Here is a 60,948-nt window from a genome sequence, read left to right on the forward strand (position 1 = left end):
CAGCTCCTTCTCCTCGTGGCCTTCTCAATGAGATCACGGGAGAGAGGTTTGGGGATTTCTTCATTTCAAACTGTCCTATGACATTCAGATGAAGGGTGTCATACAAATTTAATAAATAAGGAAGCTGCTGGAGTTGGGGAGCCAGTCTAGGATTGGGACGGATGTGCGGTGTATTCAAAAACCCCACCCAGCTCCACAGGAGGCAGCAAGACATGGCTTTGCTCACAGCAGGTTCATGAGAGAAGTTGCTGCTCCTCCGCATCAGGTGGAGGAAGCCTGGAGGAAGCAGACCCCCCCCCCTGCCACACACCTGCCTCCCTCCACAGGGCACGGCAGAACCCAAGAGCCCAGCCAGTACCACAAAGGGCTGCTGGATAAGGCCAATGGCCCACCCAGTCCAGAGTCCTGTTCTCACAGTGGCTGACCAGATGCCTGTGGGAAACCAGGGAGGGGAGCCTGAGTGCAAGAGTGACTCCCCCCCCCAAAGTTTCTTGCAAGTGGGATTTGGCAGCATTTCCTGCCTCCAGCTGCAGAGGAGGGCAGAGCATGTGATGGCCTGGGACTCGGAGCCAGAGGAGACTCAGTCCGCACCAGATCCTTTGCCTCAGGCATCATCCGAACCAAGCCTGGGGCCTGATCCTGAAGAGTCCCAGTCTGCACAGGTTCCCCTGCAGGAAACACCAGCTGGGCCAAGTCAGGGGCCTGATCTTGCCCTGGCTCCAGATGTGGGGATGACCTCAGATGACCTCGTTGCCTCCAGCTGGGCCTTCACTTCCAGCTGCTCCACTACCGGTTGGGTCAGGGGAGGCTGAGGAGGCCCCTGGGTCTAGTAACCCACCCACGTCTCCCGAGCTGCAGAGACTGAGGTCTGAGAAAAGGAGAGACCTGAGTACTCGCAGGAGCAGTGCTCACCTTTGGGTGAAACAGGGAGGTGATCAGGACCGGCCATTACCCCGACAAAGATAAAAGGCTGTCGGACCCCGTCCCAGGTTGCGGGAGCAACCTTGCTGTGTGCTAGATCCTGTACCTGTCCTTGCCTGGTTTCCTGCCTCGTGTCCTGCCTTGGCCTGTCGGACTGACTCCTAGCAGAACCTTTGGATTCTGGACCGGTCCTGGACCACGTTTCACGGGTTACCCCCGGGCCCAGTACAGAGCACACCCATCCTGGCTCCCCCCCCCATGAATTTATTTAATGCTCTTTCCAAGTCGTCCAGGTTGGGGGCCAGCCCTGCCTCCTGCCACCCACCCACCTAGCTCCTTCCGGCCAATCAGAGAGAGCTTTGCCAGCCTCCCACCTTATCAGTTCTCCTCCAAGGCTCTCCCAATCTAAGGCTATTGCTGCTGAGTCAGAGTCTGGGCTGCTTGCTCACAGCCTTTAAAAATGCAGCAGCAAAGAGGACCCAGGAGAGAACACTCACTGACTCTGCAGCCGGCAGGGGACTGGGCGGGAAGGCTGCCTGTTCTCACTCCCGATTGGACTTGCAAAGTTGTGATACACACACACAACTCCTGCTATGGCAGAGATGCAGGATCGGCCCCAGGAATGCCAACTGGGCCCCACGACAATGGGTGCTGGGGGCTGTGGATGCCATGCAGCATGCATGGCCCTGGCACCAAAATTTGTGGGTGTCCGGCCCCTTCACAGGGAAAATAATAATAATAATAAATAATTCATTATTTATACCCCACCCATCTGGCTGGGTTTCTCCAGCCACTCTGGGCTGCTTCCAATGGAATATTAAAATACAATAACCTATTAAACATTAAAAGCTTCCCTAAACAGGGCTGCCTTCAGATGTCTTCTAAAAATCTGGTAGTTGTTTTTCTCTTTGACATCTGCTGGGAGGGCATTCCTCAGGGCGGGGGCCACCACCGAGAAGGCCCTCCGCCTGGTTCCCTGTAACTTGGCTTCTTGCAGCGAGGGAACTGCTTGGCCACCCAGGGGTTGGCACCTAGGATAGGCCTGCTCTGTGGTTTCTTCCCCCTCCCTACTTCAGTGGCTGAAGCCTAGTCAAGCCAGGCAGGATCCTGCAAACACGCATAAAGGTCAGACCGCTGAGGACTTTTCCCTGGAGTAACAGGAAAAGAAAGACAGACCAGGTGCAGGGGCAAAAGGACCCAAACACTGCTGCCAGACAGGAGTTAAGGGGCTTAAGAAGGTTGGACTACATCTTCCCTCCTGAGTTGCACATAACCCACCCCCACCCCTCCGTGCCTTCATTCCCCCCCCCATTTCAGGCAAGGGAGGGGGTCACACAGAGCAGGGAAGCCTCTCTTCCTTGCCCCTCCCCTGCACAAAGAACCAGCCAGCTCCTACAAGTGGTTTTATTCTTCTCTCTGCTCAGTGGCCGGGGGTTCCAACTGGAGCTAGGAGCCCAAAGCAGAGGTGGTCAGGATCCTGCCTGCAACCAGGCCAGAGGGGCTCGTTGCAGATTTGCCAGACACAGGCTCATCCCCATTCTGCTTCCACCAACCCAGGAGGAGAGCAGGGCATCACCTTCAGAAAAGCCCCTGGCTTCACCCAAGGCAACTAGGCACCCAGCTGGCTCCAGGGGTCAGATCCAGGCTTGGGGGTGGGCAGTCCCATCATTGCCGTCTGGACCAGTCTGCTGTGATTCTCCAGGAGTGGGGGGGGGGCACGACTCACCATCAGGCAGAGGCTTCCAAGAGATGAGCTGCCTCCTTCGGAAACTTCATGCAGCTGTGATGGCAAGACAGCACAGAAGAAAAACCCCGAGGAGGAGGAGGAGGAGGAGGAGGAGGAGGAGCTGCTGGAGGCAAAGGCCAAATCATTCCCACACCCAGGGACACAGTGGCGGTGGTGGGTCACAGATCCCTGGGAAAAGGGAGTCTAGAATGGTAGCGTTGGGGGCACCCAAGGGTCATCAAGTCCAACCCCCTGCAATGCAGGAGTCGTCATCCAACTGCTTGGCTGACTGCGAGGCCGAGGGAGTTGCCCAGCACCCCCCCCCCACCCACCTGGCAGAATCAGCACCCACCTGCAGGAAGGAGGCACCCACCAGGGGGCATCGTGGGGGGCAAGATGTAGGGTGCCCAACTGAACCCTCCTGGGGGAAAGGGGAGTTTGCCGGCACAGGAGGGACGGAGTGACTAGGTAAATAATAATGATAATAATAATAATAATAATAATAATAATAATAATAATAATAATACTGTAATATTAAATTGTAAGAGTATTTGATTTACAGCCCACCCATCTGGGCAGCTCCCAACAGAATATTAAAAACAGAATAAAACATCAAGCATTGAAAACTTTCCTAAACAGGGCTGCCTTCAGATGTCTTCTAAAAGGCAGATAGTTGTTTATTTCCTTGACATCTGATGGGAGGGCGTTCCACAGGGAGGGCGCCACCACCAAGAAGGCCCTCTGCCTTGTTCCCTGTAACCTCACTTCTCACAGGGAGGGAACCACCAGAAAGCCCTCGGAGCTGGACCTCAGTGTCTGGGCAGAATGATGGGGGTGGAGATGTTCCTTCAGGTATACTGGACCGAGGCCAGCACCAACAATTTGAATTTTGCTCCGAAGGGTCCTGGGAGCCAATGTAGGTATTTCAGGACCGGTGTTATAGGGTCTCAGAGGCTGCTCCCAGTCCCTAGTTAATGCTTGCAATTCCTGCATTGCAGGGGGTTGGACTGGATGACCTTTGGGGGTGCCTTCTAACTTTATGCTTCCTACAGGTCCCAGGATATTTGAGACTTTGGGGGATGGGTCACTCCAGGGCCTCCCCGAGGAGGAGGGGAGGGCTCAGCCGCTGGCATTTTGTGCTCCCCACACACATCAGCACGTTTCAGGCGGGAACTGACATTCTGCCTCCCAAGCAGCTGCTCTTTCATGCTGCGCTGTCCGACCTGCCGAGGCCGGCAAGTCGCGCAGGCAAGGAAACCCGCGCAGCCAGGGAGCAGGAAGAGACCCTCCGACCTCCCCTCTCCAGAGCCCGGCTGCGCTTTCGACCCACAGACCACCCCCCGCCCCGGCCCGCGGGCGCCCCGGGGTCCCTTCGCCCTGCAAGCGGCCGAGCCTACCTGCTCTGGGCCAGGTAGATCTCAAAGGTCCGGCGGCGGCGGCGGCGGGGTCGCTTAGACTTCAGCCGCCCGGCGCCCCCATTTTCTTACGCCGCGGCGGTGGGGCCGCGCTGGGCCGGCGCGCAGCGGAGCCGCGGGATCCATGTCTGGAAGGGAAAAAGTAAACAGGGCGCAGGGGCAGTGGAGCAGCCTCTCTTCGGCCAGGCGCCCCCTGATCTGCCCGGGCAGGGAGAGGCCGATGCCCGCCGCCGGCTCGAAAGGGGAGCCCAGCTCGGCGGAGGCGCGCAAGATGCGCGCAGCGTCGGAGGCGCGCAGGAGCGCGGGGATCTCCTCGGGAAGGCTGCGCCCCAGAGGGGTCGCGGGACTCCGTCGGCCCCAGCACAGCCCTTCTCCGCCTTGGGAATGGGGGGCTTTGTCTCGGGCGCAGGTCGCGGCCCCTCCTGGGCAAGGGGCGCGCAGGGTGAGAGACAGACGACTGGCCCGCGCGGAGAGGAAGGCTGCCCCCCGGGAAAACTAAGTGCGAAGGGCCGGCGCTGCGCCCCTCTCCCGCCCCGCAGGACCCGCGTACCTGGCGGGGTCTCCGGCGCGGCCGGCTCGGGCACACGCGTTGCTCTTTCGCCAGGCGCCTGCGCGGTGCTGCGGAGAGAGGGGGAGAGGCGCCCCCCCAGCCCTTATATGCGCCGCTCTCACGGCAGGGCAGCCCGGCCGCTCGGAAGTGGGGCGCTTCTGTGGCACGTGGGGATGGAGGCAGCGCCAGACTCCCAACCCGATGGGACGCCCCCTCCTCAGAAGCAGCAGCCCCCGCTCAGTTGCCGAGGAGGGCGGATTTGCACCCCAGCCAAGGCAGCTTAGACCTGCGGGCCGTGTGCTCAACAGTCCTTGGGGAGTTCTTGCTCGCGAGGAGGAGGACAGCCGGAGAAGGGGCGCATGGTCACCAACGCCGGGAGTAGCCAACTAGGGAGCAGAGAAACCCTGGGAATTGGGGGGGGGTCTTCTTTCAGAATAATGGCTGCCAAGGGCTGGGACCGCTCAGTCAGGAGAGATGGACACCCTCCAGATCAGGGGTCAGCAACCTTTTTCAGCTGGTGCGGTCCACCTCCCTCAGACCCCGCGGTGGGCTGGACTATATTTTTTTGGGGGGGGGGAATGAACGCATTCCTATGCCCCACAAATCACCCAGAGATGCAATTTAAATAAAAGGACACATTCTACTCATGTAAAAACACGCTGATTCCCGGACCATCTGTGGGCTGGATTGAGAAGGAGACTGGGCCGCATCCGGCCCCCGGACCTTAGGGTGCCTACCCCTGCTCCAGATCATGGGTTCACATGGGGCAAAAAGAGACCTGTATTGCCAGGGGTTGGACTAGATGACTCTTGGGGTCCCTTCTAACTCTACAATTTTGATCCTATGATTTTAAGGGGCTGGTCAACCTCGGAAGGTAGAAGCCCATCTAGGAAAAGGAAAACTCTGATCTGCTGCTGCCTTGCGGGATATCTTCAGAAGAAGAAAATGGTAACAAATCCAGACGGGAGTCCTTAAGGCATTCTTGGATAGCGTCTTGTACAGTGGTACCTCGGGTTATGAACTTAATTCATTCTGGGTGTCTGTTCTTAACCTGAAACTGTTCTTAACCCGAAGCACCACTTTAGCTAATGGGGCCTCCCGCTGCCGCCATGCTGCCACCACCGTGCGATTTTTGTTCTCATCCTGAAGCAAAGTTCTTAACCCGAGGTACTATTTCTGGGTTAGCAGAGTCTGTAACCTGAAGCGTATGTAACCTGAGGTACCACTGTATACCTCCTTCCACCAACTCCTGCAGCCCAGCTGGTGCCAAACGTCTTGCTCTGCTTTCCGTTGGACGCCATCAGCAGCCAGGCCGAGAGGAGGGTCTTGTAGTCTGGGCAACCTCCCCCCCCCCATGCACACGGCCCAGGCTTGCACCCCAGGGGGAGCCCACGTCAGTGCTGATAACTCAGCCGTTTGACTTCACCCCCCCCCCCGTGCAATGCCAACCATTATTCTAAGTTCTCTCTGGTCCCCCCCCCCCCATGAAGGACTGAGCTGTTGCTGTTGCTCCATCCCTCTCCCCCCCCCCCAATCCCCCCCAAACAGGAGGAGAGACCCAGGTGACACTGGCAGGGCAACTGCAGCAGCAAGGAAACATTTAATTGGTTTTCTCGTTTTCTGTAAAAATTGGGTCAGTGGGTCCTCTTTTCCGTCTCCCCCCCCCAGCCACCAAGCACAGCAGCCTCCCTCCTTGCGCCCCCCCTCACCCCCCCCCCGGTCAGGTGCTGTTGGCCTGCTCCTGCTCAAAGAGCGCCATGGCCAGGTGGGATCGGGAGCCGAGTCCTTGCAGGTTGCTGAGGACGCAGCGGTGGTAGAGCTCCTCGCTCAGGCGGGGGTTGCAGCCCCGCAAGACATACTTCTGCGCCAGCCCCGGCTCCGCCGCCCGGAAGACGTGCAGCTCCGAGTAGCGCAGGAAGACGTCAAAGGCCTCCAGGCCCTCCAGAGCCTCCTCGCGGTCCAGCACGTCGGACGCCAGCCTTGCGCGGGCCGCCATGTAGTCCGCGTTGTAGAAGCAGGCCTCCGAGAAGGCCTGCCGGTCAAAGCGCCCGTCCCGAGGGAAGTCCGAGGCAGCCGAAGCGCCCCCGCCAGCCGCCTGCTCGCCCCCGCGGAAAGCCAGCGCCGGGTTGAACTCCTGGAAGTGGACGGGGAAGAAGACCTGCCAGCTGCTGATGGCGTTCATGCGGCAGCGGTTGAGGACCTCGGCCGTGACCTCCGTCCAGACGCTGGCCAGGAAGAAGAGGGTGTCCACGGGGTGCTTCTTGGAGACGATGTCCATCAGCTTGACCTGGGAGGGGACTTCTGTCTTGACGCTGATCCAGGGAATCTTGACGTCCGAGTAGCGCCTCTCCAGCTCGGCCACCATGGCCTTGGCCCCGGCAAAGACGTCCACCTGCCCCACGCGCTGGGCGTCGTAGGGGTCATAGACGAAGAGCAGGGTCAGGCGGGAGTTGTCCCTGGCGTCCAGGGCGTTGGTGGCAAAGGCGTCCAGGAAGCCCCCCAGGAAGTCCAGCTCTGGCACGGTGAGGGGCAGCACCAGCTGCAGGCGGGTGGCCTCCGTGACGTAGGGCATGGGGATGATCTCCACCTGGCTGAGCGGGCGCAGGAGCTGGACGCGCTTGGAGAGGAGGTGGCTGTGGCCCTTCTGGGTGACGGCCTCCAGCAGCAGCTCCAGCTGGTACTCCATCCCCCGCGTGGGGTCGAAGCGGCGGTAGCCGTTGAGCAGCCGGCGCTTGCGGAAGCGCAGCTGCGGCTGGTAGCGCCGGTTCAGCTGCTCCAGCGCCGCCTGCAGGATGTCGCCCACGTCCGCCTTGCTGGCCCCCTGCAGCTCGCACTTGGGGGCCCCATCGGGGCAGGAGAAGAGGTGCTGCTCCGTGAAGTAGTCCCAGCCAATCACCTCGAAGCGGGACTTAGGGGAAAAGGGGGCACTGACCCCCACGGGCCACGACAGTTCTGCCTCCCCCGATGGCATCAGCGCTGTCAGGTTGCGGATCTGAGCCTGCCGGGGAGAGAGGAGGAAAGCCCCCGTTAAGACGTCCCCCGACATTCTCCCTTGCTGCACTGAAGGAATGGGTTTCCCAAACCTAAAACTGAGTGTGCAGACAGTTTGAAATGGGCACCAAAATCCCTATTTTTCCTTAGCTAAAATCCATTAACTTGAGCTCTGAGTCAATGTATAAACAAAAACCCGGCTGTATAAACAAGTGCTCAGAGCCCTCTCCTTTATCAGTTTGTGATGGCAAGGATGGCCTTGGCTGTTCCAGTGGAGTAGGGATGACATGTCTAGGTCTTAACCTACGTCCTGACGCACAGACCTAGTCCGGGAACAGCGCCAGTGTGTGTTTTTGGAGTTGGTGACCTCTTGCTCCAAGATAAGAGTAGGAACAGGAATACCCTTTTATGGTCAGAAGTACAGGAAGGAATACCCTTTTATGGTTAAGAATACCGGAGCAGGAACATATGAGATGTCAACCTGCGTGTATAGGCTGATGTGGTTGGATTCCTGGGGAAGGAGAGAGAGGGTGCCTGGAGGATATATACACTCCATGAAATCTCTCATTTCTTTGGACTTGCTGTGGACTGACCTCGCAAGTGCCTTTCTGCTGTTCCGGAGAGCAGAAATAAAGAACTCTTTCTCTGAACCAGCACTCGGTGTCTTTTGACTTCCTTCCTCCTGTCTGGGAGCAACGCAGACCCAATCGGTGAACTCCAATAAGGCTACAGCACAGCTGGACCACCCCGTGGCAGGGGCTGGAAAAAGGGGTTTCCAAAAAGTATAGCTCAGCCCGAAACAAAGGATGCTGAAGGAATCTACAAGGCCTGGTGTGTCATGGACTGAACTAGTTGGGGTCAGAGGGAGAAGAAGGTGTGGGAAGCTGAAGAGGGGACAGGGCTTAGTGAGCAGGGGGAGTCTGTGGCAGAGGGCAGTACAGAATCAGAGGCAGAAGCTGAGGCGGGAGAGGAGGGAGGCCAAGAGACAGAGAGGAGTCTGGCTGGGGAAGAAGCACAGGGTGTCTCCTTCTCCTTCTGCTGCAACACACTCCCTTCCCACCTTGTCTCCCAGAACCAGAAGAGGGCTGAAATGGGCAGGGCAGCAGTAGGCTGAACGCAGGCACAGCCTCTAATTGCTTGGAAAAAGCTCTGGAGAGAAGGAGACTTGGAGATGTCTGTGGGAAGGCAGGGACTTTCAGTCTGGGTAACTGATATAAATTATTGTGACTTTTATGCTTTGGATCAGATTATTACGTGTATGATCTTTGCTGTTTGTTTTGTTTGTTTCTTCAGCTTGTAAAATGCCTTGAGCATAGTAATACCTAAAGGCGGTATACAAATTAAAAGTGAATTGAAATGAGATTCATGGGGGCAGGACCTAGGGGGGATGAACCGCTGAGCTCGTCAGGCCTGAAACTCATGGTGTTCTTGCTAATGAAGAGTTCACTCCTACTCTGAGTAGTGCCACTACTGCTGGCTGGTTCTTTGCAGCTAGACCCACCCGGTGGTCTCCAGCCCACCAGGCCCGACATGTGATGACTCTCCTTCATTGGAGATTCCTAAGCAGAGGTTGGGGGGCCACCTGCCAGTGATTCTGGAGCTGTGGCTCCTGGCCCTGCAGGGGGCTGCACTGGATGAACTTGTGGTCCTGTCCAACTCCACAGTTCTGTGATTCTATTGCTGCAATACATTTCAGAAGCCAAAGCGGGTGGGGGCTGGGGGGAGGGAAGGTGGCAAATGGGCTCAGCCGGCTCATGTTCTGCTCCCAGGGGGTGTGTCTGAGGCACCTGGGCTGGATTGCAGACCCCAGAAAACCCCCAAGGCCCTCCACCAGGAGGGCAACTAATGGCTCTCTCTGCAAGTGCGCTGGATGAGAGAGAGAGAGAGAGAGAGAGAGAGAGAGAGAGAAGAGCCAGAAGTTATTTGAGAGAGAAGAGCCAGAAGTTATTTCCTGGGGGGGGGGGCAGCAGGGCAGGCCAGATAGTTCTTCCCCCCTGAGCCCTTTTGCACAAGGGGCAGCAGGGAAATGACCCAAACTAGCCAGCAGAGCCTTCCCTGCAGGCAATCGCCAGAGTGGTGCATGCTCTGGTTATCTCCCGCTTGGACTACTGCCATGCACTCTCTGTGGGGCTACCTTTGAAGGTGACCTGGAAACTACAACTAATCCAGAACGCGGCAGCTAGACTGGTGATTGGGAGCAGCCACCGAGACCATATAACACCGGTCTTGAAAGACCTACATTGGCTCCCAGGACGTTTCCGAGCACAATTCAAAGTGTTGCTGCTGACCTTGAAAGCCCTAAATGGCCTCACTCCTGTATACCTGAAGGAGCATCTCCACCCCCATCATTCTGCCCGGACACTGAGGTCCAGCTCCGAGGGCCTTCTGGCGGCTCCCTCCCTGCCAGAAGTGAGGTTAGAGGGAACCAGGCAGAAGGCCTTCTTGGTGGTGGCACTTGCCCTGTGGAATACTCTCCCATCAGATGTGAAGGAAATAAACAACTATCTGACTTTTAAAAGACATCTGAAGGCAGCCCTGTTTAGGGAAGTTTTAATGTTTAATGCATTACTGTATTTTAGTATTTTTTTGGAAGCTGCCCAGAGTGGCTGGGGAAGCCCAGCCAGATGGACGGGGTATAAATATATTATTATTATTGTTAATAATAATAATAATAATAATATCATCATCTAAGAATGAAGCCGAGTTGCCAGAACTCCAGGCTCTCAGCCACCAACCCCACGCTCCCAGCCTGGGCCCAGCAGCTGCTGCAGGCACCCCAAAGTGAGCCCCCAGAAGCCTCCAGCTGCCCCTACTGGAAGATCCTCAGCTGAAGAAGGTGGAGCTTGCAGGGTCTGATCCTGCCCAGCAGCTCCTTTGTAGTCTGAACCAAACCAAAAAGCAGACTTTCTGTTCCACCAGATGCTGTGAAGAGAGAACCGTGAGCAAAAGGATGACATTGCAAATACCTCCAGGGACACCCTGAGAGTCAGGAACGCTTGGAGTCTCTGGTGTCTCCCTGTTTGCTTCTTTGGAAGGGCCCCTGCCGTAGAAATCCCAGGATGCCGGGGACCCCTCCCTGCCTTGCCGGAAGGTGACCCACAGCTGCTCCCACCCTCCCTGCCTGAGACCAGCACCCGGCGGCCTCCATCCTCTCCACCCCCAGCAGTGAGAGAGACTGTGGGGGGGTGCTGGGGGTCTCTCCCCTCTTTACCTGCAGCTCCTCTATCTCTTGGTAGGTCTGCTCCAGCTTGATCCGGCTGAACCTCTTATGCAGGCGGTACATGAGGGTGGGCTCCGTGACGGGGTGCACGGCAATCGCTCCCCAAAATTCTTCTCCCTCCTCCTTCTCTGGGTTCGCATTCTTGGCCAGTTCAAAGGACAGGTAATTCTGACCCTAAGAGAGGGAGGAAATGATGGTCTCCTGGTCCTGCGCTGCAGAAGCATTTGCACCCAAGACTTACTATCCAGCTCCCTCTTTTTCCATCCCCAAAAGCAGATGTGATGCAGATGTTTAATCCTCCCCACCAACACCTGCGAAGCAGGTTAAGCTTGTGACCCAAAGTCTGCTAGCCTGTGTTCTCACTGAGTAGGAATTCGAACTCGCCTCCAGGCTCCAATCTCCCGACATGCTCCCTGCAGCCACAGAGAGCTGGACGAAGGCAATAACCAGCCGGCTCCCTTTGCTCTTCTGCACAAATCCTTCCCGGCTTTTCTCTCTCCCCGACTTAAACTTCTCAGAATGTGGAGATTTGCCTTGGGACTCGGCGGCCCAAGCAAGACACTACTATGGGGCTATCTGGCAAGTGCAGGCCTCTTCGAAGCAGAGCAGGGAGCAGGCAAGGCCTGCCTTAACCCACCCTGTCTCCCAAGTCCCCCCTCACTGCCTCCCCAGATATGAAAAAAAACCCAGAGAGACAGAAGTAGCAAGTCGGAGGCTGAGCGAGCCCCACAGCATTCGCTCAGGTGACCCGCTGGGAGGGGCTCCAAGCGTAAAGAGGGCCCTGGCTTCCCCGGAGCAGCTCTGGCTCTGTGGGACTCCTGCCTGCCTGGCTCCTTCTCCCAGCCTATTGGCCTGTGGGACTCCTGCCTCCCTGGCCTCATCTCCTGGCCTTTTGGCCCTGTGGAACTCCTGCCTGCCTCCCTCCCTCCATGCCCCCATCTCCCAGCCCTTTGGCCTTGTGGGACTCTTGTCTCTAGCCCCGTGGGACTCCCGCCTGCCTCCCTCTCTCCATGCCCCATCTCCCAGCCCCTTGGCCCTGTGGAACTTGTCTCTAGCCCTGTGGAACTCCTGCCTGCCTCCCTCCCTCCATGCCCCCATCTCCCAGCCCCTTGGCCCTGTGGAACTTGTCTCTAGCCCTGTGGGACTCCCGCCTGCCTCCCTCTCTCCATGCCCCATCTCCCAGCCCCTTGGCCCTGTGGAACTTGTCTCTAGCCCTGTGGGACTCCCGCCTGCCTCCCTCCCTCCATGCCCCATCTCCCAGCCCCTTGGTCCTGTGGAACTCTTGTCTCTAGCCCTGTGGGACTCCCGCCTGCCCACCTGGTGCTGGGAGGTGCAGCTGGTGCCCAGGAAGTCTGCTAGGCAGCGGCCCAGCCACTCGTCCGGCCGCAGGCTGAGGATCTCGTTGCGGCAGCTGTCCAGGTGAGGGTGCAGCTTGAGGAGGAGGCTGCGGGAGAGCAGGTAGCCGAAGCCGCCGTGGCAATAGCGCGCCTGCTCGTCCCCGCCAATGAACTCCTCCGCCCGGCCCAGGTAGACGTCCTGGTGGATGCTCAGGTGGGCCACCAGCGCCTTGAGCCGCTCCGGCTGGACGTAGGTGTCGTCCTGCATGACGAAGAACCAGTCGAAGTCGCCCCCAAAGTGCTGGTGGACGTAGCGCACCGTCTCGTACATGAGCCACACGGGCCGCTCATCCCCGTGCGACACCAGCGCCAGGCCGTGGGGCACCTTGGCCCCTCGCAGCCCCGTGAAGTAGAGGAGGTGGGGGAAGTGGTGGGCGGCCGTCTTGTTGACGGCCACGGCCAGGGTGCCCAGGGTGGCCTTGGAGGTCAGCACGGCCACAAAGAGCCGCTCGCGGAAGCCCAGCTCTGTCTGGATGTAGCGCGTCCTGTGAAAGGAGGAGGAGAAGAAGGGGAGCTTTTTGTCTCAAGGAGAAAGAGACAAAAATAAAAAGGCGCTCGAAACTGTGATACGATGCAATGCGACATACAGATGTGGTCAGGACTGGAGTCAGGGGCAGGTCAGCAAGAAAGGAACAAATCTCCAGTGCCAGGGAAGGTAGTAACAACAACAACAACAACAACAACAACAAATCATTTACCCACCGCCCATCTGACGGAGCAGCTTCCAGCAAATTATAAAAGCACAGTAAAGCATCACACATTAAAAACTTCCCTTTGAAGAGTTAACTCTTTATTCAAGGAAACAAAATGCAGTGGTACCTTGGTTCTCAAACAGATTAGCTGATGAACAAATCAGCTCCCGGATGCTGAAAACCTGGAAGTAAGTCTTCTGGTTTTCAAACGTTTTTTGGAAGCTGAACGTCTGATGCAGCTGTCAGCTATTGTTTCCGGAACTGATTATGTTCGAGAACCAAGGTACCACCATAGACTCAGCCTAGTGGTCCCAGCAACCCTCCCCAGTAGGTCTTGCCCCGATGGAGCAGTTGCCAGGACTTAGGGGCCCTGCCCCCCACCCCTATGGCTCCTCCCCTCCTGGATGTTTCCCAAGGAGCCTCCAACTGTGCCTGGGTACCTCTAACCTTATCTGGCTCTCCTCAGAATCCTGCGCGTTCTTGGACACCAGGGAGGAGCAGAGCTTGTCACTGTGGGACGGGGAGACTCCTGGATCCTTTCAGTGCTGGAAACTCTAGATATATAAGCTAGGCACTTAAACCAGGGTTCCAGTCGCCTAGGTGCCATTTTTGGGCAAGGGGACTCTAAAGCCTTCTTTTTCAAAGGACAGACTGATTGTGTCTCAGTTAAACATCTGGCTAGTTCAGAGGACCACCCTGAGCTCAGTTAGGAGCTTTGAGAACTTAAAGAAGGAAAGCCCCATCAATCTTGGCCTGGAGAGCGCGGAATGGGCCTGTGTTTCTGCCTCTGCTCCTTGCCCAATGGCCACCAGCGGGGCCAGAGAGCTCTCTGGGTGCAGCTGGGAGCCTGAGCTACCGCAACTCGGGGGGAGACTCCAACGCTGCTCCTGGGGACTCGCACACCACAGGTTCCTTGGGGTGCAGACAGAAAGAGGGGAAACTCCTCATGAGCGTGAACGCTCCTCCCTCCCCTGCACCACAGCAGTAGCAGCCCCTGGATCAGGGTGCATGGGGCACTCGGGCCCGTTCTCCCGGGGAAAGGGCACCACCAGCTCACTGTTTAGGGAAGCTTTTGATGTTTGATGTATTATGGTATTTTAATATTTTGTTGGAAGCCACCTAGAGTGGCTGGGGAAGCCCAGCCAGATGGGCAGGGTATAAATAATGAATTATTATTATTATTATTATTATTATTATTATTATTATTATTATTGCAGCTGAGCCATGTTCTCCCTGCCTCCACTCCCTCCCGCAATGTGAGGAGCAGCAGCACCCAAGCGGGGTTCTCCCCAGCGCACAGGAAGCGCACCAAAGGAAAACCCTGACCGAAGGTTATGAAATCATGCATGGCAAGGGGAAAGTAGGGAAGGAAAAGTTTCCCTCCTTAGTCTCATGACGCTAGAACTCATGGGAATCCCATGAAGCAGAATGTTGGTCAGACTCGGGGCAGAGAAAAAGAAGTATTTATTCACACAGCACAGAGATAAACTGCGGAACTCCCGGCCACAGGAGGCCGGAATGGCCACCACTCTGGGTGGCTTTAAAAGGACGAATTCATGGAGGAGGAGGAGGAGGAGGAGGAGGAGGAGAGGGCCATGAAGGGCTCTTAGCCAGGATGATTATGCTGCGCCTCCTGTGGGAGGGAGCAGGAAGTCTTGTGTTCAAATCCTGATTGAAGGCTTCCCATAATAGGCATCTGACTGAACCCTGTGAGAAGAGGATGCTGGACTAAAGGGACCAGGCAGGCAGACTCTTCTTCTGGAACCTCGAGGTGCAGAGGCAGTCTATCTAGATTCCTAGTTCTCTTCTGAGAGTCTTTGCTTCCCCCAAAGCCAGAGGACTTTGACCTAGCCACTGTGATCCAAGTGACGGTCACCTCCAGCCTGGATTATGGTAACTCGCTCTATGTGGGGCTGCCCTTGAGACTGACCCAGAAACTCCAGTGGGTGCAGAATGACAGGCGAGACTCCTTACGGGGTCCTGGCCGCGGGATCACATTCATCCAGTGCGCTGGCTCCCAGTGGAGTACAGTGTCAGGTTTAAGGTGCTGGTTTTAACCTTTAAAGCCCTATTCGGCCTAGGACCCTCGTACCTATGGGACCGCCTCTCCTGGTATGTCCCACGGAGGACCTTACGGTCTTCAAACAAAAACATCTTGGAGGTCCCAGGCCACAGGGAGGTTAGGCTGGCCTCAACTAGAGCCAGGGCTTTTTTGGCTGTGGCCCCGATCTGGTGGAACGCTCTGTCACAAGAGACCAGGGCCCTGCAGGACTTGACATCTTTCCGCAGGGCCTGCAAGACGGAGCTGTTCCACCAGACCTTTGGCCAAGGCACAGCCTGACCCCCTCCTTCGGTAATCCTTATAGCCCAATGGTTGCCATTATTTTGATTTTGAACCGATTTTAAAATGATTTTAGAACGCTGTATTGCTTTTATTGTTGTTAGCCGCTCTGAACCTGGCAACAGCTGGGGAGGGTGGGATATAAATAAATTCTTATTATTAGGGACTGTTGGCAAAAGCCTTGCTTCCCTCTGGCATGACAGTGCTCCTCCTCCCCAAAGCCCCTGGAACCCAGCTCTGGGGAGGGGGAGAAGGCTTGCCCCCTCCAGGCTCCCCCTTACCTGAGCACCTTCTTGTAGGGCTTGCTGGGGTCCCTGTAGTACGGCACGATGCGCGGCTTGAACTCCTCCTGCGCCTCCTCGCCCGCCTTCCTGCCCGGCCCCGCTCCTCCTCCTCCTCCGGCCCCCGGCAGCCCCTCTCCGTCGGGCCGGCGCCCATGGCCGAGCGCGGCTCCGCCGGCCGCGTCGGCGCAAGAGTCTCCGGCGTCGCCCTGGATCCACGAGACGCGCAGCAGGCTCAGGCTGCAGCCCAGCGACAGACCCAGCAGCAGCGGCAGCGCCGGGCGCAGCACCGCCAGCACCGTGGCCACGCGCATGGCCGGCGGCGGGCGCCCGGACGGGGCAGCCGGGGCTCCGCGACCATGGAGCGGCGAGCCGAGGGGCAGCGGGGCGCCTTGCCGGGCGCGCCGTCCAGGGCCCGGGCCAAGCGCGAACCTGGGAGCGGGGAGGGAGGGAGGAAGGAAGGAAGGAAGGGGGTCACCGTGGAAGACAGCGGCACCCGCCCCACGACGTGCCCCCAGGAGGAGGGCAAGGGGACCACCCCGACCGCGCCGTCTAAGGCCGGGGCTGAGCGCAGAGCTGGGAGGGAGGAAAGAGATCGGGACGGGCGGGCGCCGGGGCAACGTCACCCCCTCCAGGACGCGCCCTCGGGGGGGGGGGCACGAAGGGGTCCCTTCGCAGGAGAGGGCAGGCGCCCGGTGGGGCCGAGGCCGGAGCGGGGCTGGCCGGCTGCTCTCGCGCCTGCCCCCGACGGGGCGGGCTGCCCCTTCCCCTCGCTCCTGCCCCGGCTCGCGGGGCTCACCTTCCGCCCCCGTCCTCCTCGCGCCCTTCCGCAGCTCGGCCCCGACACGTGTCCTGCGTTCACACGCTCCCCCGTCCCCGCCAGGCGGCCCCTCGCGCGCTTCCTCCCGCTCCTCTTCTTCCGCCCCAGCGGCGCCTCCCTCCGGGGAAGAGGGCGGACTCCATTTCCCAAGGTGCCCCTTCCCGCGCGGGGCAGGCCGGGCGCCGTAGTCCGCCCAGACTCGCCTTCCCGGCCTGCCCCGGGGCCCGGCGGGCGCTGACGTCTCGGGCGGCCATTGGCGGAGCGGGCGGGCGGGGCGGGGCCTGGGGTGCACGCGGCGGCGGCGGCGGCGACGGCTCTGTTGCGACAGGAGGGAAAGCGCGGCGGAGCGAGCGAGAGGCCGGCGGGAGGCCGGAGCAGCAGCAGCGAGCGAGGCCGGTCTCCTCCTCCGCGATGCCGTCGGACCTGGCCAAGAAGAAGGCGGCCAAGAAGAAGGAGGCGGCCAAGGCCCGCCAGAGGCCCCGCAGAGGCCCCGAGGAGAACGGCGAGGACGCCGGCGGGGAGCCCGAGGCCGCCCGGGGGGGGCGCCAGGCCAACGGGGCCGACGCCGAGCCAGGTCAGCCGCAGCTCCGCCACGTGGGCCGCCCGGGGGGGGGGAGGGGGCTCAGCGGCGCCTCTCGAGCAAGGCGCCAGTCCTCAGTGAGGAGCCGCGGGGGGGGGCTGCTCTCTTCCGCCTCCCCCCCCCCCGCCAGTCCTCCTTCTGGGCCCAGCCAGGAAGAGCCGCTCCTTCCTCCCGCCGGCTCCCCCCTTCTCTCGCATGTGGGGCAGGGCTCCCCCATCGGGGTGATTCGGCGCCTTCTCCCAAGCAAGGCTCCAGTCCTCAGTGAGGAGCCGCCCTCTTGCGCCTTTCCCCAGGCCGAGCCGGGTTGAGGATCCCGGAAGGGCCGCTCCTCCCTCCCTCCCTCCCGCCGGCTGCCCCCTTCTCTGGCACGTGGGCCGGCGTGTGGGGCACGAGGCTGCCCTTAAGGGGGGCGGGGGCCCCCCATCGGGATGATTCATCACCTTCTCTCAAGCAAGGCTCCAGTCCTCAGTGAGGAGCCACGGGGGGGGGGTGTTGCCCTCTTCCGGCTTTTATCTCTCCGAGTCCTTTTTCTGGGTGGGGTGACCCCCCTTTGGGCAGAAGTCACACATCCTGTAAGCCAGCCTTTCTCCACCTGTGGGTCCCAGATGTTGTTGGACTACAACTCCCATCACCCCTAGCTAGCAAGGCCAGAGCTCAGGGATGATGGGAGTTGTAGTCCAACCACATCTGGGGACCCACAGGTGGAGAACCGCTGTGTGTCATTCCAGAAGGCAGCTTCCCTTATCTCTCTCCTGTGAAAGGAAGGGGCTTGGCCCAGTTCTCTCCCCCCCCCCCCCCCGAGGAGCCCTTGGTTCTCACGGGGGCTGTGATTCCCCCTCCAGATGTGGACACCATCTCCAAGGCCATTGAGGAGTTTGAGCTGAAGAAGGCGGCCGCCCGCGCCGTGACGGGGGTCCTCGCCTCGCACCCCAACAGCACCGACGTTCACATCATCAACCTCTCCCTCACCTTCCACGGACAGGAGCTGCTGAGCGACACCAAGCTGGAGCTCAACTCGGGGCGGCGCTACGGCCTCATTGGCCTGAATGGCACCGGTGAGGCCAAGGGCGGGGCAGCAGGAAGGGGGCATGGCTAACATGGGGTTGGGGTTGAGGCAAATGCTCAGGCCCAAATGGAAGCCAGAGGGTCAGCTGTGATAGCTTCAGCGCCGGGGGTTGGACTAGATGGCCCTTGGGGGTCCCTTCCAGCTCTACAATTCTGTGAGGGGGCCAGAGGACAAATCCCCCCCAGGTCCTGAGGCCCAGGTGGGCGGGTGCCTCTCCTTTCTGGAGCAGGGGCCAGACTTAGCCTTCCAGCCCTTGCCAAGGTGGCACTGATGCCAGGGGAGGCTTTTGGGGGGCCCCACTGGTTCGCTTGCCCTTCTGCCAAGGAGGTGCCTTGGAACAACCAAGGGGAAACTGGCACCTCTCCCTCAGAGGCTGTTGAGGTGCAGTGGGAGCTCAGTTCTTGGGCACTGCCTGGCCTCTTCTTGGCAGAAGATCGGCCTCCTTGGCAAGCGTCCGAGGAACAGCTCAACGGCCCTGGATCCGTCTCCCGGGGATTGTTTTCGTCACCTGTGAAGCAGAGTCTGTTGGGCAGCAGCTCCCGTCTGCCCCACCTCCAACCAGGCAAGAGGATTTCTGTGTGATCCTGTCATCTCCCCCGGGTGCCGCCTCAAACTGAACTGGTCCGGCAGTTTGCAAAGATGGAAGTTTGGTGCCCACATAGAAGTTCTGTGTTTTTGCTGGTAGCTGCCCTATCTTTTCTGTCAGCACAGGAAATCCTGGGTTTCGTTGACTCAGTCATTTGGGGGTCTTGCTGCCCCCTCCCTCCTGCCACCCTTTTTTTTTTGCTTTCCAAGCAGCACAGCTGGCCATCAGGGCCAGAGAGACAACATCAGCCCTGATCACCCACTCCCCATTTCTGTATTGCGGGGGGGGGGGGTGTCGATCTAGATGACCCTTGGGGTTCCTTTCCAACTCCACAGTTCTGTGGTTCTTTGGTACAGCTTTTGCGTGTGATAGTTTTCATATTTGAGGTCGGTCAGGCATTTATGTGGGCCAATACCAAAAACCTCCTTCCCCCAACTTTAAAAAAGTGACTTTTAAAAAATGCTGTGCCTGCGTTGTTGTGTTCCAAGAGGATTATACCTATAGGTGTTGAGTCTTGTACGTAGTCGTCCGCATGGCATTTAAATAAACTTGGGAAGCTTCCTGAGTATTCATGCCGTGGCGTCATGTGTCCTGGGACTGCCTTTCTTTTTGGGGGTGGCGCTGTGTGGCAGCCCTTTCCCCATCAGGGCCCTCTCCTGTGGGGGCCGCAAACTCCAGGTATAGAGGGGAACCTGAAGGAGACCTTCCAGTTCTGAACACTGCAGCACCACAAAAGCGGGTTTTACAGGAATCTCTGGGGCCAGAGGGCCAGTTCACCAGGCATCTAGGAGTGGCCTTCCTTGTGGCTCCCTTGGGAGATGGCTGCATTGCTAGAAGTGACCAGAGGGGTCTTGGAATCCTGGAAGGGACCCCGAGGGTCGCCCAACCCCCTATTAGGCAGGTATCGCAGCAAAAGCACCTCTGGGCCATTTCTCTACGGTAGTCTATTTTAAAGTTTTTATGTGTTTATATGCCTGTCGCACTTTTAAAATCCATTGTTGTATATTGCTTTAAGTGCTTGTTTTGTTATTGGGGTTGTAGTTCCATTTGTGTTTCTCAAGCTGGTCTCTGACTGTAATAAATTTCATGTTCACCCCTGACACCCCGACTCCTGATTGAAAAACTCCAGGGAAACAGATCCCCCCCTTCCACTTCCGAGGGAGTTGGTCGCACCATCGAGCGGCTCTCGCCCTCGGAAATGTCTCCCTGGGGTTCACTGGGGCCCTCTGCTTGCCCCCCTTGCCCAGGGAAGTCCATGCTGCTGTCGGCCATCGGGAAGCGGGAGGTGCCCATCCCCGAGCACATCGACATCTACCACTTGACCCGCGAGATGCCTCCCAGCGAGAAGACGCCCCTGCAGTGCGTGATGGAGGTGGACACGGAAAGAGCCATGCTGGAGCGGGAAGCAGAGCGGCTGGCGCACGAGGACGGTAACGGCTCTTAAAGTGGTCCAGCGCCCTAAAACCGCAGGCCTCCCAGTGGAGCAAATGGGGGGGCACAGACAGCTCCCACTTCTGCAGGGGCCCAGGGCCAGGTGAGCTCACCTGCTTTCTCTCTCCCCCCCCCCCCAGCTGAGTGTGAGAAGCTGATGGAGCTGTACGAGCGCCTGGAGGAGCTGGACGCCGACAAGGCGGAGATGCGGGCGTCGCGGATCCTGCATGGCCTGGGCTTCACCCCCCTCATGCAGAGGAAGAAGCTGAAGGACTTCAGCGGCGGCTGGCGGATGCGGGTGGCCCTTGCCAGGTGGGTGCCGGGCGGACGGGACGGGCTCCTCTGCGGCTGGGCAGGCTCCCTCACACCGGCCTCCCCTTCTCTCTCCCCCTCGCAGGGCGCTCTTCATCCGGCCCTTCATGCTGCTGCTGGACGAACCCACCAACCACCTGGACCTGGACGCCTGCGTGTGGCTGGAGGAGGAGCTGAAGACGTGAGTGCGGGTGGGGAGGGCCCTAACACCCCACCCCCTGCCCCATTGAGCTTGGCCTTCCCTTCCAACTCCCCTTTCCGAGGACCCTTCTGGGTCAGGCCAAAGGGGGCCCACCGAGTCCAGCATCCTCTTCCAAATGCCCGTAGGAAACGAGGGATCGAGATAGACTGCCTCTGGACCTGGGGGTTCCATAAGAAGAGCCTGGCTGCTGGATGAGGCCAGTGACCCACCATAGGGCCCCCAAGTAGGACTTGAGCCCCGGAGCAACTCTCTGCTCCTCCTGTTAGAAGCATCGCTGCTTCCAGGTGTGCAGGCAGGGCAGAGCCACCCTGGCTAGCAGACCTCCCCTGCTCCATGAATTTGTCTAATCTTCTTTTAAAGCCATCTAGGTTGGTGGGCGCCTGCAGGAGGGAGTTCCACAGTTTAACAAAGCCCAGCTTTCTGTTATGTGTCCTGGGTATTCCAAGGTTCAGCTCCATGGAATGTCCGTTGGTTGAAGAGTTATGACAGGGGGAATATTTTTAGTAGTAATAATAATGGTAGTGGTAGTTTTATTATCTATACCCCACCCATTTGGCTGTGTTTCCCCAGCCACTCTGGACAGCTTACAGCATATCTAAAAAGATAATAAAAAAACAAGCATTAAAAGCCTCCTGATACAGGGCTGCCTTCAGATGTCTTATAAAAGTCTGGTAGTTGTTCTCTTTGACATGTGGTGGGAGGGCGTTCCACAGGGCAGGCGCCACTACCAAGAAGACCCTCTGCCTGGTTCCCTGTAACTTGGCTTCTCACAGCGAGTGAACCACCAGAAGGCCCTCGGAGCTGGACCTCAGTGTCTGGGCTTAACGATGGGTGTGGAGATACTCCTTCAGGTATACAGGACTGAGGCCGTTTAGGGCTTTATAGGTCAGCACCAACACTTTGAATTGTGCTCGGAAACGTACTGGGAGCCAATGTAGGTCTTTGAAGACCAGTGTTATATGGTCTTGGTGGCCACTCCCAGTCACCAGTCTAGCTGCCGCATTCTGGATTAGTTGTAGTTTCCGGGTCACCTTCAAAGGTAGCCCCACGTAGAGCGCATTGCAGTAGTCCAAGCGGGAGATAACCAGAGCTTGCACCATTCTTGCGAGACAGTCTGCAGGCAGATAGGGTCTCAGCCTGCCGTACCAGATGGAGCTGGGAGACAGCTGCCCTGGACACAGAATTGACCTGCGCCTCCATGGACAGCTGTGAGTCCAGAATGACTCCCAGGCTGCGCACATCTTTTCTCACACTTCTGGCTCTGCTTCTGCAGGTTCAAGCGCATCCTGGTGCTCATCTCCCATTCTCAGGACTTCCTGAACGGCGTCTGCACCAACATCATCCACATGCACAACCGCAAGCTCAAGTATTACACGGTGAGCAGGAATCAGGCCCTGGGCGGTGAGACTTGCTGCCGCCTCCTGAGAGAGACGGGCCCTGCTTCCAGAGCCAAGGGTGCGGGGTCCTCTTTTGGGTGCCTGCCCCCTGGCTGTGGCGGCTGGGCCTGGGGGGCTGCAGGATGAGCCCCAGGCCAACGGGGATATCCCTCTCCCTCCTCCAGGGTAACTACGACCAGTATGTGAAGACCCGCCTGGAGCTGGAGGAGAACCAAATGAAGCGCTTCCACTGGGAGCAGGATCAGATCGCCCACATGAAGGTAGCCATCCCAAAGGGACTCTTGGAGGCCATCATCCACGGTGGCTCTGCCCTGCCCTCCGCAGTGGGAGGCAGTTGCTGGGCATCGCAGGAGAGGGGGAGTTTATTTACTTTTAATTATTTACTGAATTCGTATGCTGCTCGTCAGCTGAACATCCCAGGGAGAGTCACAACAGAAAAATACAAAATGAGGGTATAATATACAGTATGAAACAAGCATATTTTAAAAGCCATGGAATGTTAATTGCTCTGTGCTCCCCTTCCCCCCCCCCAAAAAAAAAATCCCTGGGGTGCTGTTGCTGGTTGGTGCTGAGCTATATGGCACCAAGGGTGTTGTTAGCCTGGGGTGGGGGATAGGATCTGGCCAGCCCCACTACGATGGGCATTTTGGCAGGTGGGTCCCTTCTGACTCTAGAATTCTTGGTGGCCCTGCTTCAAAGGATACCTCTTTTGAGTCTTCTGTCCAAATTTATTCCCCTCCTTTCCCTGCTCTCTGGTGGGAGGGAGCTGGCACAGCCGGCCTCTTCCCCCACCACTGACTTCTGAATTGTTGCAGAACTACATCGCCCGCTTTGGTCACGGCAGCGCCAAGCTGGCCCGCCAGGCGCAGAGCAAAGAGAAGACCCTCCAGAAGATGATGGCCTCAGGGCTGACCGAACGGGTGATCAACGACAAGGTGAGGTGGGGAGATGGTCAGCCTGTCCCCCCCACAAGTGGGGGCTGAAGGGGCTGAGCCGGGGGGGGCAGGGGCAACTCAGCAGGCTGTTGTACAGGGATGGGGGGGAGACCAGGACTTTGGTTCCTGTGATCAATGCAGTGGGTTGGTCTGGATGACCCTTGGGTCTCTTCCAACTTTCCACTTCTATGGTTCTCTGACCAGCTGCCCAGGACCCCCCTGGGCGGGTCTCCTTCCTTCCCAGGCGCTAGCTGGCCTGGGAGTGGGGAAGGTGGCAGCGGCTCCTGGCCTGGGGTGCTGCAGGGAGGAGAAACCAAGGGTTGCTGACCTGGCCCCCCCCCTGTTTCCCTCTTCTTCCCCAGACCCTCTCCTTCTACTTCCCCTCGTGCGGGAAGATCCCACCTCCTGTCATCATGGTGCAGAACGTCAGCTTCAGATACAGCCAGGACGGGGTGAGTGGAGGGGCCGGGGGGGGGGCTGTCAGTATCGGAATCTCATTTCACTCTTAATTTGTACGCCGCCTTTCTGTACTGTGACACACAAGGCGGCTCACAAGCTGAAGAAGCAGCAAAATGTACAAATGAGGAAAGAGGCTGCAGGATAGAGGCTTTTAAAATTATTCCTGGCATGGAGGAAAGGGGGTAGGGGATGTCCAATGAAGCTGAATGTGGGAAGATTGAAGGGAAACATAAGGAAGTCTTTCCTGCGGCGGCAGAGGGTTAAACTGTGGAACTCCTTCCCGCAGGAGCCAAGCTAGGTGGCTTCAAAAGGGGATTAGGCAAAGTCAGACAGGAGAATTGGTGGCTTCTAGCCAGGATGGCTCTGCTCAGTCTCCACAGTCAGAGGCAGTAATTGCTCTGAATCCCAGTTGTTGGAAACCAGAGGAGAACAATTCCACACATCTGTTAAGGTAGAACAGAATATCGTAAGACTTACGTTATCAAGTATCTTCTAACAACCCAATCCAGGGCAAAAAACACACACACAAAAATCTGACTTTGAAATAAGCAGCTGATACCAAGTAAAGTATTATTCAGTAATACATTACAATATAATAGTGCACAATAAGATTAACTCTCAGAATATCAGCAAACAATAATTAAACTGAAATCCACACTCAATGAATCATTACTACACTATAATCGTTCAGGGGGGCAAAATAATAGCAAGCCGCAGTATATTTAAAATATGCAAGATGACTGAACTGAGCAGACAAGTCATATAACTTAAAATGTTAGAAATAAAGTTAGGAAACTTATTTCTGCGCCTCACTCTCTGTCTGTCCCCTTCAGCCCTGGATCTACAACAATCTGGAGTTTGGCATCGACCTGGACACTCGCGTGGCCCTTGTGGGGCCCAACGGGGCTGGAAAAAGCACGCTGCTCAAGCTCCTCACAGGGGAGGTGAGGACCTGGCGCCCCTGGCTTGCTTTTTGCGGGGAGGTGGGGAGGTTAGAAATGGCCTTTTTTCCTGGGCTGGGGTCTCTGACCGGCTTGTCCTTTCCCCTCAGCTGCTGCCCAGTGACGGCATGATCCGCAAACACTCTCACGTCAAGATCGGCAGATACCACCAGGTGCTGTTTATTGGGGGGGTTTCTGGCTGCTTCCTAGGACATTGCTAAGGACCTGGAGGGGTAGGGGGCCTGCTAGTTCCCTGTGGGTGCAGAGAGCCAGTGAGGCCTAGTGGCTACAGCGTTGCCCTAGGGCCTGAGTTCGAATCTCCACCCGGCGTGAAGGCTTCTGCTGGGTGTGACTTTGGGGGCCAGTCCCTTCCTCTTGGCCTAGCCTACCTCAGAGGGATGTTGTGGGGGGCAAAATGGGGAGTGGCAGTGTGGCCTCCTCCCCTCACATTCTCCCTCTCCCCCCCCCCCCCCGGCCTCCTCAGCACTTGCAAGAGCAGCTGGACCTGGACCTCTCCCCGCTGGAGTACATGATGAAGTGCTACCCAGAGATCAAGGAGAAGGAGGAGATGAGGAAGATCATCGGGCGCTATGGGCTGACGGGGAAGCAGCAGGTGGGTCTGGCCTGGGGGGGGGGGAGAAGGAAGGAGCCCCAGGCCTGTGGTGATTGCTGGGGCGGGGGGGGGGGAGCAGAGTCTGAGGGGCAGCCCCTGGCAGGACACGGGAGACCAGGGGGCACCGCTGGAGAATCCGAGGCAGGCAGGATCAGGTCATAGAACTACAGGGTCCAAACGCAGGAATCTCAGCTCAAGCGTCCCTGACAGATGGCCACCCAACCTGTGCTCAAAAGCCTCCAAGGAAACAGCTATTGCTGTCAAGATGTTCTTCCTAATGTTGAAAACCTGAAACCTGCCAGAGTCCAGTTCTGAGCCTTTCAAGCGAAGGTGCCTTTAGGGGCTGGCATTTAGGGGGTTTCTGTGTGCAAAGTGGGTCTCCCCCCCCCCATGAGCTGGGGACCCTCCTTCTGTTTAGACCAGCGCAGGAAGGGGGAGCGTTGCTCTTGAGCTCAGACCTCGCTTGCGGGTTTCCCCTGGGTGGCCCCTATGAGAACAGGCTCCTGGGCTGGACGGGCCCCTTTGGCTCTTTCTCTTCTGACACGGTCGTGCACGGCAGGTGAGCCCCATCCGCAACCTGTCAGATGGGCAGAAGTGCCGCGTCTGCTTTGCTTGGCTGGCCTGGCAGAACCCCCACATGCTGTTCCTGGATGAGCCCACCAACCACCTGGACATCGAGACCATCGACGCTCTGGCAGACGCCATCAACGACTTCGAGGGAGGCATGATGCTGGTCAGCCACGACTTCCGGCTCATCCAGCAGGTCAGTGGAGGGGGCAGACCCAGACCCAGCAGTGGGGGCCACTGCTTCACCTGCGCCAAAGGCTGCCTCTTGCCATGCTGGGGGGTGGAGGGTGGGAAGAGCCCTCCCCTTCCTGCAAGGAGGATGAAGCAATCCACGAGTTCTGGTGCTGGGTGGGGAAGGTTCCATAGTGAAGGAGTTTATGGGGTCTGTTAGCCCCTCCAGATGTTGCTGGACTCTCCCATCAGTCTGACTGATGGGGACAGGAAGTTCAGCAACATCTGGAGTTGTGCCAGAGGGCCTTCTCGGTAGCGGTGCCCGCCCTGTGGAATGCCCTCCCATCAGATGTCAAGGAAATAAACAACTACAGTCATACCTGGGGATAAATCTAGTTAAGTATTTTCAGGTTGCGACCGGAAGTAACGGAGCGCATTACTTCCAGGTTTTGCCGCGTGTGCATGCGCAGACTGTCAAAATGACGTCATGCGCGGAAGCGGCAAAACGCAACTCGCGCATGTGCAGACACGGGTTGCGTTCGCTTCAGGGTGTGAACAGGGCTCTGGAACAGATCCCATTCGCATCCCGGGTACCACTGTATCTGACTTTTAGAAGACATCTGAAGGCAGCCCGGTTTAGTGAAGTTTTTAAGGTCTGATGTTTTATTGTGTTTTTAATATCCTGTTGGGAGCCTCCCAGAGTGGCTGAGGCAACCCAGCCAGATGGGTGCAGTACTATTATTATTGTTGTTGTTGTTGTTATTAACAACAACAACAACAACTATTATTACTATTCCCCAAATAACAACCACACGCCCATCATTTGGTGAAGAAGTAAAAGGAGTATTTACTTACCTAACTTAGGTCTTGAAGTAGCAATTACAGTAGCAAAATGAAGGCAGTTTTATAACTGCTATCTAAGCTATAAAAACAAAAAAAAATTCCTTCCAGTAGCACCTTAAAGACCAACTAAGTTAGTTCTTGGTATGAGCTTTCGTGTGCATGCACACTTCTTCAGATACACAGGTGAGGTTGATGGACTTCCATTTCATGCGGCTCAATGTGGTGCCTTCCATAGTTCCAGTTACAGATAGGTAGCCGTGTTGGTCTGCCCTAGTCAAAACAAAAAAAATTTAAAAAATTGTGTATCTGTGTATCTGAAGAAGTGTGCATGCACACGAAAGCTCATACCTAGAACTAACTTAGTTGGTCTTTAAGGTGCTACTGGAAGGAATTTTTTTTTTTTTTTGTTTTGACTATGGCAGACCAACACGGCTACCTATCTGTAACTTAAGCTATAAAAGTACAAAAAGCCAGTTCCAAATGGTGTCTGAGTGTGTGCTTGGAGGCCCAGGCAGGATGCTGTGTTACCGCTTCCTGCCAAGGCAGGCAAAGGAAGGGATCTCGCAGAGTTCACTCTAGGGAATTTTTCAGGAAAGCTCTTTGACCCTCAGCCCCTTCACGTGCCCCTCTGGCAAAACACACATTGTTGCTTTGGACTCAGATGATGTCCCGCACTTTCCCTGACGCAAGAGGCCGCCTGCTCTTCCTTCCAGGTGGCCCAAGAGATTTGGGTCTGTGAGAAGCGGACGATCGCCAAGTGGCCGGGCGACATCCTCTCCTACAAGGAGCACCTCAAGTCCAAGCTGGTGGGCGAGGAGCCACCTCCGCAGATGGCAAAGAAGACTCACAGCGCCTGAGGGCCCTCTGCCGGCCCAGTGGGTCAGCTGAGCCGCTTTCCCCAGAGACTGGTGCCAGCCACAAGTCCGCCTGCTGCCCCTCCGCCTTGCCAGGGGGAAGGAACAGGCAGCAACAAACCTTCTCTTCAGTTCCTGAGCTCCTGCCGCTGCTGCTGCTTCTTCCTCTTGCACAACCACCACCTCTCCACTCTCCTTCCCTCTGCTCCCCCCAGCTGGACAACCCCTTCTCCTCTTCTTCTTCTTCCTCCTCCTCCTCCTGCCTGCAGAAGGCATTTCTCCAGCCCTCTGCACCAAGCGGGAGGTGGGGGTCCGGGCTGACACCGCAGGGCTGACTCTCTGCTTTCATTTCCAGACTTCACTCCTTGGGCCTCCGTTTGTTTTTAGCAATTATTATTTATCGATGTAATTACCAGACCTGTTGGAGAACTTATCAGCCAGTAATAAAGAGGAAAAAGTGTTTCAATAGTTCTGCTTTCTTCTCGCGGAGGCGATAGGAGCGGGGGGGGGGCAGGAAAGCTCTGTGTGCCTCGGCACATCTGGAAAATAAGGTCAAAGCAAGAGTTGACGTCTCGGCTGGCTGTTGGGTTGGCATAACCGTGGCCGTGCCATCCTCATTCATGTTTGGGTCTGCGGCGAGCGGCGAGCACCTTCTCAAAAGTGACTACGAGGGAGGTCAGGTGATACTGAAATGCCCACTGCTCTGCATGCTCCTCTTTGTGGCTCTGAGCATCCCTTGCCTGCCTCAGCTCATGTGAAGCTGTACCCACTCTCCCACACTGCCCTACAAGCCTGTCTCCCCTGCCTGGGCTTGTCCCTGGCTGCTTCAGGTGATGAGACACACGCAATGGATGCTGGGCCCACCAAGGCTACTGAGAAGTATCTCATCCCACTTTTTGGGGGGGAGGAATCCCTCCCAAAATATCAAAGCCACCGCCAGAATCTCTCCCACCCGACACACATTTTATACTTCCTTTTCTGGAAGGGCTGTGTCACATGTTCCCTGAAGCGGAAAGCCAAAAGGGGCACAATCCCATCTTGGGTTTGGCTCTGGCCCCCAGGCAGCAGACTCACAGCTGGGTTGTCCCACAGCCCTCACCCCCCCCACCTTATCGAGATCTCTCCCTGGAGCAAAGAGGGCAGGGAAGGCCTCTTTGCAGAGTGTTTCCCCTCCTGGGGATGCCAGCAAGCTCTCCCTGCCTTGGGGGGTCCTCACTGGGCAAGGAAAAAGTCTGTCCACCCCCTGCAGCCCAAGGCACAGTTGCCCACCCTCACTCACTTTATTTATTAAAAATATATACTGCTTTGTCGTTTAAAAAAAAGTATCAAAAGTAGTGGTTTGCAGCAATAAAACTCTACAATAAAAGACATTTAAAACGTCAAACACATAGGACTTCCGGGTTGGCGCGACTGGCTAATGGCGGATTCCCTCCGAGCTCCGGAGGGAATCGGCTCAGCAGGGGTTCGGGTCTTACCGTGCCGGCGACACGGGGACCCTTATAAACCACGGACACGGAGGACGGGGACATGGTGACTCGGCGGGCACCGTAAGCGCCCCCCGACCCGTGAAAGAGCCTTTTTAAAGGCTAAGGATCGGGTGCCAGGGAGCGGCGTGGTGCTGTGAGTCTTCTGCTCCCCCTGCCGAGCGAAGCCGCAAGCCATTCTTCAGTCAGCGCTGACTTCTTCCTGCTAAATTTGGACTTAAAAGCAAGAGCAACAACCCGTGAGTAATTTGAAAATTGGATTACAAATTTTTCGATTTGGATTTGGCACGAACGGGGAGCCGAAAAAAAAAGGGAAGTCCGCCTCCTCCATATTGTTAACAGTGCAAAGCAAGGACCTGTCAACTAAAGTTGCGGGAAAAACTTGTGTGATTGGATAAAAGATACAAACCTCACGGATTTTAAAGAACTAAGCTAAGGTGCTGGAGGACAAGAGATTGCTTTGTTTGAATAAAGTACCACCCTACTCAAGCCCGGGAACAACCCGAGTTAAAGAGCCTGCTGAGACATAGATACTTTTGACAGCTGTCAAATTAGCCGTCAAAGCTGAAAGAACTGGAAACTGAAACTTTAACCGACTAAATTGCTACAAAATATTACAAATAAGGAAAGATTGCTACAAACAAATTTGACTTTTGGATCGGAGAGGGAAAGATCACTAAGTAACCAGAATCCCTCTAGAGGGGATTCTTGGACACTGCAAGAATGGAACTAAAACAAGGAATACAGGAAATACGTGCTGACTTGAAGGAGCTGATCTTTCTGGTGGGAAAATTGTCACAGATGAATGAGAAAGGCCTTGTTTTGTCTACGAGCCCATCAAACTCGAAGCTATCTGAAAATACACTAACTGATTTGGAAAGGGACTCGCTGTTCAAAACACAGGCAGCTGGACAAGGAAAAGAACCCAAGACTGAGGAGGAAAAGACACCTGCCAAGCAAAAGGAGCTGAAGGAAGTGAAGGCCGAGACACTACATAAGAGAGAAGAGAGACTGAGACCTGCTAAGAAGAAACCTAAACTGACCAAGGTGAAAATGAGACTATTTGGGACATATAGACCTATGAAAAAGTGCTGGAATATTATCTACAAGCAAACAGGCCCAGTTGAAAGAATCACCGCCAGCATTGAGAAAATAATTCTTCGATCCTGGGAGCTAAGCATGAGAGACTTTCAAAGAAATCGGCTGAAAGGAACCGTGAGAGACTTGCGCGCCTCGGACGTGAGATCACCAGGTTAAAAAGATGGACTAAATGTACTTTGATTAAGGATTGAAACCGGGGGGAGAAGGGTGGGATTTAACAGCCCGAAGGGGGTTTGAATTTTTTTCTTTTCTTTTTTATTTTTTATAGAAGAAAGATTAGCATTATAAGAATGGGGAATCCGTGGGAGGGAAATGGGGGCAATTTTTAGGAAAGGTATCTTTTTTCTTGTTTCAGATCTATGCTTATATTTCTGTTCGTTCTTTCATTTTTATATGGAGGGTTAAATATACGCTAACAAAATGATAAAGCACAATGATGAATTAAAGTATAATTTTATAACTAAAATGAACCTAATTAAATTAAGGTTAAGTAATTTTAACAAAATAAGGTACAGGATGTTCAGGGGAAAAACCTGCTAGAACAAATAAACTGGAGATAGAAAACAATAGGAGGAGACGTGGGGAAGTTCTGAAAAGAAGTCATTGAAAATAAGTGTGAAGAGGTGAATCTCTTCTTCTTTTTCTTTTTCTTTTCTTTTGTGTGTTGTATGTTTTTTTGTTTACTTAATGTAACCTTTTTTGAAAATTAATAAAGATTATTTAAAAAAATAAAATAAAACGTCAAACACATACACCAGCTAACCATTCTGGTTGTATTCTTAGCTGGGGGAATAGAAAAGGTTTTCATCAGCCGTTTAATAGTTGGCCCAGAATTTCCAGTGGCAGAGAGTTCCATAGGACTGGGCCGTGTCACTGAAGGCTTGGTTTCTCATTGTTACCAAGCGGGTCTTGCCAACGACGCTCCTGCAGGTGATCTCAGTGGTGTTATAAGGTACTGGGTGGTCCCTGAGGCACCATGGCACTAAGTTGCTCAGGGCTTTGGAAATGAAGGCAAGCCCTTTGCACTCTCCAACCTGACTGGGGAGTAGAAGGCTGCTCTCCTTTCCTCAGCTGCCCTCAGGCCCAGGATCTCCTCAGGCTGGATTAACCATTAAGCAAAATAAGAACCCGCTTTGGGTATCAAGGGGGCACCACATAAATTTTCCATTTCCTGATTTTTAGCATGGTCACCAACTGCTCAGCTGAGCGTTGATAGTCTTAGTTGAAGTCGTCTAAAAATCCCTTCAGAACAAGGCAGGTGCCTTATCATTACCAAGTATAGAAACGTGTGATGCAAGGTTCATTTTGGTCTTCAGTTCGTTTTTTATTGAAAGATTTTCATGGATAACAAAGGTACATATAACGTTTTCAAATTATAGAGCCCTTTCTCCAGGTCAGTTACATTTGGAGTGCAGCTGCTGCCACAGGCATTGCAAGGCTGAGTGTAGAAAGAAGGGGGATAATGATATTTCATTCTTTTGCATAGTGTATGTGCAGAGACTGTGGTTTTTTCCAATAAAGTTTTATTTGGTTTTACAAGTTGATTCACACACAAAAATTCTTGCAAATATTAAAATTATAACAAGATTCTTCCAAATCTTAGGACTTCCCTCCTCCCCTTCACGAGTTCTTTAAATACCTTTGTAAACTGCATATTATAAATTCATCCAAATTACTGTCCTCCATTATATCCAAAGTCTTTGTGACACTGCAATAGTTATTTAAAGCCTGCCCAAGAGTTCAAGTGTTTACAGAGTACTTTTAGAAACAGTCTGTATTTGTCCCATTCTCTACTGAAGTTTTGATCTTTCTGATTTTCCCGGTCAGTCTTGCCATCTCTGCATAGTTTCATCTGCCAGGCCGCTTTTATAGGTATCAGCCTTCCAGGTCTGGGCAAACATCCTTGCAGCAGCAGCAGCCGCCCACATGAACAGTCTTTTGTGCAGTTTTGTGTCAGATGAGTAGGTTCTTGAGGATCTGCTCAAATATTTTGCAATTAGAGGACATTTATCAAATGAAGTGAAAGTATACCAGATTAAAACATTATTTTCCATCTTACTGTAGGTTTTATTTTGAAAAGTAAAATTGTACAGATTATTGTTTATATTTTGAACTAAATATTTATGGGGGCACCAAAATCTTTTTAGGGACCCCAAAAGTATTAATTCCGCCCTGCATCTCCTCCAAGGTCAGGAGCATCGGGGGCTCCTTCCTCAGCGGCAAGGGAGGGCTCTCAGGCTCCCCAGTAAGGGATGCGGCCCTGGGCAGCAAACAGCTCCTTGGACGTGCCAAGGATCTGGGAGAAGCAGGTACCAAACGGAGCCCTGCTGCTTGGAGCCTCCTTTGGTCCCGGGAGTCCCTCACCTTCCAGGTGGGCCCTGCGCTCTTCTGCAGGTGGGCCAGCCGGCCCCTTCCCTGTTCCCTCGTTTCTATGGGAACTGGCCGGGACAATCGGGGGTGGGGCCTCCCCGCCTTTCGCCTGCGAGGAGCTCGGCGCCCGGGAGGCAGAGGGGCAGCATGGCGAGCAGGTTCGGGCTTCTTGGGGTGACTTGCAAGAGCCGCGCTCGCTGAGCCCCCCGCTCGGCCGTCTCCGGGCTGGCCCGAGGAAGCCCCTCGGGGCAGGCGGGGATTCGGAGCCGCTCCCGGGGCGCGCGCTTGCCTTTAGGCGACGGGGCGCGCCCAGAGCTGGCTTGAGCGGCGCTGGCAAATCTGCAAAGGGGGTCGGGAGCACCGGGGCGGCTACGGAGCAGCGACTGGGATGGCTGGAGGAGGGAGGGGGCGCCAGGTGCGCGGGGAAAGGGAGGGGTCTGGTGTTCAGGAGCCCGAACACACACCCGCCCCGCGCGCAGTACAGTTCTGCCTGGTCAGATCTGATTTCCAGGTTTTGCCTGTTCGCGAGGGGCCCTCCATCACTCCTGCATCAATGGGGGGGGGGGTTAGACTAGATGGCCCTTGGGGTCCCTTCCAGTTCCACCCTTCTGTTCTGTGATTCCATGAGCATCTGATCTCGCCATGGACGGCTTTCTCTCCTGCCCTTTGCATTGGCCCAGGGGCGCCGGGGCTGCGTGGTTCCAGTTCCGTTGGTCCGGCCAGCCCGAGGCCTTTCGCGACGGCGGCCGCCCCTTCCATGGCCAATTTGCCCCTCACAGGGCCGGATTTATGTTTGACGGGGCCCTCAGCTCCTGAAGATAACGGAGCCCTTTATATATCCAACTGTCCTTTGTCAACAACAAATTGTCGCTATTTTTTGTGTTGAATATATGCCATGCAACCTGTCCATGCAGAATGTAGGCACCCTATATATTGAAATGAGCAAACCAGTGATATTTGAGGGAGCAGGGGGGGCCATTACTTACATCATAGGAGCCACCACAACACAACACAAAACACTGTTGCTGTATGTAGGTTTTATTTTATTTGTTTTTTATCTTATATTTTGGAAATTACGTCCAGTCCCCCCCTCTAATTTTTTGTGGGGCCCCCAAGAGAGTGGGGCCCTAAACTATGGCTTGTTTAGCTTAAACGTAAATCCGGCCCTGGCTCCTCAGCAAAGGAAGGCAACCTCCTTGCTGCGCGTTCCTGGCCTTCCTAGAGCCGTCGGAGCCCCGAGGGGCGGCCTGGGCTGCGGTGCGGACTGGGGACGCGGCTCTTCCTCCCTCCCTCCCGCAGCACGTTCGGGAAACTGTGGCAGGAGTCCCGGGTGGCCCTGAAGGAGCTTCTGGCGCAGGAGCTGCCGGCGCAGCCGACGAAGCCGGAGCGGAACCGGGCGGTGTTCTTCCACACGGTGGCCACTCTCTACCTGCGCTACATCCAGACGGCGCGGCGCCTCGAGGTTTGCTACGATCAGATGGTGCAGCCGCAGAAGCGCCTGGTGCTGCGGCCTCTGCTCGAGGGCGTGCTGGGCCGCATCCTGGAGCTCAAGCAGGAGCTCGTGGAGCTGGACCTGTCCGAGTACCACTACATGGACCAAGTGCTGGAGGAGCTCAAGCTGACGCCGGTCAGTCCCGGGCTGGCAGCGGGGGGCGGGCGGAGTGCGGCGGGGAGAGATCCTGTGGGGTTCGTCCTTGCCCTCCTTCCAGGGGCCCCATAAGAAAGACCCCTGCTCTGCTCTCCTAGACGTGGCCTGAAAGGAAGAGCCTCGAAGGAGCCCCTCTCCCGAGGGCTGGGCGAATCTCAGGCTGCCTTTCGCGACAAATAGGCGAGGTTCTGCTCCTCGTGGTTTAGGCCGGGAAGGGCTGGAAGAGCGGGAGAAGGTGGTCTGGGCGGGGCTACTGGCCAAAGAGGGGGGGGTCTCAAGAAGGGGTGGCGGGAGAAAGGGGTGCCTCGAGCGCAGTGGCATCCGGGGAGACGGTTTGCGCAGGCTACGCTAAGGGGAGCCGGTCGCCTCCTCTCGGGACCCTTCCTGCCGTCCGCGGTGCCACCGGTTGGCAACAGGGGGAAGGGACCGCTCCGTGCAGCCCACCCCCGACGGCGGGACGCTCCCTCCGCGGAGCCTGCGTGGCGCTGACCTTGATGCCATTTCTGCGGCCAGGAAAAGCCTTGTTTCTCGAGGCCGTTTAAATCTTCCGTAAGCTGCTTTTAAAGTGATTAAAGCTGGCTTTAATTCGGCTTTTACGCTGCTCATTTATATGTATCCCGGCGTTTGGTGGCCTTCTTTCGGGGCTCTGTTGCCATTTTAACCCTTTGTCAGCGGCCGAAAAGCAGGGTAGAAATCAAGTAACCGAAACCGCAGGCCGCGTTTGCACCACGTGGGGCGCGTTTGGACGAGCCACCTCCAGGGTCCAGCCAGCCTGGGACTCCGCGGAAGAGGGCCGCCACCAACCCCCTCCCGCCCCCATCTCCCCCCTCTTTGCAGGCGGACATGGAGGTCCCCATTCCCAAGTACTTTCTCCTCGAGCGCGCCAAGATCCTCCAGGACCGCCAGGACCTGTTGACCGGGCTCATGAGTCAAATGGGGCCCACCAAGAGTCAAGTGGGGTCCGCCGTGAGTGCCCCCTCCCTGGGAACGGGCGTCTGATCGGGCGAAGGGCTCCTCCTGGCGCTGCCGGTGCCAGGCTGGGCTTGGACCCGAGGAGGAGGGGAGGGCGGGTCTGCAGGTCTTTCCTGGGGGGCGCGCCTGGCGCAGGGCCCAGACCGCGGGAGCTTTCTGCAGTCGCTCACGCCCTGCCCGGCCGGGATCCTTGCCCTCCGGTTCCTGGAGGAGCCCGGCGTGGCGGCCAGCGGCGTCCGACGGCGCCCTGCGCTGGGGCTCCCCGTGGCGGGCGCTGGCGCCCCGTCTGAAAAGGGCTGCCCCCTTCCCCCAGCCTCCGCGGCCCAGCATGCCGCGGGAGGAGGCGGTGCGGCTGATCCAGATGGCCGAGCGGATGCGCCAAGGCCGCCTGCGCGCGCGCTTCATGTGGGAGATCCGGAGGGACGAGGAGCGCGAGAGGAAGGTGCGCGAGAGCGGCTTCTATGAGCCCAACCGAGACGTGGCCGCCATCACCATCCAGAAGGTGAGGGGGGGGGGGCATTGCCTCCAGGGAGGAGGGGGGGGCTGTTCCCTAAGGACTCTTCCCCTAGGACCACAAGAGGCGGGTGGCCTTTCGAGGCAGCGCAGACTTCCCTCTTCCCCAGCGCAAAGGGACAGGACTAGCCTCCCCTGCCTTACTCCGCCGCTCTCCAGCTGCGACTCAAGGCGCTGGCGCCGCCGGGGATGTGGTGGTTATGTTGACACCAGCTTAATCCGAAGGCCGAAGTCATGAATGTAGCCGAGGGACGCGCGTTGATTCCCCAAACCCACCTCGTCCCAAAGCTTTGCCTTCCGCTTTCCGCCCACCAACATGTTGTAGAAAGGCGCCTTGCGGGCCTTTTTTTGGCGCGATGCTGCGCTGAACTATGGCGAGGCGGGTGTCCTCTTGGGGGAGTCGAGTGTCAAACTGTGGGGCGCCTCATTGAACTGAGTTGTTCTTCGAAGTGGGCTTTCATAGGCTCGTGGTTGTTGCCCTCCACCTCACGCCCCACGAGCCTGGGCGGATGAGCTCCTTGGTCAGTGCGGAGCGCAGTCCGGGTGTGTCCCGATTCACGTCCCCTCTTCCTCTTCCTCCAGATCTGGAAAGGGTGCGTGCAGCGACGACTCATTAAACTATCCCGGCAGATGGAGATGGTCTTCCTTGGCATGGTGAGCGCGCGCCCCGCCGGACTCTTGCCCTTGGCGCTACGGCCCTCCCGCCCCTTTCTCCAAGGACCGCTGTCCGGCCGGCTTGGAGGGCGCGGCCCCGACGGGGCGGGACGAGGGGTCGCCACTGGGACCGCCTTCCCTTCCCGCCGGGTCCAGCTCGGCTCCTGCGCCGGGAGCGGCTTAGCCGAAGCCCCGCAGGAGGGTTTCGAGGGCCGCCTCGGGGATGGCGCGGGCCTGGCGCAGGAGGGGAGGGACGGAGGGAGGGCGCGCGGCCTTGCTAACCCCGCGCTTCTCGCCCCGGCGCGGCCCGGGCAGCCCAAGGCGCGTCCGTCTCCTGCGCCAAGCGGGGGTCTCTCCGTGTCCCCCCCGTCCCGTTTCCGCCGGGGCTCTTCCCGCCTCCTCCCCCCATTAGCGAGTGTTTAGTTCAGCGTTTTAAATAATTGTGTCCTCGGAATGATATTTAAAATCCATTTGGGGGGCAATGAGGCGGGAAAGTGCCTGGGCGCCGCGGCCGCTGCCGGGCAAGGAGGCGCCGCGCGCGCATATTACAAACTCATTACGGGGTAATTTACACGGCCGCGCTCGGCGCCCGCCTCCCATCTCGCCTAATGGCCTCGCCTGTGCCGTCGTCTCTCTCCCTCCCTCCGGCTCGGCGTGGGGCTGGGGGGGGAGGGAGAGGGAAGGTCGCCCCCCCAGCTGCTCACTGCCCACCCCGCGCAGGAGCTGGAGCCGGAGCTGGCGGGCCCCACGCCGGCCATGATCCGGGCGCAGCTGGGCGAGGAGCTGCGCCGCATGCGCCAGGCGGACTACGAGGCCGAGTACCAAGTGGCGCTCGACAACATCCGCGACACCATCTACGAAGTGGAGGGGCCCAGCATGTGCGAGGCGCTCAAGGACCAGCTGCGCCAGTGGTTCATCGAGTGCCGGTGAGCAGCAGGAGAGGGCAGGCAGCCCAGGAGAGCCCCGAGGGGCCCCGGGAAAGAGCGGGAGGCCCCTGGGTCCAAGGCTGCACTGGGCCTGTTAGTGCCAGTAGGAACAGGGGAAACCTGCAAGCGAAACATGAGCAGGAGAGGCAGTCTCCAGCCATTTCTAGCTCTCTAATCTAATCCTTTTTTTAAAGCCATAATAATAATAATAATAATAATAATAATAATAATAATCCTTCTGACTGGATTGTTCCAGCCACTCTGGGCAGCTTCCAACTGTTAACGGAGAAATCTGAGGGCTCCCTTGGACAAAAAACAAGGACACCAGCCAGGAAGACCAGAGCAAAACAGCAGCCAGTCGGCTTGGTCTTTATTGAAGACAGTCGTGACAGGACTCCCACCTGCCACCAGGTGGAACAAGATGGAAGCCCCGGACAAAAGAGAACCCAAACTTTTATTAACTGCTAATCCCCATGTTACCCCCCCAACTACATCACTCATACATCACAGTTACATCATGAAAGGGGAGGTCTGGTGGCAGTAATCTGCGCATCCTGGACCCTGCCCCATGGTTCCCCTTGCCCTCCACCAAACGCCCATCAAGTGGAACAAAAGAGATATTTACATTTCCCTGTTTCCCAGCCAAGTTCATCCCACCCTTTTGTCTTCATCTGGGTTTGTTATTTCTGGAATGGCTACCTGTCTGGCACTCAGGTATCAGGATGCCAGGAATTATCCCTCAGGCAGAGGGGCTGCTGAGGAGCTGAGCTCACAGGTCTAGATGAATTTCTGAAGTTTTCCCAGTGAGCCAGTACAGAGATACATTGATCAGTGAATTCTTACATTTGGTACCATGCAGCAGAGGCCCTTTGAATAGATAGGAAGAAACAGTGATGAAGTGTTTTGTGGGGACAAATCACAAAAGTGATGGTGCTGATTTTGGTAGTGGGCTGCATGTGTATGATATCTGTTGGAGGGGCAACACCTCCCAACCTATACATAAATCCCTGCAACAGAACATACATAAAAACCATAAAACCATAAACCTTAAAAAGCTTCCCTGTGCAGGGCTGCCTTCAGATGTCTTCTAAAAGTCATCTCCTTGCCAGTGGATGGGAGGGCGTTCCACAGGGTGGGGGCCACTACGGAGAAGGCCCTTTGGTGGCCATAGGTGCTGGTAGTTCCATAAGGGCTATCTCTTACCTGTCCTAAATCTCCCCAGCGGTAGCCCCCCTCCCGCAAGGGACAAGCTGGTTGGCTCCTCTCAGCGGACCATTGATGCTCACCCCCCCCCCCATTCTGCCTCCCACAGCGACCTGGTCGGCTCCTTCCCCGACTACCCTGATGAGCAGATGGGGGGCTGCACTGTCCTCTTTGCTCAGAAGACCCCTGAAGAGGTATTGGATGGAAGGGCTGAAGAGGGGAGGGGGCTTGCAGTGTCCCTCTGCCCTTGAGAAGGAGCCTCCTGGAGGCTGCCACCCCCCCTCCCAAGATACCCTCCCTCCCTCCCAAGTCCATTCCTCTTGGAGTCACACAGATTCTCCCCGCAGGTGCAGAATGAGCTGGAGCTGGCCGAACTGAAGGCAGAAAGCAAGAAGAAGGAGAAGAAGAAGGAGGAGAAAGACAAAGGGGAGAAGGAGAAAGGGAAGGAAAAGGAAAAAGGGAAGGAGAAAAAGAAAGCGGTGAGGAGGGGGTGGGTTCCCTGCCCTGGCTGAACTCTTGGAGTCCATCTGCTCCCTGAGAGCCCACAGGGCAGAGTCCCCAGCCCACCTGTGCGGGGCTGGGGGGACACCTTAGGGGTCTGCTAACGTGCTGGGTTTGAGGTTCTCCTCAGGAGGAAGACGAAGGCCTGCTGCTCCACCCCTCCAAGTTCCTGCCAACCATCAACCAGGGCTACCTGCGCTACACAGGTGAGGCAGGGCAGAGGGCAGCCCAGTGTGGGAGGGAAGGGGTTGACAGCAGGGGGCTCTTGGGCCACTTTGACAGGCAAAGCTGCCAGCAGTGGGTCAATGCAGTGCCCATTGCATGGGGGGGGGCAGAAGGAGCCCACTCAGTGCCAGACTAAACCCTGTTGAGGCCCCTAGGCAGACAACATCTCGGGGCAAATTATCTCCAAATACATGCTTGATTTTACCAACCAACAACTGGATGACACAAAACAGGCAGTATCTTTTGATCCTTAGTCTCGGGGCCCCTAAAAGGTAGGGGCCCACAGGCTGGGGCCTACTCTGCCTATTTGTAATCTGGCTCTGAGCCCACCCCATGGGGACAAGAGGGCATTGTCGGCACTCCAGGAGCTCCACACCCAGCCCAGAGTGGCAGAGCACCCCACTCCAGACATGGCATGGTGTTGGGCCAATCACAAGATCCCTGCATTGTTGGGGTTGGACTAGATGACCCTTAGGGACCCCTTCCAAATCTGCAGTTCCATCACTGAGCCCCAGACGTCCCTCCTTCTGGCCCAGACCTCCTGTCCTCAAGTGGGCACTGACCGCAGCCATCATGGCAAGCTGGGCAGGGCTGCTGGGCACGGCGAAGGCTGGGGGTGGGGAGAATGGGGACATCACCACTGCCTGACACCCCCCCCCAGGCTGCTGGAGTGACCAGGATGAGGCCATCAACTTTGAGCAGCGCTACCAGGAGGACCTGATCAAGGTGGACAAGCGGAAGGAGGTGGAGGAGGAGATACGGCTGCAGGTGGGTGCCCAGGTGGAGGGGCAGGCCTTGTCCTCAAAAATTCCAGGGGCCACAGAAGCTGGGCCCCTGCAGCCCTTTTCTGAGGCGCCCTCCCCTCCTCTCCCTTCCCCTGCTCAGGTGGATGAGCTGATGCGACAGGAGCTTCAGCAGCTCAAGCTGGCCATCGACCAGGAAGTAGCGAGGCCGGTCAAGGCCAAGGCCAGGAAGAGTGCCAAGGTCAGTGCAGGGGGGGGAGGCCTTTTATCCAAGGAGCATCCCCTGGGGGGCAATGAAGGAGGAGCCTGTCCTTTCTGCCCCCCATTCACCTGCCCAGAGCTGCAGAACAACTTTTTTTTTTTGAGCAGAAAAAGGGAAAGAAAGGGAAAAAGGAGAAGGACCTGACACCAGACAGGTAGGTCCCCCTCTCTTCCTTCCCCCCATTCCTCCTGGCCATGCTGAAGGTGTGGCTCCTGGGTGGGTGGGGGTGCTGGGGGCACAGGGTGTGCCTGTGGGATGTGAAACACAAGAGCAGTCAAGTACAACATTCCTAGAGTGAACATGTTTACACATGGGGAGGAATGTTTGTCCAGCCAGCAGGTCAACTTCCTGTTTCCTTCTGGGCTGGGACAGACTTCCTCTGCATGTGACAAGAGGTGGGCGTGGCCTCACCTGTGCAGGTAACGACAAAAGCACAGGGCAGAACAGCCATCTCTCTCTTTTGACTACATCCATCGAAGAAGCAACATCTGCTTAGCCAAAGATGCTCTCTTGGGAGTACAAAGGGACTGTTTCTTTATGGGATAGTTTCCAGGTGTATGTTACTTTTTTAAGCTAAGTCTGCCTTCTGGGATCTGATTGTGAACAGAATGTGAGTAAACTCTTTTTATACTTTTATAGAAGACTGTGTCATGTCTTATCTTTTATGAGGGAATAAGGGGAAAATACCCGAACAGTTATTATAGAGGCTTAAGCGAGTCTGTGCAAATATATCCGCTGTGAGTTTAAAAGGGGGAATTTTACTCTGCTAAATTGTGAACTTGTTTACACAAGATGGAAAGGCTATAATCAAACAATATATCCTCTCCTGCACCCCTGAATATTCCCAGAGTGCCATGGGGTCAGAGGCATACAAAAAGTGGGTGCAGTGGGCGTGATCCGCCCCGGGTGCCATCCCTGAAGGAGGGTGACATCGCCATGGGCAGTGCCCCTCCGGGATGCTCCCTGCTGCCGATGCCCCCCCCCCAGGATGCATGCTGCCGCTGCTAGCTCCACCTCTGCTCATCCCTATGGGCAATTCACCACCCCAGGTGCCCAAGAGGCTTCCTCTGTTACTGCATGGGATTGGCCTACACTTTTCTGCTTTGCCTTGGAATGGCTAGGAGCCCGATTGCTCACCTGTGTGCTCCCCAAGACTCTCCTCTGCTCTGGGCACCTTGGCAGAGAGCGCAAGGGACAGGAAGGGGTGCAGATACAGCTCCTTTCCAAGCGAGCCTACAGATGTCTCTGCTTGCAATAAGCTCCAGGGGCCTTCTGGCAGTTTCCTCCCTGCGAGAAATGAGGTTGCAGGGAACCAGGCAGAGGGCCTTCTCGGTGGTGGTGCCCGCTCTGTGGAACGCCCTCCCAGCCGATGTCCATGAGATGAGTAACTATACAGCCTTTAGAAGACATCTGAAGGCAGCCCTGTATCAGGAAGTTTTTAATGCTTGACATTTTATTATGTTTTTATATGTGCTGGAGGCCATCCAGAGTGGCTGGGGAAACCCAGCCAAATGGGAAGCGTATAAATAATAAAACTATTATTATTATTATTATTATTATTATTATTATTATTATTATAGCTAGTAGCCACGAAGTTTCCGGTAACCTCACTTCTCGCAGTGAGGGAACTGCCAGAAGACCCTCAGAGGAGGGCCTCAGTGTCTGGGCTGAGCGATGGAGGTGAAGGCCATCCTCTGCTCCAGGAATTTCTCTAATGACATCTTAAAGCCACTGATGTTTCCTCCTGCAGGAGTGATTGTTTTTAACAAAATTAATTTGCCCAGGCAGACAAAGGAAGTGATCTCACAGAGTTCTCTTCTCTAGCAAATTTACAGGAAAGCTCTGTGAGTCGCTGCCTGTCTGGCGAAACATGAAATGTTGCTGGGGGATCCCCCCCCCCCGCTGAGCCTTGCCTCCCACCCCTCTGTCCCTCAGGACCCTCGAGTCCCTCTATGAGGAGCTTGTGCGCGAGGGCATCATTAAGAAGCCACAGAAGGTGCATCTGGCCGATTACACAGGTGAGTCATCTTGCCTTCCACCCTGACTTTATTTCTCCACGGAATTCAAGGTGGTATCCATGGTTCTCCCTCTCTGCCTTTAATCAACTGTGGGATGTGAAACACAAGAGCAGTCAAGTACAACATTCCTAGAGTGAACATGTTTACACATGGGGAGGAAGGAATGTCCAGCCAGCAGGTCAACTTCCTGTTTCCTTCTGGGCTGGGACAGACTTCCTCTGCATGTGACGAGAGGTGGGCGTGGCCTCACCTGTGCAGGTAACAACAAAAGCATAAGACAGGGCAGCCATCTCTCTCTCCTTGACTACATGCATTGAAGAAGCAACATCTGCTTAGCCAAAGATGTTCTCTTAGCCTCCAGCCAAGGTACCTTAACCTGAGGTACCACTGTATATGTTACTTTTCTAAGCTAAGTCTGCCTTCTGGGATCCAATTGTGAACAGAATGATGTGTGAGTAAATCTTTTTTATACTTTTATAGAAGACTGTGTCGTGTCTTATCTTTTATGAGGGAATAAGGGAAAAATACCAGAACAATTATTATAGAGGTTTTAGCAAGCCTGAGCAAACGCATCCGCTGCAAGTTTAAAAAGGGGAATGTTATTCTGCTAAATTGTGAAACTTGTTAACACAAGTTGGAAAAGCTATAATAATAAAAAAAATCCTCTCCTGCATCCCTGAACATTCCCACAACAACAACCCTGCGAGGTAGGTTAGTTCGAGAGGCAGCAAGCCGCCCAAAGTCTCCCAGGGAGCTTCATGGCAGAGGGGGATTTGAACCTTGGTCTCTCCCAGGTCCTAGTCCCGCACTCTAACCCAGGCATGTCCAAGAGATGGTGTAGTGGTTAGAGCAGGCATAGGCAAACTGGGCCCTCCAGATGTTTTGGGACTACAACTCCCATCATCCCTAGCTAACAGGACCAGTGGTCAGGGATGATGAGAATTGTAGTCTCAAAACATCTGGAGGGCCAAGTTTGCCTATGCCAGCTCTAACCACTACACCATCTCTTGAACATCTATTGCTACAACAGAGCAGCTCCTCCTCCTCCTCTCCTTCCCTCTGCTGCCATTTCTTCGGTTGGACTCCCTCTGGAGGGATAGGAGCAAAATCCCCTTTACTCCAGCTCAGCCATGGAATGTGTGCCACTGGGCATGTACAGAGAACCGTTGCTCACAATCTGCCATAGAGTGGTAGGGCTGGAAGGAACCTCCTGGGGGGCTGCTGGGTCCAACCAACACGAATAGCGGGGCCTGTTCGCTTGACAACGAATGTCCCACCAAACCAACCTGCCAGAGAAGGGAGGGGACTGACAATCCAGAATGCGGCAGCTAGACTGGTGACTGGGAGCGGCCGCCGAGACCACATCACACCAGTCCTGAAAGACTTACATTGGCTCCCAGGGCATTTCTGAGCACAATTCTAAGTGTTGGTGTTGACCTTGAAAGCCCTTGGCCCAGTAGATCTGAAGGAGTGTCTCTACCCCCATCGTTCAGCCCGGACACTGAGGTCCAGCTCCCGAGGGCCTCATGGCAGTTCCCTTCCTGCAAGAAGCCAAGTTACAGGGAACCAGACAGAGGGCCTTCTCAGTGGTGGTGCCCACACTGTGGAACACCCTCCCATCAGATGTCAAGGAAATAAGCAACTATCTGACTTTTAGAAGACATCTGAAGGCAGCCCTGTTTAGGGAAGTTTTTAATGACTGATGTTTTACTATGCTTTTATATTTGGTGTAAGCCACCCAGAGTGGATGGGACAACCCAGCTGTGTGGGGTACACAGCATATATTATTGTTGTTGTTGTTGTTGTTGTTACTTGCTGAGGGCCTGTTCCTCTTGCCTCCCCTTTTCCACACCAGGTGACTTCTGCTACCTGGGCACCTACCTCCGCCAGCAGGAGATCGAGCCAATCCCCTCCACTTTGGATGTGCGCCAGAACATTGCCCTGTATGCTGTCCTGCGCCTGGGTAGGGCAGCAGCCAGTCCCCCCATCCCATAATGTGCCCCGGGTGTTGCCTTGGGTCTTGCCCTCTTTCTCTGGGTGTGGAGACCCCCTTTCTCGCCTCCCCCACAGGCTCTCAGGCTGTGCATGAGATGGCCCCCCTGGTGAAGTCCCTCCTCCTGGCCGGTCCAGGGGGGACTGGGAAGAAGATGCTGGTCCACGCCGTGTGCACAGAGACAGGCGCCAACCTTTTTGACCTCTCCCCAAGGAACCTGGTTGGGAAGTACCCAGGCAAGGCCGGCCTTCAGATGATGATCCACCTGGTGTTCAAGGTATGGCCTGGCAGGGAGGGGGCAAGCTCCAGCAGAGGTGGTTTTAGGGGAACGGGGATAGGCCATCAAATTATGGGATCGCACAAGGCGCTGGGGAAATCTAAGAGTCCAAAGTCCTCCGCTGGGTCCTGGCATTGTACCTGGCGAGGGTCACTATAGGGCTGGCTGGAAGGAAGAAGGGGAGCAAGGAAGATTTATTTCTTTATCTCATAAAACCTATACACTGCTTGATAGGTGTTTGTTTTTTCAAAAAACACACCTCATGTGGAAATGTTGTGGATATTAGGAGAGGATATAATCAGTTAAGTTGAGCAATCCAGTCTGGCTTGTCCAGATTGGATTGTTCCTGGTAAATTTCCCCTTTAGTTCCCTCTTAAAAACAATACAGTGGTACCTTGGGTTACAAACACTTCGGGTTACAGACTCCGCTAACCCGGAAGTAGTACCTTGGGTTAAGAAGTTTACCTCAGGATGAGAACAGAGATTGAGCGGCAGCAGCACAGTGGCAGCGGGAGGCCCCATTAGCTAAAGTGGTACCTCAGGTTTGTGGGAAATGTTCAGGGATGCAGGAGAGGATATATTGTCTGATTATAGCCTTTCCAGCTTGTGTAAACAAGTTCACAATTTAGCAGAGTAACATTCCCCTTTTTAAACTCACAGTGAATGTGTTTGCTCAGGCTCGCTAAAGTCTCTATAATAACTGTTCTGGTATTTCCCCCCTATTCCCTTATAAAAGATAAGACACGACACAGTCTTCTATAAAAGTATAAAAAAGATTTACTCACACATCATTCTGTTCACAATAGGATCCCAGAAGGCAGACTTAGCGTAGAAAAGTAACATACGCCTGGAAACTATCTCATAAGGAGACAGTCCCTTTGTCCTCTCTTGGCTGGAGGACAAGAGAGCATCTTTGGCTAAGCAGATGTTGCTTCTTCAACGCATGTAGTCAAAAGAGAGAGATGGCTGTTCTGCCCTGTGCTTTTGTCATTACCTGCACAGGTGAGGCCACGCCCACCTCTAGTCACATGCAGAGGAAGTCTGTCCCAGCCCAGAAGGAAACAGGAAGTTGACCTGCTGGCTGGACAAACATTCCTCCCCATGTGTAAACATGTTCACTCTAGGAATGTTGCACTTGACTGCTCTTGTGTTTCACATCCCACAAGGTTAAGAACAGTTGCAGGTTAAGAAGGGACCTCCGGAATGAATTAAGTTTGTAACCAGAGGTACCACTGTAGTGACACAACAGTCTTCTTTTAAAAGTAACCGTAAAGTTTACTTGCATTCAGGTCACAGTATTGTCCCGAAGGCAGGCTTTAGATGGTAGTTACAGGTACCTGTGTAGAGAAAAGAAGTCTGAGTTGAGCCACATGCTGGTGACTAAGAGCCAGCAGAAAATGGCAAAAGAGCAGCAATAGAGGCAAAGAGCAAAAGAGGAAGATGATTAGCCTTTTGTAGGGTCTGCCAGGGTCACGCCCACCTACCTGGTCACACAGGGAGGGTACTCCAGAGCAGGTGTGACAGGAAGTCCTCCTGGCTGGAGCAACATTTCCCTGTGTGCACACTCTAGGATGATGTGGGTGGGGCTGTGGTCTAAACCACTGAGCCTAGGGCTTTCCGATCAGAAGGTCAGCGGGTCAAATCCCCACGACAGTGTGAGTTCCCGTTGCTCGGTCCCTGCTCCTGCCAACCTAGCAGTTTGAAAGCACAAAGTGCAAGTAGATGAATAGGTACCGCTCCTGCGGGAAGATAAACGGTGTTTCTGTGCGCTGCTCTGGTTCGCCAGATGCAGCTTAGTCATGCTGGCCATATGACCTGGAAGCTGCACGCCGGCTCCCTCGGCCAGTAAAGCAAGATGAGCGCCGCAACCCCAGAGTTGGTCACGACTGGACCTAATGGTCAGGGGTCCCTTTACCTTTACCTTTTACACTCTAGGAAACAGGAAATGTTGTGTTTGTCTGCTTCAGTGAATGATACATCCCACACCTCAAAGGGGTTTGCAAAAAGCTGAGCCTCAGCCCCCTCTAGCAAAACACAAATGGTTGCTTTTGGCTGCAGCAAAGACCCACACAACCCTCCTCCATCTGGTCAACTTCTAAACGGAGCCTTGGTAGTGGTGGTGCCCCAGGGCTCTGCCATGGCCTTCCTCTCTGGAGACGGAGTGATGCAACAGTAGTTTGGGAGCAGCTGCACCAACCCCACCCCCAGCCTCACTTTGCAGACCTTCTGGTCCTTAAGGTGGGGGTCACTTTCCAGCATCTGCCCTCAGTTCTTTTTATGCCCCATGTACTGCAGGTGGCCCGTCTGCTGCAGCCATCCGTCATCTGGGTGGGGGACACAGAGAAGACCTTTTACAAGAAGGTCCCCAAAGAGGAGAAGGAGGTGAGTGAGATGGGAGAAGATGCCCAGAGGGTGACCGGGGGAGGGTGAACAGTCTTGACAATAATAGCCTTGATGTCCAATAACTTGGAAAAAGCAGGTTGAAGCTGTCTGGGGGGCACCCCAATCTGCTTCCCTGGTGGAGGGGTTCACCGCCATCTTTCTCCCTGGCCTGGGGCTAATGGGGTGACTGCTGCCCCACAGCACGACCCCAAGCGGCTGAAGAAGGACCTGCCCAAGGCGTTGAACCTGCTGAAGGCTGAGGACCGCGTCCTTCTGATGGGAACGTCCAACCAGCCCTACCTGGCGGACATCAAGGGCCTCTGCAAGACCTATGAGAGGATCCTCCTCATCCACCGGCCAGACTATGCCTCACGCTACGGTGCGGAGAGGGGCTGGGGCTGGTTTGGGGGCACAGGGTATGTTTGAGAAGGATCCGAACACTCAGCTGGTCTCCGGGAGGCGGTAGCTGTGTCAAATTCCGGGAACAAATCCTAAACTGCTGGGATGTTGTTTCTTCCTGCCTTGACTGACCTTTGGGGTGCAAAAGACCCCAAGCAGGATCTTTCATGGGGCTTAAGGACCCCACTAAGGAGGACAGAGGGTAGAGGATGCAAGTCATGGGTGGCCGTGGTCTTGTGAATCATGGACCTGTCATTGCACAGCAGCCCCTTCAGGTCAGGGAAGTTCAGGGAAGTTTTTAATGTGTGACATTTTAATGTATTTTTAATCTTTGTTGGAAGCCGCCCAGAGTGGCTGGGGAGGCCCAGCCAGATGGGTGGGGTACAAATAATAAATTATTATTATTGTTATTATTATTATTTATTATTATGTGGGTCACTCTTGCTGCTTCCAGTATACTTCTGGTCAGAGCTACCAGAACAGTTCAGCCAAGCCACCCGTAACTGTTTTCGGTTTATACATTTCGTAAAATATATACACTGCTCAATTGTTTAAAGAAACACCAAAGCGGTAGAGATGATACTAGAAAACATTGCATGAAACTATCAAGGAGTTCTGCTTGCTGCATCAGTCCAGGCACCGGGGGGCTGAGGCCACGAGACAGAAGGGGGCCTGACAGACCCCCTTCCCCCCTTTCCCCAGTGACGTGGAAGCGGCTGATCGAGAGGCACGGCGGGGTCGTCACCAGCACCCTGGACCTCAGTGCGCTGGCGAAGGTGTCGGACGGCTACAGCCAGGGCAGCATGGCTGAGGCGGTGAAGTCCGTGCTGAGCGAGAGGCGCCTCCTGCAGCTCCCCAAAAGGCCGCTGAACGCCGGGGAGCTCCTGCAGATGTTGGCCAGGGCAAACCCCATCTACCCCGCGGAGGAGGCCATGCTCAGGGTGCGTAGCCTGTCCTGCCCCCGCCCCTGGGTGGCTGGCCTCACCCTAAGGCTCCGGGAGAGAAACCCACCAGCCTCTTCCTGTCCCTTTGGGCTGGGGGTGGCCAGACGGGCCCCGTCCCCCCAGTGGAAAAGGGGCCTGAGCTCGGAGATCAGACATGCAGATGTTCTCACATTGCTGGCAGAGCAGGAAAAGAGAAAGGAGGAATAAAAAGAGGGTGGATTTTTTTAAAAAGGAGGGTGAATTTAAAAAATATTAAGGAAATGGAAAAACACAAAGAACACAGGAGCCAACTCCTAGGGGCTGAGGGGCCTTCACACACCCCAACTGAATATTTGAGGGGGCTGGGACCCCCCCAAAGTTGCCATTCAAATGTTGTGCATGCACCGTGTCATGTGATTGATTATGCAGGGCAGGGCTTATCTCCCCCCCCCCCAGCAATATTTTATTCAAATTGGCACCCCTGATTTTCAATATCCCACAAGCATTGGGCCTGAAACATAGAAACACGGAATTGAATGAAATATTTATTGCTAAAAGCTACAAGCCGTCACAATTGGTCTCAATGCCTAAAATACAAATAATTAATTTAAAACGGAACAGCAACGAAGCAAACACAGAGAAATGCGAAAATCATACCTACATAAGTTAAGCACCCCACGTCTCACACTCCCCCTTCTGATGCCTAGCACTTAACTTACTTGCAGCCAAGGCAAATTTTAGAACCTGTGGAGTCATAAATACGTTATTGCCAGCCAGCAAAATAGAGATTTGCTCAAGGCGAGGTTGGTTGGAGAGAGAGCAAAGGATGTGATCGGGAAATTTTTGTCTAGGCGCAGTGGTGTCCGAACTTTTTTCAAAGAGGGCCAGATTTGATGAAGTGAAGGACCATGGGCGCTGACCAAAGTTGTTGACCTTTTTTAAGTTGTAGAGCTTTTTTTAGGGTTGGAGTTGTTGAGCTACGTTAAGGATTGAAGTTGTTGAGGTTTTAATAAACTGCCACAGGGGCTGGATTAAACCGACTGGCTGGCCGGATTAGACCCCTGAAATGGACTTTGGACATGCCTGGTCTAGGGGATGTGTATAAAGGGCATCATAACAAATAGTGGTGTGGAGTTGGGCCCAATCCCCTGCAAGGCAGGAATAGGCAGCTGGGATCGAACCTGCAGCCTTGGCTTTATCAGCACCAGGCTCTAACCCACTGAGCTATTATTCCACCTGCTTTTTCTCTGAGCCCTGCCTTCCTCCACCCCCTTGGGCAGGGTCCCTTTCCTGAAAGTCTCCCGCCTTCTGGATCTCCTCCTGCAGGATTGGTACAGCAAGACCCCCCTGGGCAAGAAGAAGATGCTGGCCGAACAGGAGAAGCTCAGGGCAGCCGATGCGAAGGACAAGAAGAAGAAGAAGAAGAAATAGCAGGGGTGGGGAGGGGAGGGGAGGGGGAAGCAGACCCTTTGCAGCTGCAGCATAAATGAGTTACGTGCAAGGGCTGGCATGGCGCACGTGTGTGGGGAAATGGGTGTCTGCAACCCTTAAGTGTGCTCCCGGGAATCATGGAATTGTGGCATTGGAAGGGTCCCCCAAAGCACATCTAGTCCAACCCCTGTAATGCAGGAATCTCAACTGAAGGACCCATGACAGGTGGCCATCCAACCTCTGCTTAAAAACCTCCCAAGGCGGACAGTGTGTGCAGGGGTCATGGGAGACACGTATGGGTGCAGGATGAGGCCTGGAAAACCTATCATTGGTAGGGGACTCAGCCCACAGGAGAACTGGCCGGTTTCTAATGCTCCTGGGCAGCTGGGCTTCATGGTCCAAAGTGGTGAGCCGGGCCTACTGACCACAAGGGGTCCTGGGGGCCAAGGGGTGTCAGTTCAGGGAGTTTGGGGGACAGGGGCTGCCCTACACCAGGAGGTCAGGTCTGATGCATCTCCCTGGCCTTGGAACTCTCCAGAGTTAGGCCTGAAGGACCCCAGGGCTGGAGCTGCTCTGCATCCTGATTCGGAAGCTACGTGAAATAGCACTGGTCAGCCCCTGCCCCCCTCCCAGGAGAGTGATTTGGGGCTGACCCTTGAGCCACATCCAGCCCCTGAACTAGTTTGGGGACCTTCCAGTTCCATCGATTAAATGGGGAGTCAGGCACAGGGCAATCACAAATCAGCCTGAATCTGCCCCACTCAGTCTGTGCTCTGGAATCTGGCTGGATCCAGTGCACAGCCTAAGCATTTAGCCGTCTCCTGGGGGCTGGGGAGGCACCAGTCTTGTTCTCTGAGAAATTGGCTCTGCAGGGGGGAAGTGGCAAAACTGTCTGGGGGTTGACGTACTGTGTATTGTGATGCCGTTTGGGGTCAAGCAGGGGTCTTAAGCAGTGGGGGGGGGCTGCCTACAGAGAGCAGGTCCTCCTCCTCAAGTTGAACATAGAATCTCAGAATGGTAGAGCTGGAAGGGACCTTGAGGGTCATCTAGTCCAGCCCAATGTGGGGCTTGGATCCACAACCCTGAGATTCAGAGTCTCGTGCCCTACTTGGAGCAAGCCAGAAGGCGAGCGGCTCTTGACTTTGCTTGTCGCAGCCGCATGCAGAGAGAAGCTATAATTATAGATTGAGAAAACAACCAAGTTGCCTGTTGCAGTGTGGTGTAGTGGTTAGAGCGTTGGACTAGGACATAGGAGAGAGCAGGGATCAAATCCCGCACTAAAACATGAAGCTCACTGGCTGACCCTGAGTCCCTACCTCTCAGCCTAACCTACCTCACAGGGTTGCTGTGGGGATTAAATGAGGAGGGGGAGAGCCCTGAGTGCCGCCTTCAGGTCCCTGGAGGGAAAGGTGGGATAGAAATGTAATAAGCCAGTGCAGAGAGGGAAGTTTCTGGGACTAGCCTAACCAACTGATCTGGTGTCCCTGAGAAAGAGATAGAGAGAGAAAGAGGGTCAGCCTACGAGGTTGAAGATACAGGGATCGTCTGGAGGCCCCTAACTCTCTCTCTCTTAACATGCCTCTTCTGCAAACTGCCAGCCTCTTTCCCCCAGGCTGGAGAAGCAGTTGTGTCACGTTTCAAAAAGGGAGCCTGAAATGTTGGGGGAACTTTTGAGGAAAGTGCAGCAGTACTAGTGGAACGAAGGGGGGTGGACTTGGGAGTGTGTTAAAGGGCACCAGCTGAAGCACCTGCCAAAAAATTTTGCAGAATTGTCCTGCCTGGAGCTCTGGGTGTCCTCTTGCTTCAATCTATTGTGTGCTTAATTGGAAATAAAAGACATGGATGTCCTTAAATAGAACATAGACTCAGTGGTTTCCTTTTGTATCTGAGGACTGCCCCCCCCCCCTTGGCAGAAGGAGATGGCAGGTCCCTAAGCGGGTAGTAGTAATGATGATGATGATGATGATGATATATTTACTTCCTTGACATCTAATGGGAGGGTGTTCCACAGGGTGGGCGCCACCACCAAGAAGGCCCTCTGCCTGGTTCCCTGTAACCTCATATCTTGCAGGGAGGGAACCGCCAGAAGGCCTCAGAGCTGGACTTCCATGTCTGGGCCGAATGATGGGGACAGAGACACTCCTTCAGGTATACTGGGCTGAGGCCATTTAGGGCTTTAAAGCTCAACATCACTTTGAATTGTGCTTGTAAATGTACTGGGAGCCAATGTAGTTTTTTCAGGGCCAGTGTTAGGTGGTCTCAGTGGCCACTCCCAGTCACCAGTCTGGCTGCCGCATTCTGGGTTAGTTGTAGTTTCTGGGTCACCTTCAAAGGTAGCCCCACGTAGAGCGCATTGCAGGTGCCTTGGCTGCCTGATTTCATCCCTGTATTTGTTGAATCCTGGCAAGACTTTTGAGGCGAGTAAACCTTATATTTTTATTGTTTACTTAAACGGAATGAGAGCGATTTCTTGGTTAAGAGGGAAACATAAAAAGGGAGAAGGTCATTCAAGTCTGCCTAAGCATCCTTGGACGTCATAATTGTTCTCAAAGATTATCCTAAAATAAGTTGTGCATGGAAGGAGATTTGCAGCTCCCCGAAGGGCACTTTGGGTGGAAATCTCAGAGGATGACCATTCCCCCACTGTCTCCAGGATGAGCATTTTTCTCACTTTGGAAAGGGGGCTTATTTTCCAGAATTGGGTCTGCTTTTTGAGAGCTGAGTGAGCTCTTGAAGAAAAAGGTTTTCTCATGTGCGGGGAACTTTTGGGAAGGCACTCTGCACATGCTTGCGAACATTCAGAATCTCCCCAGGTCTGCCACAAAACACCTCCCTTGGCTCAAGTCCTGAAATGTATTTTGGGAGCTGATGATAAAAGAAGCCAGCAGCAGGCAGGCAGGCAGGCGGTGGCTGCCAAGAGGACTATTTATAAGCCCTGAGTCAGGCTTGGGTCCTGCAAGCACACAGCTCTCCAAGGGCAGAAGACCCCAGCCGCTGTCTCCACTGCCAGCAGTCGAAGGCGCTGAAGGAGAGCCATCGTCTCTCTGGGAGGAAGCTCATGTCCAGGTCCCTCCCCTCCTCGTCTTCCTCCTCCAGGGCCTCCAGGTGGCGTTCCTTGGGGCTGGATGCGGAGCTGAGATGGAGGTGGGAAGGTGCCAAGAGCCAGGTCTCCTGCCAAGGCCCAGTGGCCTCCTGGGGCAGGAGGACCTACAAAGAGCCGCCCTCCGAGTGCAGGGACATGGTGGTCCAGAACGCCCTCTACACGGGGGACCTGGATGGGGTGCAGAGACACTTCTCAGAGCGCGCCGAGGTCAACCTGGTCATCCACGCCAAGAGCCAGGATCTGCGCTGGACCAGCCAGAAATGGGGTAAGGGAAGCTACGGAAGGCGGGGAGCAAGGTGGCTTGGAGCATGGAGGTTCATGTGCCCTGGGGGTCCCTTTTCTACGATTCTATTAGGCTGCTCAATTGAGAAGTGCAGGCCGAAGGAGCTAATGATCCCGAGTTGGAAAGGGACCACAGGGATCATTTAGTCCAACCCCATCTTTTGCCCAACAGGGGACTCGAACCCAGGACCAAGGTTAAGAGTCTCGTGTTCTCCAGCCTGAGACACCCCAAGAGCAAGAGTGATGGGGCTGTAGGGAGAAGGGGCAAGTCCCCCAGAGGAAATGTTCTGCACACAGGAAGTGGCCCAGGAAACATGATAGATGGCTGGTTTGCAATCCAGGGGCAGAGGGAGGGGGGGGCACGGCAGCCTCCCGCCCTCTCCCCTCCCTCCAGGAGAGGAAGGCAATGAGACCCTTCATAAAATACTTTGTTTATCCTTTACACTTTTGAAACTCCCACACACATAGAGCTCATATATTATTATGATAATATTATTAATAATAATTAATAATATATTATTTATACCCCACCCATCTGGCAGTTTATTCAGTATGATGATGCAATGTAGGGAATAGGTTTTTTCCCTTTAAAATATGTTGTTTGTCAGTTAAAAATGATTCCCCACAAACAAACCTTTATTTTGGAAACATAACAAGAACTGACAACTCTCTTTTATACTGTCACTTTAAAAACAAACAAACAAAAAAACCCAAAACCCTTGTCTCTGCCCTGCCCACTTTCAAATTGGCAAAACCAAACAGGGATTATGAAAGTTGTGCTTGCAGAAAGGTTACAACGTTTTTAGAAATGGGACGGGGCAGAATGGGTGGGTGGGAGGAAGACGGAGCAAAAGGCCCTTCAAGTCACAGCTTTGCAGCTACAGATTGTGGTGATTCCTCATTTTAGGCGACTTTATAGATCCTAGAGGTGGAGAGTTGGAAGGGACCCTGAGGGTCATCTAGTCCGACCCCCTGCAATGCAGGAATCTCAACTAAAGCATTCTTTAAAAGGGGATTAGACAAGTTGGCAGAGGCCGGGCGCGCGCGCCTCACCTGCTGCTGACCCTCCCCGCCAGCTGGGGCTTCCCACCTGCTCCTGCGGCCCCTCCCCCCTTGCAGACGGGTTTCTCGTGCCTTCCTTGCCAAAACAACTCTGCCAGGTAGGCCGCCACCACCGGCCCAGGTTGATCGTGCCAGGGTCCACAGGCTGGTCTGGTGGGACCGAGCTGGGGCGTTGCGCAGCCCGTCTCGCTAAGCACGTGGAGATCACCTGCCTTCTCGAACCCTCGCCCCGCTCCCAGTTTCTGGCGCGGCGCTTTCCCTTTGCACCGGCGCTGCTGCTGAGTCACAAGGGAGCCCCAGAATAGCTCGGGCTGCGACTTGACACCCGGGCACGCAGCCCTCCGTCCCGGGCAGCCCAGCTGCAGCCTCTCTCCCGCCGGAGAAGCCCCGAGGGTCCCGTCCGCCGGGGCCATGGAGCCCATCTCCACGCGCAAGGCCGAGGGCCCGGCGCAGGCCTTCTGGCAGGCGCTCTTGGCGGGCGATGGGTGCGCCATCCTCTGCCTCCTGGGCGACCCCGAAAGCGGCGTGGGCCCCAACTCCGTCTTCGACACCAGCGACCAGGACGAGTGGAAGAACTACCGATTCAACTCCCGCTGGTTGAGTGCGCCCAGAGATCAACGGGGGTGGGGGAGAGGCGGGGGTAGGAAAAGCGCCTTGCTGCCCCAAGGAAAACCTGCAGAAGAGCTTGGGGATCGCTCCTGCGCCCTTCTAGCGCTTGCAGGCTTCCATTGGAACCTGCTTTCCGCGCGCCACCGTGCCCCTGAGCACGTGCAAAGCGCCCTTGTGTCTGCCGCACGGCCCTTCCTGACCCAGCGTCTCTCCTCCCTTCCACAGGGCTCTGGTCGCTGACCTACGAGCAGGAGCTGACCACCCCGCTGCACATCACGGCCAGCCGCGGCTACCTGGAGTGCCTGCGCCACTTGCTGCTCCGCGGGGCGGACGTGGACCTGGCGCCGGGCGGCCGGACTGCGCTGCACGAGGCGTGCGCGGCGGCCACGACGGACTGCGTGCGGCTCCTGCTCTCCTTCGGCGCTGACCCCCTGGCCGTCTCGGAAGGAGGGCTCCAGCCGCTTCACCTGTGCCGGAGCCCCGCCTCCCTCGAGTGAGTGGCACAGCCCCGACGGGGCGTCTCCTGGGGCGCGTGGCCTGGAAGAGGCGCCCCTCGCTTGACCCTGGGCTTCGGGCAGGGGAGAAGGGCCGCTCATCCTCCATTCGGGGGTGGGGTGGGGAACACAGCCGTCCTCTCCTGGCTTCCCAGAGGAAGGTCAGTCCCGGGGTCCTGGAAGCAGAACAGTCGGCAGAGCGCGCCCCCCTGGACCCAAACGGGGGAAATGCCCACAACTGCCGCCCGACCCCAATTTTTCTCCCTGAGCTGCACGGCGCTCGAGACTACCAAGTTATATTGATACAGGAGACAGAGAATCCCACAAGCGCCTCTCCCTGACTGGAAAAAAGGCCACAGTAATAATGATTAATTAACAATTCGCTGCCCTTTCAAGAAAACGGGCGACCAGAATGATGGAGGGAACGAGCGACTCCCCTCTGGGGGAAAGTGGCCGCATTTGGGGCGTTTTACTTTAGAGAAAGTGCAAGTAAGAGGCGACAAGATAGCAGTTTATAAAATTATGCATAGCATGGGGAAAGCACGTAAAGTTTTTGTCCCCATCTCATTAACACTGGAACTCAGGGGGCATCCAGCTAAGCCAAGTGTTGGAAGATTCAGGAGAGCGTAGTTAACCTACGGAACTCCCTCCCCCAGGAGGCAGGGATGGCCACCACCTTGGATGGCTTCAAAAGAAGAGTAGACAAATTCTTGGAGGAGAAGCTGGAAGCTAGGAGAGAGAGAGAGAGAGAGAGAGAGAGAGAGAGAGAGAGAGAGAGAGAGAGAGAGAGAGAGAGAGAGAGAGAGAAATTGACCACAGATTACCTGTTGGAGGTGCACACTTTACCCAGGATAAAACAGACTAATGGGGAGGGGGAGAAAACTCCATTTATGGTAGGAAATACACACTTGATACTAGGACTAAAGAGGATTCAGAGCGGCGCTTGTCTCTGCGATGGAGAGACATCCGAATTGAGAGGTCTCCTCCCGGCAGAAAGTATCAGCCCTATCTGGAAGGAAGGTCCCACGCGAGAACGCGAGAACCGCCTGGCTCTGGATCAGGCCAGTGGCCCATCTCGCTGTGCCCAAAGCAGATGCCTCTGTTGGGAAGCACCCGAGCAGGATCCGAACACGAGCAGCTCTCCATCCCGCCGGGTTGTTTCCTTCCAGCAACTTGCATTCAGAACGCTAGAAGCAGAGAGGAGCCATTCTGGCTAAGAGAGACCAGGACAAGTCAGGCCAGGAAGGAAATTCGAGGAAGGGGCCTTTTGCCGGCTCCTCTTTCTCACGCCTTCAGGCCAAGCTAAGCAGCATGCCAAAGTTTTAGGCCTCTTCCCTCATGTGAGCCGCCCTGAGAACTTCCCTAAGACCGGCCTATAATAGAGCAAAACAAGCCCCTAGTCTAGGGCAAGTTTGAAAACCCACCACCCCAGCCCCTCTGGCGGTACCCAAGAGCCAGGCTTGGCCGCGGCCAGGACAGCTCAGAGGCTGCCCGAGTAGACCCCCTGGGGGAGCAGAGCCCGGACACAGGCCTGGGGACGGCGGGGAGGGGACCCAGAAAGGCGCCGGGCGACCCCTCTGCTGCTTCTCCCCGCGCAGGTGCGCTCGGCTGCTGCTGTGCCACGGCGCGCGGGTGAACTGCGTCTCGGAGGAGGAGGAGGACACGCCGCTGCACCTGGCGGCGCGGCTGGGTCTGGCGGGCCACGTGCGCCTCTTCCTGAGCCACGGCGCCAGCCTGGAGGCGCGCAACGCGGAGGGGCAGACCCCGCTGAACGCCGCCTGCGCCCAGGCGCACCCTCCGGAGGCGCTGGGCGACTGCTACGAGGTGTGCCGGCAGCTGGTGGAGGCGGGCGCCAGCGTGGACGCCCCCGACACGGACCGGCAGCGGCCGCTGCACCAGGCCTGCAAGGCCGCCAACCCCCGCGTGGTGGCGCTGCTCCTCGCCCGCGGCGCCAACGTCAACATCATGAGCTATAGCGGCAACACGGCGCTGCACAACATCCTCCAGGTGGCCGCCTACAAACTGGAGCACCGGCCCGAGCTGGTGGTGCGAGACCTGCTCAACCACGGCGCCGTCCGCGTCTGGCCCGGAGCCCTCCTCAAGGTGCGCGCGGGGTGAGAAGGGTCAGGGGCGCCTCACGTCCTGGGGGCCCTGGGACGAGGGGGCGGGGAGGGGCTGGCGGGCTGGCTGTGAGCCCCACCAGTCCACGGCTCTTCTGTCTGCTATGGGGGTGGCAGAGGCGAGGAAGGCGCCGGGACTGTCCAGGGCACTGCGTGCGCCTCACCTGACCTCACCTGCCTGGTTTGGCACCTGCACGATGGCCTCCTCGGAAAGGGCTGAAGTCTTGCTGGAGTCCCGCCATAGGAACCAACTCCTAGGGGCCGAGGGGGCTTCAGCCCCCCCCATAAATGCCCCCTCCAAGTTGGTGGGCATCGCCATTCAAATGGTGCACGTACATCGCTTCATATGATCGATTATGCAGGGCGGGACTTACCTGCTCAATCACCCCCCAAAAAATGGCACCCCAGAACCCCGTAAACGGGTTTAAGAACATGAGAGCTTGCTGTATCGGGCCAGTGCCCCCCCCCCAGTCCAACATGCTGTTCTCGTTGAGGCTGAAAGAGTTGCCCGGGCACCGAATGCCGTCTCAGGTTGCAAGCAAAACAGTCCTTGCAAGACCTCTCAGAGGCCGCCAGTCGTTATAATTACGGCGCTTCCGTCGCTTTGAGACCAGCAGCTGAGTGAAGCCGGAGCTCCAGAGCGCCTAAGAGCACCTGCGGGACGGCCTGCCACTGGGTTGGGCTTGTGAGCCCCGAAGGACCCCGCCCTCCGCCTTCTCATCGGAGCTGCAGGGGGGGGGGCTCTGCCGGCGCTGCAAGCGGACCCTTCTGGCGGCAGGAAAGGCCCAATGCCCTCTGCTGAGGGTGGGGGGCGAAAGGGATGTTATGGGGAGGGAACGGGCCTCTCCACTCCCCTCTCCGGGCAGAGATCAGCCCCTGCACCTGATCTCGGCCACCTCCCCGCGCAATGGGTTAACCATCTGTCTTAATTCCCAGGCTTGGCAGATTGCTCTCCCCTTTGGGAAAATGCAGGAAAATCAACAATTAACACTAATTAATCTCCTATTAACACCAGATAATGAGGATGGAGCTGCTCCGTGCAGCCGGCTCAGGCGCTGCTTCAGTCCAGTCCCAGAGAGAGGGAAGCCCCGGCCAAGGGGCGCCGCGCACCCGCCTGAACCCCAGGGAGGTGCCGGGCCACGAGACCCCCGACGTGGGATTTGGCCTGGGGACTAGCGCAGCAGCGAGGGGTGGACCTCGGGGCGGAAGCACAACGCCCGCTAGCCCAGGGCCCCCCCAAAGGACCCCCCAGAAAGCAGCAGAGGGGCCCCGGGACAGCAAATAGAAGGAGCTGCGTGTTATCTGACGCTTCAGTAACGCAGAAGCCCTTGGAAAACATAATTTGCAGGGCGGGGGCGGGAGAGTTAAATGCACGTTGCCTGCATTGCTACTGAAGTAATGGACATGGGCGCCTAAAGGTCGTTACGCCCGGGGTTTCAGCTCACCTAATGGGGCCATTCCCGTCGAGGCCCTGCTGCGACCAGAAGACAGAGCAGGGCCCTGCAGCGACTGGGCTGGAGAAATCGAGGAAGCTGGCCATTGCTCCATCTGGCACAGCATCACCTACACTGGCTGGCAACGACTCTATCGGAAGCATCTTCTGACTTCAGAAGGCTACCTGGAGGCCAGAGGGGGGGGGGCGGCGGCTCCCAGTCAGGGGGTTCTAGATGGGATGGGTCACGCTGCTCTTCTCGGTTTACCCAGTCTAGAAGAGCAAAAGTGCACAGCGCAAAGGAACGACTGGCTCCCGCGCCTCGGCGGGGCCTCCTTGCGCTGTCAGGCTCTGGCGCGAGCCTCTGACTGCTGCCTCCCCTCGTCCCTCCCGTCGCAGGTCTTGCGCCACTGCTGCGCCTCCCCGCGCACTGTCGAGGCCCTGATCAACTGTTACCCGCGCGTGCCCGTCACGGAGGAGTGGGCCGAGGCTGTGCCCGCCGAGCTGGTGCAGGTAAGTGCGCGGGATCCTGTGGCGGGGCGCAACAGCAAGAGTGGCTCGACGGGGCCCGTGCACCTCAAACACCGCGAGGTTCCTCCAGGCCGCTGCGCTCTTACTGTCCCCCCTACGAAGGGCCCTGGTGCTCCCGCAGGCTTTCCTTGCCCAGCCCTTGCTGGACGGTGGCATGTGCGCAAAGGAGGACCCTGGGGGGAGCCCCCGCCCCTGCGCGGCTAAGCCCAGCGCCCCCCCCCCCTTCTGACCGCCTCGCGGCTTCTCTCTTCGCAGCAACATCCGCGCCTCTTCCAGTCGCTCTTCGCCCTGGGCCGGAGTCCGCGCGCCCTGCAGCACTTGGCGCGCTGCGCAATCCGGAACCACCTCGAGGACCGCCTGACCCGCGCCCTGCCGGAGCTGCCCCTGCCGCCGGCCTTGCGCGACTTCGTGCTGCTCCGCTTCGAAGATGTCCTGTACTAGGCGGCGAGAGGGGCTGGCTGGCTCACTGTCGGGAGGCGGGGGCAGGCGCAGTCCGAGGTGCGCAGCAGCTGAAGCCTCGGGGTGGGAAGGGTGGGTGGGGCTGGAGTCCGCTCCCCCAGTGCAAAGGCTCCTTGCGGGTCCGTCCCGTCGAAGCGGGCCACCCAAGCGGCCGAGGCAACCGCGCGCATCTGCTCCAGGCCGCCGGCAGAGGGCGCTGGAGGCAGCGCAATGCCCGAACTAAACTGCCGGGAAACTTTTCCAGAAGTGCAACTTAGGAACCGGAGGCTTCGCTAAGGAGCGCTGCGTGGCCCCCTCGCGTGTATTAAATTGGCCTAGACTGCCGGTAATGCGTTGATTTCCCCCAAAAGCCACAATTTCGCGTTCTTGAGATGTTCTTTCCCCCGTCTCTCCATTGCTCCGCTTGCAAGAATTCTTCCCCCCGTCGTCCCGTCTCCTCCCCAATTGCAGGGTTGCCTCCACTGACGTAGCACAAGCGCCACCGGGTTCACGGGGGCTTCTGAGCCGCCTCCCGAAAGGTGAGGCGCCCGGGAGGGGGGACGCCAGGGGGCGCAGCTCCAGGACTCTGCTCCGAACCGAAGCAATGACGTCATACACCGGAGCGCCAGAATAACTGAAGGAACACCCCCCGCGCCCCCCCCCCAAACACCCCGCTTTGCTCTGGCGAATGAAGGAGGTGGTCATGAATGAGGGCACTGTTTGCATTTCTAAATAAACGTTAAATGTTGCATTTCAGCTGACTGAAAATCCTTCAATGTGTTTTATAAGTTGAATATAAGCAGTGATTGATCCTGTTCTTCGGGGGGGGGGAGTGTATCTATGGATGAGCATGCATTTCTGGACTGGACTGGGGACCTGGCTTGGGGCTTGTGGACTATGAGCCTTTCCAAATACGCCACAGGTTGAATCACCAGGTGGAGGGCGTCACGCAAGCTGCACCGGCTGCAATTCTTTCTTCCTCGCACAACTCCTGATGGTCTCCTCCGTTTGCATCTGCCCGCCTCAGGGAAATGAGTAGAGCGACCCCTGTGGTCTGAAGAGGCGGGTTGCTAAATCGTCTGACCTGGGATGAGGGAGTTTCTCATGCCAGCTGATTTTCTCTGGCCAGCTAACAGCATAAAGTACAGTTAAAGCCGCAATAAAATAACAATTCGCAGCATACAACCATTCCAGAAAAGCGCAATAAAGCCAGTTTTACAGGATAACTAAAAATACACAAACGGTGGTTCAAAATATTGGGTAACAGAATATTTGAAAAGCCTGAATCTTTCTTTAAAAAAAAAAGTCTAGATTGGTGGCCGTCCTGCGGGAGGGAGTTCCGCAGGTTAACTCTGCGCTGCCTGAATAATCCCTTTCTTTTGTCTGTCCTGAATCTTCCATTATTCAGCTTCATTGAATGCCTACAAGTTATGAGGGAGGGAGAGCAACTTTTATCTGTGCATTTTCTCCACGCCACGGGCAATTTTATAAAATTCTATTAGGTCGCCGGTCTCGCTTGTCTGAAAAGTCCCAAATGCTGC

The 60,948-nt window shown here is 56.1% G+C and overlaps 4 protein-coding genes and 1 long non-coding RNA gene across 10 annotated transcripts; 3 read left to right on the plus strand and 2 right to left on the minus strand.

Moving 5' to 3' along the window:
• Window positions 1-6,193: 6,193 nt before the first annotated feature.
• CHPF2 (chondroitin polymerizing factor 2) lies at window positions 6,194-16,407 on the minus strand. The gene is made up of 5 exons (XM_081931684.1): window positions 16,334-16,407; window positions 15,535-15,966; window positions 12,141-12,705; window positions 10,815-10,997; window positions 6,194-7,610 (listed from the first exon to the last, which is right to left on the minus strand). Exons 2-5 carry the CDS (start codon window positions 15,846-15,848, stop codon window positions 6,333-6,335), a joined length of 2,340 nt encoding a protein of 779 aa, XP_081787810.1. The 5' UTR covers window positions 15,849-15,966; window positions 16,334-16,407; the 3' UTR covers window positions 6,194-6,332.
• Window positions 16,408-16,745: 338 nt separating this feature from the next.
• LOC309353167 (ATP-binding cassette sub-family F member 2) lies at window positions 16,746-27,777 on the plus strand. Of its 2 annotated transcripts, none has more exons than XM_081882404.1 (14): window positions 16,746-16,928; window positions 17,777-17,989; window positions 19,834-20,016; window positions 20,158-20,329; window positions 20,415-20,510; window positions 21,805-21,907; window positions 22,093-22,188; window positions 22,744-22,863; window positions 23,226-23,315; window positions 24,156-24,266; window positions 24,374-24,436; window positions 24,748-24,876; window positions 25,436-25,639; window positions 27,171-27,777. In XM_081882404.1, exons 1-14 carry the CDS (start codon window positions 16,766-16,768, stop codon window positions 27,312-27,314), a joined length of 1,887 nt encoding a protein of 628 aa, XP_081738530.1. In that variant the 5' UTR covers window positions 16,746-16,765; the 3' UTR covers window positions 27,315-27,777. The 2 variants fall into 2 exon arrangements, with proteins under 2 accessions (XP_081738530.1, XP_081738531.1); XM_081882405.1 differs by lacking the exon at window positions 27,171-27,777 and adding an exon at window positions 25,762-25,781 and having other exon boundaries at window positions 25,436-25,730.
• LOC309353420 lies at window positions 27,748-32,252 on the minus strand. Its single transcript, XR_014161832.1, has 3 exons — window positions 30,652-32,252; window positions 28,591-28,704; window positions 27,748-27,850 (listed from the first exon to the last, which is right to left on the minus strand). It is a non-coding gene; the product is annotated as an uncharacterized lncRNA (long non-coding RNA).
• Window positions 32,253-32,363: 111 nt separating this feature from the next.
• DRC11L (dynein regulatory complex subunit 11 like) lies at window positions 32,364-49,912 on the plus strand. 3 transcript variants are annotated; one of them, XM_081931655.1, is made up of 19 exons: window positions 32,364-32,424; window positions 33,566-33,893; window positions 34,752-34,880; window positions 35,200-35,388; window positions 35,982-36,053; window positions 36,774-36,979; window positions 38,292-38,376; window positions 38,530-38,661; window positions 38,814-38,889; window positions 39,570-39,676; window positions 39,794-39,892; window positions 40,021-40,067; window positions 41,849-41,931; window positions 43,787-43,894; window positions 44,002-44,201; window positions 46,497-46,583; window positions 46,785-46,962; window positions 47,685-47,923; window positions 49,232-49,912. In XM_081931655.1, the coding sequence occupies exons 1-19, from the start codon at window positions 32,414-32,416 to the stop codon at window positions 49,334-49,336; spliced, it is 2,481 nt and encodes an 826-aa protein (XP_081787781.1). In that variant the 5' UTR covers window positions 32,364-32,413; the 3' UTR covers window positions 49,337-49,912. The 3 variants fall into 3 exon arrangements, with proteins under 3 accessions (XP_081787781.1, XP_081787783.1, XP_081787782.1); XM_081931657.1 differs by lacking the exon at window positions 47,685-47,923; XM_081931656.1 differs by lacking the exon at window positions 43,787-43,894.
• Window positions 49,913-52,329: 2,417 nt separating this feature from the next.
• ASB10 (ankyrin repeat and SOCS box containing 10) lies at window positions 52,330-60,067 on the plus strand. Of its 3 annotated transcripts, none has more exons than XM_081882610.1 (6): window positions 52,330-52,704; window positions 54,618-54,885; window positions 56,485-56,989; window positions 58,838-58,951; window positions 59,225-59,467; window positions 59,879-60,067. In XM_081882610.1, the coding sequence occupies exons 1-5, from the start codon at window positions 52,395-52,397 to the stop codon at window positions 59,408-59,410; spliced, it is 1,383 nt and encodes a 460-aa protein (XP_081738736.1). In that variant the 5' UTR covers window positions 52,330-52,394; the 3' UTR covers window positions 59,411-59,467; window positions 59,879-60,067. The 3 variants fall into 3 exon arrangements, with proteins under 3 accessions (XP_081738736.1, XP_081738734.1, XP_081738735.1); XM_081882608.1 differs by lacking the exon at window positions 52,330-52,704 and adding an exon at window positions 54,062-54,384; XM_081882609.1 differs by lacking the exon at window positions 52,330-52,704 and adding an exon at window positions 54,113-54,379.
• The last annotated feature ends 881 nt before the right edge of the window (window positions 60,068-60,948 follow it).

This window comes from Podarcis melisellensis (genome assembly GCF_964234715.1).
Source record: "Podarcis melisellensis genome assembly, chromosome: 12".
Classification (NCBI taxonomy): Eukaryota; Metazoa; Chordata; class Lepidosauria; order Squamata; family Lacertidae; genus Podarcis; species Podarcis melisellensis.

What these genes read in the sequence shown, in the direction of transcription:
- ASB10 (XM_081882610.1), top strand. Translation starts at nt 52,395, where the DNA reads ATGTCCAGGTCCCTCCCCTCCTCGTCTTCCTCCTCCAGGGCCTCCAGG. An exon ending in GGCCCGGAGCCCTCCTCAAG is followed by an intron (nt 56,990 to 58,837) that starts GTGCGCGCGGGG and finishes CTCCCGTCGCAG; the next exon opens with GTCTTGCGCCACTGCTGCGC. An exon ending in TGCCCGCCGAGCTGGTGCAG is followed by an intron (nt 58,952 to 59,224) that starts GTAAGTGCGCGG and finishes CTCTCTTCGCAG; the next exon opens with CAACATCCGCGCCTCTTCCA.
- DRC11L (XM_081931655.1), top strand. An exon ending in AAGGACCTGACACCAGACAG is followed by an intron (nt 40,068 to 41,848) that starts GTAGGTCCCCCT and finishes TCTGTCCCTCAG; the next exon opens with GACCCTCGAGTCCCTCTATG. An exon ending in CGGAGGAGGCCATGCTCAGG is followed by an intron (nt 47,924 to 49,231) that starts GTGCGTAGCCTG and finishes CTCCTCCTGCAG; the next exon opens with GATTGGTACAGCAAGACCCC.
- CHPF2 (XM_081931684.1), bottom strand. Translation starts at nt 15,848, where the DNA reads ATGCGCGTGGCCACGGTGCTGGCGGTGCTGCGCCCGGCGCTGCCGCTG. An exon ending in GCTGCACCTCCCAGCACCAG is followed by an intron (nt 10,998 to 12,140) that starts GTGGGCAGGCGG and finishes TCCCTCTCTTAG; the next exon opens with GGTCAGAATTACCTGTCCTT. An exon ending in AAGAGATAGAGGAGCTGCAG is followed by an intron (nt 7,611 to 10,814) that starts GTAAAGAGGGGA and finishes TCTCCCCGGCAG; the next exon opens with GCTCAGATCCGCAACCTGAC.
- LOC309353167 (XM_081882404.1), top strand. Translation starts at nt 16,766, where the DNA reads ATGCCGTCGGACCTGGCCAAGAAGAAGGCGGCCAAGAAGAAGGAGGCG. An exon ending in AGATCGGCAGATACCACCAG is followed by an intron (nt 24,437 to 24,747) that starts GTGCTGTTTATT and finishes CGGCCTCCTCAG; the next exon opens with CACTTGCAAGAGCAGCTGGA. An exon ending in GGCTGACGGGGAAGCAGCAG is followed by an intron (nt 24,877 to 25,435) that starts GTGGGTCTGGCC and finishes CGTGCACGGCAG; the next exon opens with GTGAGCCCCATCCGCAACCT.